General features: G+C 36.0%; 4 protein-coding genes across 4 annotated transcripts; 1 reads left to right on the top strand and 3 right to left on the bottom strand.

The window, feature by feature from the left end:
• The first annotated feature begins 22,300 nt into the window (after nucleotides 1-22,300).
• On the top strand, nucleotides 22,301-24,533 carry LOC145131326 (uncharacterized). Its single transcript, XM_079066033.1, has 5 exons — nucleotides 22,301-22,652; nucleotides 22,961-23,222; nucleotides 23,373-23,514; nucleotides 23,791-23,928; nucleotides 23,997-24,533. Exons 1-5 carry the CDS (start codon nucleotides 22,301-22,303, stop codon nucleotides 24,531-24,533), a joined length of 1,431 nt encoding a protein of 476 aa, XP_078922159.1.
• A 9,246-nt stretch (nucleotides 24,534-33,779) lies between these two features.
• LOC145131325 (protein FAR-RED IMPAIRED RESPONSE 1-like) lies at nucleotides 33,780-49,834 on the bottom strand. The gene is made up of 5 exons (XM_079066031.1): nucleotides 49,542-49,834; nucleotides 49,127-49,349; nucleotides 48,561-48,914; nucleotides 34,136-34,399; nucleotides 33,780-34,079 (listed from the first exon to the last, which is right to left on the bottom strand). Exons 1-5 carry the CDS (start codon nucleotides 49,832-49,834, stop codon nucleotides 33,780-33,782), a joined length of 1,434 nt encoding a protein of 477 aa, XP_078922157.1.
• A 7,614-nt stretch (nucleotides 49,835-57,448) lies between these two features.
• Nucleotides 57,449-60,311, bottom strand: LOC145133129 (uncharacterized). The gene is made up of 6 exons (XM_079068063.1): nucleotides 60,149-60,311; nucleotides 59,210-59,434; nucleotides 58,761-58,937; nucleotides 58,256-58,480; nucleotides 58,001-58,129; nucleotides 57,449-57,925 (listed from the first exon to the last, which is right to left on the bottom strand). The coding sequence occupies exons 1-6, from the start codon at nucleotides 60,230-60,232 to the stop codon at nucleotides 57,692-57,694; spliced, it is 1,074 nt and encodes a 357-aa protein (XP_078924189.1). The 5' UTR covers nucleotides 60,233-60,311; the 3' UTR covers nucleotides 57,449-57,691.
• Nucleotides 60,312-64,375: 4,064 nt separating this feature from the next.
• Nucleotides 64,376-67,717, bottom strand: EIF3E (eukaryotic translation initiation factor 3E). The gene is made up of 8 exons (XM_079067244.1): nucleotides 67,379-67,717; nucleotides 66,888-67,042; nucleotides 66,044-66,271; nucleotides 65,796-65,917; nucleotides 65,482-65,701; nucleotides 65,251-65,393; nucleotides 65,006-65,143; nucleotides 64,376-64,669 (listed from the first exon to the last, which is right to left on the bottom strand). The coding sequence occupies exons 1-8, from the start codon at nucleotides 67,590-67,592 to the stop codon at nucleotides 64,570-64,572; spliced, it is 1,320 nt and encodes a 439-aa protein (XP_078923370.1). The 5' UTR covers nucleotides 67,593-67,717; the 3' UTR covers nucleotides 64,376-64,569.
• Nucleotides 67,718-72,089: the final 4,372 nt, after the last annotated feature.

The following is a 72,089-nucleotide window of genomic DNA, read 5'->3' as shown; positions in this document are numbered from 1 at the left end:
ACAACCACATTTCATAGGTCTGAGATGAAGAACACAAAACCAAATGTGCAACCTGAAGAACATGACACCAAATCTCGTCTGAACTCTTTCAATATTGTCGGACCTCACAGATCTGGACATCGGTGGTGGTAGAAATTGTAAGTCTTGACCGAAGCTTGCAGATCTAGACAACAGTACGGAAGATCTGGTGGTAGATCTAGTGTTCCGGTGACAAAAAGTGTTAGATCTGAAGGTGGAGGCGAAACTGATGGCATATCAGTAAGTGGGGGTTCTAGATCTGACCACATCTAGAAAGATCTAGACTAGAAACACGATCAGATATGAGAAAAAATCACTAGAATCATTCAGATCTGGTTAGATCTGAGCAAAAAACACACAAAAAAAAAGTCATCGGAATTATGTCGTCGGAGATGGCAGGCGGTGGACAGTAGATCTGAAGCGGAAACAACTCGGTGATGTCGTTTTTTATAGTGGTTCCAGATCTGAAGAGAAAAAAACATGATTGGCTTGACATTCCGGCGAAGGTTAAGCGGCCGGCGACGATGATGATGGTGGTGGTAGGTGGTGGTGGTAATAAGGAATGCGTGTTCTTCAAAAATGATGGGAGAGTTTGAAAGAATTTATCATTTGAAAAGATAGATCTGATTTAATGGTTCCTACGGTTCTTAATCTTTTTTGGTTCTCATTTGAACCTTTATATATATATATATATATATATATATATATATATATATATATATATATATATATATATATATATATATATATATATATATATATATATAACAGAAAATGAAGATACTGAAGATCGATCAACAATTTCAAAAGAAAAACGTTCCAAGGAAAAACAAGATAAAGGTATGAATAAACGTTTTCATTCACATATGATTAGATTTTGATATGTTTTGTTTACTAGTGAACATAAACATAACTAAGTTATGTACATTAAATGGTTCTCTCGGAATCGCCGGCGGCCTTTAGAGGCGGTCATTGATGGCTAGTTTGGGTGGACCGGCGGTATCAGACGCCCATTAGAGACGATAGATGAAGACTGAAGATTGGATTGAAGTGAAACGACGACAGAAAGGTTCCGTCTTCAACCGTCTACACACACCAGAACATTCGCAGAACATTGATCGGAAGCGTGGGGGATCAAAGTTTGGCAACATAAGGAAAGTTGAGACGTTATCTTTGTCATTCTATGTAACCAATTTTCCAATTCAGATGACGGCTAAGAAATTGTGGGAGATATGTTAGAAGTTTGGACGTGTGGTGGACGTTTTTATTCCTCAGAGACTCTCGAAATATGGCAAATGTTTCGCGTTTGCAAGGTTTTTGAGGATACGAGATAAGTATGATATGGTGGCCAAGTTAAGATCAGTGTGGGTTGGTAGCTAACATCTGTCTGCTACTGTTGCAATGGGGAGAGGATCTGTGACATCCCCTAATTTCTCGGCCAGAAAAGACCGATTTAATTTATGCTTTTTAAAATAAAGTCAGAGAAATCCTTTTAAAAGATGTTGCAGAATTGGTCCCCAAAACAAAACATGGTAAAAGTTTATCAAAACCTTTCTTTAAGAAATATATCTTTTCATTTTATATCAAAACCTCGGGATGTCATGTTCCGATACAGATCAAAAGCATAAACAAGACATTATAAGCCTTACAACAGTTATTTACAACTACTGGCCTATAATCCAAAAATCTTTCATCATCATCCGACTATGCTCGGGGTCCACTACCTGTAATATAAAAAGCTGAGTGGGTCAGGCTTGGGAGCCTGCTGAGCATATAGGGTTTTCAACCCACAATAATAATAAACTTATTAAATTCATCAATCAACAATAACCCTGATTACCCATTCCCGTTATCCTCACTTTACGTCCCTAAACACCTATCACAAGGGACCTAGCCTAAGGATTATCATCGGGGTGGACACTACTGCTAAGAGGACTCCTCATCCATACATGTCCTCAAGGCAACCATGAGGGGGATGGAGTACGCCAATGAACATATAGTTCACCAACACCTACAGGTTGCGAACCTGGTACCATTCCACTGGACTGTCTAGAAAGGTTTGTGGTCGTCATCTATACTCCGCTAGACGACTAAAACAACAACAACATCGAGGCCTCTCACCATTTTAACACACATCGACTATTTCGTCTACCCATGTTTTACCCAACATATTTGTAGATAAAATACATATACAGTTTAAAACCTGTATAAAACATCTATTCAACAATTACCTCAAATAAACATTTAATATAATTACACATAGTACGTATTATAAGGAAAATACTTCATATCTATGTGTAAGGTGAAAGTGACTACACACTCACCTGATTTAATGATAATCGGGCAGCACTTCGTTTCCTAAAACGATCGTTTCTAATAAAACCGGGAGTTTTATTGAGAAACCGGGCTCTGCGGGGGTTGGGCTTCAAAACCGAAAAGATAAATTTCTCGGGCTTCTCGGGCACTTCGGGACGTGTTTCGGGTGTTTGGTATGATACCAGGGCTTTGGGGGAAGTTGGAATGGAAGAAATATTGTTTAAGGGGTGAAAAGTGACACTTTTCCAAAATATACCCGGGAGGTCTCGCACCCTTCTATTTATAGGGGTGAGGCTTCTGATCCGAGGGCTGAGAAACGAACAGGTGTCAGCAGATCCGAGGGGCAGGTGGCACGCACGTGCGAGGCTCTAGGTGTTGGCTTCTGATTGGACCGAGGTCTAGGGACCGAGGGGTGGAAGGTGGGGCGCCTGCAAAGCTCGGACACGTCAGGAGGGCACGCGTCGGACGAAGGCGAAGCGGCTTCGGATGCGCGGAGTCACCAGACACGCGTCCTGCTTCCGTTGGGCCTCCCTTCGGTCTTATCAGCAACGAGCACGTGGCATGCATGCGAGAATCCGGGTGACGTGGCCGAAGTCTATCCATGCGAAATTCCTCGGATTTCGTGTTTTTCTCGATTTTTGAGCCAAAACTTCTAAAATCCATAACTTTCGCATATGGGCTCCATTTTTGACGTTCTTTATATGCACGCGTAGGTAAAATTACGCTCTACAACTTTCGTTTAGACTTCATCGGCTAATTTGACTTTAATTTTAATATTATTATTTTTAACAGACCGGAATAGGAAATCCGTTAAAAATTCATAACTTCTTCATCCGACGTCCGTTTTCGTCTGTCTTTTTACCGTTGTACTACTATTGACGAGACCTTTGATTCTCGTTAAGGTTGTGTCGGCTAAAAATCACTCGATCTAAAATTCGAGTTTTTAGCTGTCTACTGCTAAGCTGATACTTACAAAATCATAACTTCCTCATACAAAGTCAGATTTGGACGTTCTTTTTATAGATACTCTCGGTTTAACGAACGCTGCGACTTTCATTTAGATCACTAAGGCTAAAAAGTAGTTTATCAAAAACTCACTTTTTACGTCATTCGGCACCGTGCCGGTTTTGTCGCGGAACTTCGACAGGTGATAACTTCTTCGTTATAACTCGGATTTCGGTATTCTTTATATATCCGGAATCCTTGTCACTACCACTACAACTTTCTTAATAAATATCGGCTTTATCTAATATTTATTTTTGACGCTCATTTTTAGTCTTAATTAATTAAATTCTAATAATTAAGCATAAAACACATAATATTCACATAATTCCTTTTATTTCTTCAAAATGAGTTACAAATGTTAACCTAGACTATCACGTCAATATTAATGCCTAGCCTAGAAACACGGGCGTTACAATTCTCTCCCCCTTAGGATGATTCCGTCCCCGGAATCACACATCAGCAAACAAATGCGGGTAGCGACTCATCATGTCACTCTCCGTTTCCCAGGTGAGATTTGGCCCATTCGTATGTTTCCAACGCACAAGCACTAAATCGACCATCTTGTGTCGCAAATTCTTAGTCTTACGGTCAACGATTGCCTCTGGTTCTTCAATTAACCTCTTGTTTTCATCCAACCTTAATTCAGAAATTGGAATTATGTCGGGCACATCTCCCGTGAACTTTCTCAAATAACACACATGAAAGGTGTTATGAATACCCTCTAGTTCTTCTGGTAATTCTAGCTTGTAAGCTTGATTCCTGATCCTCTGAAGAACTTTAAACGATCCAATAAACCTCGGACTCATTTTTTCCCTTTTACCAAATCTTATAAGTCCCTTCCACGGCGAGACTTTAAGTAAAACCAAATCTCCAACTTCAAATGATATCGGTTGTATTTTCTTGTCAGCATAGCTCTTTTGTCGATCTTGAGCTGCCAACATCCTATCCCTAATCACTTTCAACTTTTCAGCAGTCTGATGGACTATTTCAGGTCCCATAAACTGCTTTTCCCCGGTTTCCAGCCAACATGACGGCGTTCGACACTTTTCTCCATACAAAGCATGATAAGGTGCCATCTTGATGCTCGAGTGGAAACTATTATTATAGGAAAATTCTACTAGAGGTAAGTGTTCATCCCAGTTACCTTGGAATTCCAAGGTACATGCTCTCAGCATATCCTCCAATGTTTGAATTGTTCGTTCGCTCTGACCATCGGTTTGCGGATGGTAAGTTGTACTCAAACACAACTTGGTACCCAATTCCTCTTGTAGACTCCTCCAAAACCTTGAGGTAAAACGGCTGTCACGATCTGATACAATTGTTAACGGAACACCGTGAAGCCTCACAATTTCCTTCACGTAAGAATTCGCAAGTTTATCCATAGACCATTTCTCGTTGGCTGCTATGAAATGCGCACTCTTAGTGAAGCGATCAACGACCACCCAAATCATGTCGTGACCGTTCCTTGTTCTGGGCAGTTTAGTCACAAAATCCATGGTGATGTCTTCCCATTTACCCATGGGTACAGGTACAGGTTCTAAACTCTCATACGGTTTCTGATGTTGTGCCTTAACCCTAGCACATGTTACACACTCAGCCACATACTTAGCAACATCGAGCTTCATCATCGGCCACCAGTAGTAGGGTTTTAGATCCCTATACATTTTTGTACTGCCAGGATGAATCGAGTACATGGTCTTGTGAGCCTCTTCCATCAGAAGATCTCTTACTCCTCCCGTCTTAGGTACCCAAATCCTATCTTGGACTACCTTCAATCCTTGACCGTTTGTATCAAACACTAACGTTTTACCCAAACGTTCTTCCTTTCGGTCATTTTTCTCTAAAGCTTCCTCTTGAGCTTTCTTTATACTTTCCACAATTGTCGAGACAACTTCAATTCTCAACGCTCTTGGCCTTTTCTTTTCAAGGTTTACCTTCCGACTGAGAGCATCAGCAACAACATTTGCTTTACCAGGGTGGTAAAGTATCTCACAGTCGTAGTCCTTGAGTAACTCTAGCCAGCGTCGTTGCCTCATGTTCAATTCCTTCTGATTAAAGAGATATTGAAGACTCTTATGATCAGTGAAAAGTTTGCATTTAGTACCATAAAGATAGTGCCTCCATATCTTTAAGGCGAATACTACCGCTGCCAACTCCAGATCATGAGTGGGGTAGTTCTTTTCATGCTCTTTTAATTGCCTCGATGCATACGCTGTCACTTTATCCCTTTGGGTCAGAACACAACCTAACCCAACTCCAGAGGCATCACTATAAACTGCGAAGTCATCAACTCCTTCAGGTAACGAAGGAATCGGTGCTTCACACAATTTCTTCTATAACTTCTCAAAAGCTTCCTTATGCTTCTCATTCCAAGTATAAGTAGCTCCTTTGTGGGTCAAAGCTGTTAATGGAGTAGCGATCGAAGAAAAGCCTTGGATAAACCTTCGGTAATATCCAACTAATCCTAAAAAACTTCGAATCTCCGTAGGACTTTTCGGTTGTTCGCACTTCATCACAACTTCAATTTTTGCTGGGTCAACCATTATCCCTTCTTCGTTAACCACATGACCCAAAAATTGGACTTCTTGAATCCAAAATTCACATTTGGAGAACTTTGCATACAGCTTCTCCTTTTTCAGAACTTCTAGCACTTCACGCAGATGCTTGTCATGCTCCTGCTTGCTTTTTGAATAAATCAAAATATCATCTGTGAACACTATCACGGATTTATCAAGATATGGTTTACAAACCCTGTTCATCAAATCCATGAAGGCCGTTGGAGCATTGGTTAGTCCGAATGACATAACCAAAAACTCATAGTGTCCATATCTTGTTCTGAACGCAGTCTTCTCAATATCCTGCTCTCTTACCTTTAGCTGATGATATCCTGACCTAAGATCGATCTTCGAAAAATAGCTAGAACCCTGAAACTGATCGAACGTGTCATCAATCCTCGGCAACGGGTACTTGTTCTTTATTGTTGCTTTATTCAGCTCTCTGTAATCGTTGCACATTCTCATGCTCCCGTCCTTTTTCTTTACAAATTACACCGGGGCTCCCCAGGGTGATGAACTAGGTTGAATAAAACATTTGTCCAATAACTCCTGAAGTTGTGTCATAAGTTCTTTCATCTCTATTGGTGCTAATCGATACGGTGCTTTTGCTATTGGCGTTATTCCTGGTAACAAGTCGATACGGAATTCTACTTGTCGATCAGGGGGCAATCTGGGAAGATCTTCGGGAAAGACTTCCGGATAGTCACACACCACTGGAATATTCTGCACCTCCTTCTTTTCCTTCTTATCATCGATCACGAACGCTAGATATGATGTACATCCCTTGGCCAAACACTTTCTGGCTTTCATTAGGGAAATGATTCCAGAGTTTACTCTGCGTTTGTCTCCATACACCATAAACGACTCTTTCCCTGGCGGTTTTACTTTTACTATCTTCTTCCTACACAATATTTCGGCATCATTGGCACTAAGCCAATCCATTCCTAGAACTATGTCGAAACCATTTAACTCGATAGGAAATAATTCCTCGTGGAACTTATTCCCATTCAAGTCAATGGAGATGTTTTTCATACGATGGCTAACAGGTATAAACTTGCCACTAGCAATCTCGACTATTAAAGCATTAACTAGTCTATCAACAGGCAAAGCTAGTTTTCTACCAAATTGATGCGAAATAAAGGAGTAATTGGCTCCAGAATCAAAAAAAAATTGGCCAGGCAATTTGTTTACGAGAAAGGTACCTGAAGCGACATCGGCTTCTTCTTTCGCATCTTCAAGTGTCATCTGAAAGGCTCTCGCTTTCGGCTTTGGTGGAAGATTGGGCTTTGCTGCATCCTTCTTCTTCGGGCAATCCTTCAAAATATGCCCTTCTTCATTGCACCCAAAACAGACGTTCTTATTGAAGGTGCATTCATTGGCATAATGCCCAGGCTTTCCACATCTGTAACAAGTGACTTCCACGCTGCATTTCCCAGCATGTTTCTTCTTACACTTGTCACACCACTTGGCTTCGGCTCCTCCTCCGAATTTCCTCGAACCAGTCTTCGAGAATTTATTCTTTTTATTGGAACCTGAAGTTCCTTCAAACTATCTCTTTTCGCCAACTTCAACCTTGCTGTCGGCTCTCCCCTTAATCATATCTTCCACAGACTTGGCAGCCCAGATAGCTGCCTCCAAAGTAAGTGTCTGACGTACTGGCACCGCATACTCCCATGGAAGTCCATTTGCGAACCTATCAATTTTTGCCAGCTCATCTGAGACAATATGCAAAGCAAACTCCATTTTGTCTGTGAAGTTATTTGTGTTGGATTAATGTCTAAGTCCATAACTATAATTGGTAAGACTTGACCCGACCCGGCATGGTCCATTTGGGTTGCATGGCATCATGCATTTGGATAGACTATAATGAGAGAAATAACACTTAAGGTTGGTTAATATATTATAAGTTCTAATATATTAATAAGGTTATTTAATTAGTATTGATCAAGAATTAATTTGGAATTAATTAAGTGATCAAAAGGAGACTAATTAAATATATGGGTTGATTGTGTAAATCATTCATTCTTATATATGTGGGCTTGTAATCCAAGATTCCTTATGTTGGACTAAGTCCATGGGGTGACCCATGGATACTCCATGGAGGTTAAAATCCATGGAGCATAAGGAATGGGTAAAGTTATGAGTTACATGGTGTAACCCTAATAGCTACCATATAAAAGAATCCCATGGCTCAAGAAATCGTGCACTAATGTGTGAGTGTGAGGGCTAGACGATTTCAAGGAGTGTTCAAGTTTCTCTCAAGTTATTCCAAGTGTATTTTGGTGTTGTGTGAACCATTTGAGGGGTCACACTTGGGGCACTAGGCAATCAAGCTTCATGAAGACATTCTACATCAAAGAGGTATGTATTCTATCTTGTTATATTTATTATTTTGTATGCTAGATTAGGATAATACCTTGGATGTTCATAATTGTATGTATAATAGAGAAAACATAGATCCAAGGTATTTAGGGTTGCATGTACACTTAGGAGTGTTAGAATGCTCATAACTGAACAGTGGTATCAGAGCCTAGGCTTGTTTTCTTGTTATACTTGCAAAAGTAGCTGAAAAATCGAGTTGGATGCATATATTCGATTGTTTTGGCTGGAATTGGACTAGGAACACTACCCTAAGATGTTTTTGGACTTATAAACTTGTTTTTGATGTGGTAATGTTCATGCTAATCCAATTTCTAAGATAATTGTCATAATTTCAAGATTTGTATTAGTTTGTATGTTCATGCTAATTTCTTGAAGATTGATGATTTGAATTATCTTGTTCTTATGAGGTTCTTAGATTAATAGAAACGTTGTGTGAAATAGTTGTTTTCAATCCATTTTAATCTAAGAGTTGATTCCAAAGTGTGTTTTTGTAACTTGTCCTCAAGTTGTATGAAAAATCACATTTAAGAATCATAAAACTCATAAAAGTTGGCAAAGGTTACAAAATGAAGAGTCTAGTTCTAATTAAATGGTTTTATGACTCCATAACTTGTCCTCAAGTTATGGAGGTTCAAGAGTCTCTTCATTAAATTAAAAAAAAAAAAAAGTGTAACCTTAATTAGTTCCATAAGTTACAATAAAAAAAGTTATTTTTTTTTATTAATTAGTTTAAAGTCTTCCATAACTTGTCCTCAAGTTATGGAACTTGAAGAGTTTTTTTTTAATTAAAACTACTTTAAACTCATAAGTTATGGAATTAATTAGTTTTGAATAGTTTCAAAACTTGCCCTCAAGTTTTGGAATTTGAAAAGTTTTCACTTATGAATACTTTAATTCCAAGTTAGCCCTTAGAATTTTAAAAGTTAAAATTCAACCCTTATACTTTATAATATTATAAGTTAATAATATTTATATATATGTATAAGAGTAAAGTCAGTCTTACCGTTAGTAGGCCTCATTCACGAAGCCGATCTATAAGGGGGGTATAAGGTTACTTCCTATAAAATGGCAGTTTAATGGGTGTCCACTCTCACCACCGCTTCCTTGACTGGTGGAGGGTCGTTAGCCGAACGGGTAGGACAAGGACTATAATTCTCCTTTCATTAAAAGTATTAATGATAAATACTAAGTAACTAAACTCTTATTAATACCCAATCTTAGTTACTTAGGAAAATGTGAATTTGGTGCTAACCCATGAAATTACACTTTGCACTTTGCTTAAGTCGTTAGTGGAGCGTGTGTGGTTAACCGGCACACTAACCTGGACTTCACAAGTCAGGCAAATGGTAACTTAATCTTTATCATAGTATCGGTGGAGCGTGTGTGGTTAACCGGCACACTGATTAAGGGGTAAATATTAAGGGTACCAAGTATATTTGCATGGTTATTCACACCTTGTTTTGTGATCCTCGGCATCCCAGTCATAAAACCTGAAGGGCACACTCGAGATTGAAACATGCCTTTGAACAGTTCAATGAATCTCAAAGATCTAGGACTTTCAAATCCAATTAAAACCTAATAAATTATTTCGTTTTTCATGGTGGAAATTGGTGAATCGTCATTCACCTACCTTCAAATATTTTATAGCTTGGATTACGGCATCCCTCTTCTAAGTTATAAAATAGTTTGTTGGGTCCTAGCCTTAATATTTCATATTGGGTGTCATATTAAGGACTTTAAATCAACTATCTTGAATATCTCCCAAAAAGATGTCTGGTCTAGACATTTATGATCTTCCCAAATCTCTTGAAACAAGCTTTCCTAAATGAACATGATGTCCCATGGATATCATACTTCTTTCACCTCCTCCAATTATTCTCCCTAACCCACAAGTTCCTAAAAAGTTTAAGGTCACTCAAGCCCTATTGGCAAGGCAAGGTCTAGGTGTGATCACATCTTGGAGATGTAGTCACATATTGACAAGCCGGGAGAGTTGGGTGTCAAAGTCTTGAGAAAGTTGGTGGCTCAACTACTTTCTAAGTCACATAGTGAGTTCTTTTGGGAATCCTATGAAACAGACTAAGACAAGACCCTTAATGATCTTATCTATTTGCTATGATCAACTTCCTAAAACGCTATGGACATTGACAATGATGACATTGGATATCCAGTAAAGCTCTCTCTTCCCAATGGAAAGGGATCGGCCATAGTCAACTCGGTTGACCCAATGGTAAAGAGAGAGGCGAAGTCTGAGATAGTCCCATTATCAAGGGTCCATAGGTAACTATTGCCAAAGGAAGGGGCATTGGTTACGAAGCTGCCAAATTTACCTAAGGATGTTAAAGTCAATAAGTTTGGCTCTACTTCAGGTAAAGTCCATTGTCTAACTCTATTAAGTACATGCTGATTCTGATCGCGAAGATGGATTTCAATCGCATGGTTCGGTGATCAGAATTTTGGGCTATTACTTAAGAGTTATGATATTTATATTGCTTAGGAATAGATAACAACAAGGTTTTTCAAATGGATTGTAAGGATAAGTTTTTCCGCAAAGTTTTAAAATAAAAGAAAAAGGTTTTGATTTTATTTATTTTAAGTATCCTTACAATGGCATTTGTGAAAAGTTGTTGCTTATAAGATTCCATTGATAGCAATATTGGAAAAATGGATTTGATTCTTTCGGTTGTGGTAGTGTCTAATATTACCAAATAAGGAAAGATTCTCATCGCCCAAGGTTCAATTGGACCGAAACTTGGAATCATGCAAGTTGTATAGTATGATGAATGAGAACTTTCAGCTTGGAAAATTAAGACTAATTCCTTATGTGAATAAGGAAAGGACTAAGGGATCGAGTACACATTCTTGTGCACTGGTCAAGTCCACCACAAAAGATCAAGAAGACTATTCGTCATGATTTACTTAAGTTCAGTAAATATGGTTATACTTATAAGTTTAAGTATAAGTCTGTAGCATTGGAGAAGTTTCAATGTGAGACAGAATGAATAAGAAGAATCAAAGAATGGCAGAAAGATAAAAGTTTCTCAAATCTGAAAAGATGGGAGAGTACTTTAGTATCATGTTTATGATCATCTTAATGATTAAGATACCATATCACAATTGGTCCTCTAAAGTCATCTTAGTGCATTCTTATGACTAAGAAGAGGAGTCATGAATTGTTGAAATGGTTAAATCAAAAAGATGAGTCATACTTCATTCCAAAAGAATTCTTAGAGTCATACTCCAAGATTGTAACTTGAGTGACATATCTTAAAGAGGGTTTGTTAACACTAGTCAAATGTAAGAGTAAAAGGTTATCTACTCTTGTACATTTGAAATTGGTAAGTTGTGATGTTTTGGATAAAACAGAGACCAACTTAGGCCAATTGTGTAAAGTGTTAGTCTTGATAAAGAATCCGCACTATCTCTTGAATATTTGACAAGGGAGTCTTATATGTCAAGAGGACAGTGGGAGTCTTAAAGCTCTTGAAAGTTTCAAGACTTAATCAAGAATAAAACCTAAAGTCCTTCACTAGCACACGACTTGAGGTTTATAACCTATCGTGTTGAAATTTTTGTGCCTATTCAAGTTGGCTTTGCATAGGAGTTCTGAGAGTTCTCAATTGGTTGCACAACTACTTGGAAGCAATGGCAGGCACCTGAGCTGCCAAATGGCAAGAATTTAAGATTGCACAAGTTTAATCAATATGAGTTTGGATTTGTCACTAACCTTGTCTTGTGATTATGGTTTTGACAAATCCACATGGATAAGAACACATACACTATTAAATCTAAGTGTCATAAGGTTTCTCTCCGATTCATGAAAATGATGGTGAGGAAACACTTTTACTAAGTAGATTTTAGCTGGATAGCAATTGTGATATTTGCATTCTCAAAGTCGTTAGTGGAGCGTGTGTGGTTTACCGGCACACTAACATGGACTTGTGAGAAGTGGCAAAGGTCTAAACAATTGAGACTATGATTACGGCATCCCTTTTCATAGTTCTAAAATTGTTTAGACACACATGTGAGCTATCTAAGAGAGGTGTATGATTTTGATAAAGTTTTATCAAAACAATCTAGTATCAGAAATCTGAACTTTGGTAAGAAAGTCAGCTGATTTCTGAGTACATGTCAAAGCTAGTGGGAGCATAAGTGTTATGCTAACAATCATCATGTTAGTGGGAGCATGATAATTATGACAAAGGTTGCAAGTTAGCAATGTTAATTATAGAAAACAAAAGTTTCAATTCGTGAGGTTGCAGGGGTTGAAAAAGTTGTTTTGCTATAATTAAGGGAGAGGAAATTATACTTCATTTCAATTCTAAAAGCTTAGATTGAGATTTTAATCGTATTTAATCAAGGATTTATATATGAATTTCATGTTGGAATGGCTCAACATAAGGAAATTCTATATATGGGTCCATTATTTGCGTTCTAAAATTCGATTATGATTACGGCATCCCTTTTCATAATCTGAATTTTGAGAACTTGGCAAATTGAAATGGAAATATTATAGCAAAAGACTGGTTTAGTCTTTATGTGAGACATCATGAATCGTGTCCCATATGCTTCGGATATAGGATCGATTACATGTGCTATATTCATCCTTTCTAAAATTTTCCAAATGCCTGGGGCATTATGAAGGGAAAAGGTCTAGAATTGGATATGACTAAAATGATTAAGCAATTGTCGAGGACAATCTAAGGTTTACCAAAGATTGGTTGCTCAAGGATAGTTGGAAGTATAATGTTAATTCTGGAAGGACCATATTGACATAATCTGTAAGGAGGCAACTCTTGTTCAGAAGTGATAGTCAAAATGGAATATGGAAATGTTTCAAAGTTAGAAATTATTCAATCTATGTAAGATTAGGAAACTTAATGAAAGAAGGATGTTTCCAAGGAGCTGATCTCCTTTGGAATGCTCTGTAATGATTGTTGTCAAGTCTTTCTGACTTCGTGCATAATCATTAAGAGGATCAATGCATATAAGTTTAGAATCTAACAGATTTCAGTAAATGGCATGAATTTGGAATTCTTGCATTTGCAGTAAGGATTTGGGACTGTGAAAAGAGGATCATTGGAGTGATGTTCAATTGATCTATTTTACAAAGTAAAGATCATAGACAAACATAGTATGCATACTTGGTGTATGGCATGACTAGTGTTTAGAAAACATAGTGTACATCCTTGGAGCATGGGACAACTATTGTTTTAAATTCAAGTATAAAGTTGATAAAACCGAAACAATGAATAATGAGTAATCAGTATGGTGATAAATAAAAGTGTTTATTTATATTCATAGGGTTTGATACCATATTTGATTCATTTATTCTTGTGTTTCACTTTGCATGTTTTGACTTCCAGAATAACTAAGTCGCTCTTCCTGAATGATTAAGTTATTCAAACCATCCACAGTCGGTCATATGTTGGAAGTAGATATGAATCAAGACTGTCATGGGTTGGTTTGTAGAGGTCCAAGTTGGTGGACAAAGTGGTGCTACAACACTCATGAGTGCTCATAAGTTCTGAGTATTGGATTCAACCCGCGCTCATTTGAATCACTTCATGGATTTTATCACGAGTGATCATGAGACGATAATATCTTATATTCTTCAAACCTAGAGATATGAGTTGTTACTATGAGTTGGTTATACATTGATTGCACGAAAACGCATTGGTAACTCGATGTTATAAAACGTGCCTTTGTGTATGATTCAACAAGTAGTAGAACAAGCCATATGAGTCGAAGTTTATCCATTCCTTTTACCTTCGGGATAAAAGTGATATATGTGGGCCCCTCGATGATTTAAAGATGATACATGTGAGTGCTTGGCCAAGCCAGGACTGATTTGATTTGTTCAATCAGTCAGTCATCATGAATCGGAAATCGGGAAACAACAAATGGACAGAGAGAATGATTGATAATCCATGTCTCAGTCCATATGATATCTAGAATGGAGGAATATATGATCCCTTATCTAATGGACAAGTCATTGACAAAGGTCAGAGTTCATCGACAAGGTCAGAGTTCGACAGAAGCTTTTGAGAGCTACGATTGCTGATCGGTTCCTGAAGTCATACGCAATCATAGTTTTAGACTTATCCAAGTGGAAGACTGTTAGATTAATGTCTAAGTCCATAACTATAATTGGTAAGGCTTGACCCGACCCGGCATGGTCCATTTGGGTTGCATGGCATCATGCATTTGGATAGACTATAATGAGAGAAATAACACTTAAGGTTGGTTAATATATTATAAGTTCTAATATATTAATAAGGTTATTTAATTAGTATTTATCAAGAATTAATTTGGAATTAATTAAGTGATCAAAAGGAGACTAATTAAATATATGGGTTGATTGTGTAAATCATTCATTCTTATATATGTGGGCTTGTGATCCAAGATTCCTTATGTTGGACTAAGTCCATGGGGTGACCCATGGATACTCCATGGAGGTTAAAATCCATGGAGCATAAGGAATGGGTAAAGTTATGAGTTACATGGTGTAACCCTAATAGCTACCATATAAAAGAATCCCATGGCTCAAGAAATCGTGCACTAATGTGTGAGTGTGAGGGCTAGACGATTTCAAGGAGTGTTCAAGTTTCTCTCAAGTTATTCCAAGTGTATTTTGGTGTTGTGTGAACCATTTGAGGGGTCACACTTGGGGCACTAGGCACTCAAGCTTCATGAAAACATTCTACATCAAAGACGTATGTATTCTATCTTGTTATATTTATTATTTTGTATGCTAGATTAGGATAATACCTTGGATGTTCATAATTGTATGTATAATAGAGAAAACATAGATCCAAGGTATTTAGGGTTGCATGTACACTTAGGAGTGTTAGAATGCTCATAACCGAACAATTTGTGTATTCATCAACGGTCATACTTCCCTTCTTCAACATTAGAAATTGGTTTTCTAACTCAAGCACATTTTGGGCCAAGCAGTACTTGCGCTTGAAGTGCGCCAAGAACTCTGCCCAAGTCAGTTGCAGTGGCTCATTAGGGCTTAGGGTTTTCCCCAGAGTATTCCACCAACGAGCAGCGCTACCTCTGAACTGACGTACTGCAAATGTGGTTTGTAACTTGCCTTGGCAACCACATGTCATGAAAGCCAATTCCATTTCCGAGATCCAATCCATTACTCCGACGGGATCTTCTTTTCCAGTGAAGGTTGATGGCTTGCAAGTCATAAAGTCTTTATACTTGCACCCATTTCTCTCCACTCTATCCTCGTGGTTATTTCTACCAACCACAAGCGGTTCACTATGACCAACAGATCTACTGTTGTTTCCTTCTTCAGATTGATCGTCATTTAATTCACGTTGTTCAACAGGCATTGAAGGTTCATTCCTGTTGTTCAGCAATATTTGCCTCATTTCCTCCGTTTGTTCAGCCATCATTGACTGAATCATGGCTCGTACTCCAGCCATGGTGATGGGTTCTGGTGCAGCTCCTGCTATAGGCACCTGTTCCACCACTTGGGGTTGAGGTTGTTGGTTTCTGTTTGCATTTCCAGTTCCACTTCGAGTTCTTGTCATTATGATCTATATACCGAATAAGGAGAATTTAGATCTTTATCCTCGATAGATATTTCAATTCCCCTTATCAATCCGAAACGTTTATATGTTAGTTCTAATATCGTAATCGTACGCTTAGAATCCTACACACATAAGGTTTCCAGATCCGGTCGGCAACAGACCATAGATCCGAACAATTAATGGCATATATGGAAAACATATAACATTTAGCACATAAAATCATTTTAGGCATCTTTCCTAAAATAAACTAGTGCTCGTGTCTAAAATATACTAGACACTCATCTCATAATCATCACTTAGCATTCTAAGTTTAAGTCTAGAAATCCTACAAATTCCTAGTTCGCTTAAGCTAATGCTCTGATACCAACTGTGACATCGACTAATTTCTCGGCCAGAAAAGACCGATTTAATTTATGTTTTTTAAAATAAAGTCAGAGAAATCTTTTTAAAAGATGTTGCGGAATTGGTCCCCAAAACAAAACATGATAAAAGTTTATCAAAACCTTTCTTTAAAAAATATATATTTTCTGTTGGGTCAAAAACCCTAATTGTGATTCGATGAACAAGATGCGGAAAATAAGAACAAACACAAATATGAAGATATGACGAATGATCACTCGATTTAGTCAAAACATGAGGAATAAATTACACTTTCAGAATAGACTAAAGAATCTAACTCTACATAAGAAACCTCACAACGTGGCGGTTACATTTTTCCTCACTCTTAACCCTAATTGTGAATAATACATGACTATTTATAGGGAAAAGACAAGTCTTGGGCTTTTAACCTACACGTCATCAAGGGGGCCCATTGCCATCATCCATGGAGTGCTTTGAAACCCTACAATCTCCCCCTCAAAGTATGGAATGGATGACAATGCTTTAACTTCCAAAACAAGCATCTAGCAAATAAAAAGATCTGCAATGAGGAATATATGAAGCAATCCACGAATCTTGATTCTTCAATAGTCTTCAAACACGGGCTCTAGGATATATAAATCAAGCACTGAAGTAATGTCTTTAAACTTCATTTTCGAATGTAATCCCAAAAAAAATCATCATGAAAACCAAACCCGCCATAAAAACCCATTTCAGAACAAAGAAACCAAATCACTTCTTGTCTTTGAAGAGCTCCCCCTCCAAGTCACAATGATCTTCAAATAGGCTAATGATATAAGTCACCAAAAATTATCATGTAACAACCCAAATTTTAAGATTCGTATTGATCGAGAAAATACTAGAAGTCGGAGATATAACAAGTCCTTAGATGAGCTCGATGAAGAACTGCTACTGTAAAGGATACTTCTCTGTAAAAGCTTTAGCAGAGCTCGATGAAGAACTTCTACTGTAAAAGCTACCTTCATAATTCTACCACAACCTTTAACAAAAATCATCAACTTTGAAAAGTCACAAATCCAATTTCGAATGGCCATACCAAATTCTCCCCCGATTTATAATCAAATACGTGATTATAAAGCCTTCTAATGGTCATGAGAATGATCTTGAATGGATAAAAAATTACTATGCTCCCCCGTGACAAAATGATATAAACTATGAAGTATAAAATCCGAAAAAGTCGTGAACATTTGACGTTATTGCGAAAAACGACTTTCCGAACCGCCAAGACTTGATGGAATCTTTATTTTGCTGTTCACGAAAGAATATGTGCTTTAAAAAATCTAAAACTGTTCACCAGCCCTTAAATTTGCAAACTTTTCGAAAAATGGGCTGAAACTGTCACTTTTCTAAAGTTCTGGGACTGAAAAAGTAACTCTGCATCAATTTCCCTTTTAATTGTAACAATTTCTAGAATTGATCCAAAAATTCCAAGCTTTAAAAACAACATGGATCAAAAGTGTCAAATCATTGAAGTTGTAGGAACCAAAAATGTAACATTATTATCTTCATCCCCATTTAATATCTTTAATATCTGATGAACGAACAAAGCTTCATAACTCGTAATCGTGAACTCTGAATGCAACTTCGATCAATCATATATTCCGAGCACAGAGTTCCGCCAAGCATCACACTCCGATTCCGAATCCAACAATTCCAGTGCCGATTGCGAATCAAAGATACAGGTTCGTTGCGAATCCCAATTAACCGAGTTCGCTGCGAATCAATGTCTACCACAAACGCGATGTGAAACACTGGGAAATCCGAATTTAAAGTTTTGAATGATTGTGGGAGAAAACGAGTACGAGCCTATTCCGATCGTTCGCAGGTTGGCGTTTGCAATTCATCAATTTTGACTTTTCTGTTGACTTTTCATTCATCGTATCCTAAATCGGTTTCGCAATTTCTGTTAATATAAGTTTCGATCTCGTTATTTCATTCCAACTGCAAAATTGTTCAATATCACAAGAACTATTTTGATTATGTTCGCAGGTAAGGTCTTTCGTTCATAGTCCACCCCGAAATTGATTTTGACCATCAAATGCGAACAGATACACATAACATTCTGAATGTGATGCCATCGCACCTACTGCCGTCATTCTGATTCTCATTCACAGCTTCTTTCACATATCATCTTCCATAAGCAAAAAATTTCCACTTTCAAAGATTTTTTTTAATCAAACGTCATATTTCAATTAAAGTCGACACCATCTCCATCTGTTCTTGAACTGGTTCTTGATTCCATCATCTTTGACAAAGCTCAAACCGAATTACGTTTAAGAACCTCGGTCATCATCATCACCATTCGATTATCACACAATATTCAACTCGTTTTATAATCGATTTCAAGAATCAAAATAAAAAATTGAGAATCAAAATATAGTCGAATCATGAAATCGATTTGATAAACCAAATAAGAATGTTAAGCAGAAACACATTAGACGATATGGATCAAAGAATCGAGTGATGAAATCGAGCAAGGGAAATTTGTGAATCGGAAGTTTTAGAATCGAGAACTGATTATGTATTGTCCAAGTGATGAACAGTAGCGATTATAATGGGCTCAATAACATAAACAAATCGGTGGAACAAATATGGATCAAAATAATAGGGCTAAACAATCAAAACAATAAAATCGATATTGTATCAAAGAATTGATCAGATCCAAACAGAATATATGAAATAGATACGAATGTGATTGACATAATACCACATGAATAGTAAAAGAACACCATAAATCATCATGAACAGTAGAAAAAAACCTTGATTCCACCGCCAAAACACCAATAATCTTCAATAACTTGTGCAGAAAATCATCAAATCGATACTTCAAAAATCAATAGATCTTCAAAGACCCACTCTGATACCACTTGTTGGGTCAAAAACCCTAATTGTGATTCGATGAACAAGATGCGGAAAATAAGAACAAACACAAATATGAAGATATGACGAATGATCACTCGATTTAGTCAAAACATGAGGAATAAATTACACTTTCAGAATAGACTAAAGAATCTAACTCTACATAAGAAACCTCACAACGTGGCGGTTACATTTTTCCTCACTCTTAACCCTAATTGTGAATAATACATGACTATTTATAGGGAAAAGACAAGTCTTGGGCTTTTAACCTACACTTCATCAAGGGGGCCCATTGCCATCATCCATGGAGTGCTTTGAAACCCTACATTTTCATTTTATATCAAAACCTCGGGATGTCATGTTCCGATACAGATCAAAAGCATAAACAAGACATTATAAGCCTTACAACAGTTATTTACAACTACTGGCCTATAATCCAAAAATCTCTCATCATCATCCGACTATGCTCGGGGTCCACTACCTGTAATATAAAAAGCTGAGTGGGTCAGGCTTGGGAGCCTGGTGAGCATATAGGGTTTTCAACCCACAATAATAATAAACTTATTAAATTCATCAATCAACAATAACCCTGATTACCCATTCCCGTTATCCTCACTTTACGTCCCTAAACACCTATCACAAGGGACCTAGCCTAAGGATTATCATCGGGGTGGACACTACTGCTAAGGGGACTCCTCATCCATACATGTCCTAAAGGCAACCATGAGGGGATGGAGTACGCCAATGAACATATAGTTCACCAACACCTACAGGTTGCGAACCTGGTACCATTCCACTGGACTGTCTAGAAAGGTCTGTGGTCGTCATCTATACTCCGCTATACGACTAAAACAACAACAACATCGAGGCCTCTCACCATTTTAACACACATCGACTATTTCGTCTACCCATGTTTTACCCAACATATTTGTAGATAAAATACATATATAGTTTAAAACCTGTATAAAACATCTATTCAACAGTCACCTCAAATAAACAATTAATATAATTACACATAGTACGTATTATAAGGAAAATACTTCATATCTATGTGTAAGGTGAAAGTGACTACACACTCACCTGATTTAATGATAATCGGGCAGCACTTCGTTTCCTAAAACGATCGTTTTTAATAAAACTGGGAGTTTTATTGAGAAACCGGGCTCTGCGGGGGTTGTTCTTCAAAACCGAAAAGATAAATTTCTCGGGCTTCTCGGGCACTTCGGGACGTGTTTCGGGTGTTTGGTATGATACCGGGGCTTTGGGGGAAGTTGGAATGGAAGAAATATTGTTTAAGGGGTGAAAAGTGACACTTTTCTAAAATATACTCGGGAGGTCTCGCACCCTTCTATTTATAGGGGCGAGGCTTCTGATCCGAGGGCTGAGAAGCGAACAGGTGTCAGCAGATCCGAGGGCAGGTGGAACGCACGTGTGAGGCTCCAGGTGTTGGCTTCTGATTGGACCGAGGTCTAGGGTCCGAGGGGTGGAAGGTGGCACGAATGCGAAGCTCGGACACATCAGGAGGGCACGCGTCGGACGGAGGCGAGGCGGCGTCGGATGCACGGAGTCACCGGACACGCGTCCTGCTTCGGTTGGGCCTCCCTTCGGTCGTATCAGCAACGAGCACATGGCATGCATGCGAGAATCCGGGTGACGTGGCCGAAGTCTGTCCATGCGAAATTCCTCGGATTTCGTGTTTTTCTTGATTTTTGAGCCAAAACTTCTAAAATCCATAACTTTCTCATACGGGCTCCGTTTTTGACGTTCTTTATATGCACGCGTAGGTAAAATTACGCTCTACAACTTTCGTTTAGACTTCGTCGGTTAATTTTGACTTTAATTTTAATATTATTATTTTTAACTGACCGGGACAGGAAATCCGTTAAAAATTCATAACTTGTTCATCTGACGTCCGTTTTCGTCTGTCTTTTTACCGTTGTACTACTATTGACGAGGCCTTCGATTCTCATTTAGGTTGTGTCGGCTAAAAATCACTCGATCTAAAATTCGAGTTTTTAGCTGTCTACTGCTAAGCTGATACTTAGAAAAATCATAACTTCCTCATACGAAGTTAGATTTGGACGTTCTTTTTATACATACTCTCGGTTTAACGAAGTTAGAAAAATCACTCGGTTTAGCTGACTACGACTTTCATTTAGATCACTAAGGCTAAAAAGTAGTTTATCAAAAACTCACTTTTTACGTCATTCGGCACCGTGCCGGTTTTGTCGCGGAACTTCGACAGGTGATAACTTCTTCGTTATAACTCGGATTTCGGTATTCTTTATATATACAGAATCCTTTTCACGACCACTACAATTTTCTTAATAGATATCGGCTTTATCTAATATTTATTTTTGTCGCTCATTTTTACTCTTAATTAATTAAATCCTAATAATTAAGCATAAAACACATAATATTCACATAATTCCTTTTCATTTCTTCAAAATGAGTTACAAAGGTTAACCTAGACTATCACGTCAATATTAATTCCTAGCCTAGAAACACGGGCGTTACAGGATCGAGTAGTATGGAGAAGCCGGCGTCCGTGCATGAACTTGTAAAACCACAGAATTGGACATTTGTCCAGTTTGAGAAGACGTTTGCTACAGCTGTGTCTGGAGGTTGTAAAGATGTAATGTCAGGAGGTATGAAAGATCCTATGGTGGAGAAAACTCACACACCTTCGATGCCAGTTCTAGTAATTCAAGAGAGTATGCTTATTACTGATGTTGAAATTGAGTCAAGAGCCATGATCCAAGTAAAACATCCAAAGGTAATTTCAAATTTTAAAAGACTGTGTTTCAATGAAGGTTTTCTTGATATTGGAGTCTGGTATGTTGGAGGTTGATATCTGTTGTTAGACTTCCCGAATAAACAGGAAAATTCGAATTTTGGTGAGTGTGAAGCTCTAATGAATTTGGTAAAAGAGAAGAGGCAACCTATAAAAAATTTTGTAGTTCATGAAAGATTGATTTGGATAGAGATTCATGGTCTTCCTACAGTTGCATGGAGTGATCAAGTGTTCAAGTTGGTGGCACAAAAATGAGGTGAGGTGATGTTTTGGGAGGGCAATGAAAACTCCCCCGTTGCTACCAGACGTATGTGTTTTGCATATTATAAAAAAAGGAACTAAATGATTCGGTATTGGTTAAGGTGGGTGGTAGAAACTTTAACGTGGTGGTAAAGGAATTAGGTGAATGAGAGGTGGAGATAATGGAGGTAGACGACGAAGATCAAGATAGTCTGTCTGATATAGCTAATGGAGAGTATCAAGGTGCTGAAGCGGGACATGAAAATGATGAGGATGTAGATTTTTTGGGTGCTGGTAAAAACAATGATAAAGAGAATTGGTATGATGATGAAGGGATTAGTAAGGAAGACCAACGAAGGTGTGATTACAAACCATGTGAGTTTACAAAAAGGAGACATCATAAATTTAGGCGGTCGCCGGACATTCCTGATGGTTTTGGAGAAGAAAAACCATATAACGGTGATGCGACTACGTTTGAAGAAGAGATTGAGTTGGAAAATGTGACAAAAGTGAATAATATGGAAGATGTTGAAGGTAATAGGACGGTGACTAAAAGGAGTTGCTTACTAATTCGCCTTCAGTTAGCATTCCTCCTGGATTTGTTGCGAATGGTCATTCTATTGGGGTGATCAGCGGTGAGAAGTTAAAGACTTGGAAAAAATTCCTCGTGTGACGGGCTGTCACAAAGAAGTGCAAAGGCAAGTGAGGAAGAGTTGCAACAATTTATTAGTCGTGGTAATATTCTTGTATTCAAAATGGGTGATAAGGAGAAGGTTAAGGAGGTTTTGAGTGGATACGGGATTTTGAAGGTGAATCAATGAATTGTCTATCTTTAAACTTAGGAAGTGTCTGCGCTTCTGAAAAGCGGGAATGGGTTCGTGATTTGTGTGATGTTCATAAAGTGATATTTCTAGGAATTCAAGAAACTAGAATGACACAGGTTGAGTTACTTAAAGTTAAAAGCGTGTGGGGTAACATCAATTTTGATTTTGCTGCAAGCTCAGCCAAGGGGCGTTCGGGTGGTGTTTTATCGATTTGGGATCCGTTGTATTTTGCTAAAAGTAGGGTGATATGCACGGATAACTTGGTGATTGTTCATGGGAAGTGGGTTTCTTTTGATACTCCATGCACCATGATTAATGTCTATGCGCCACAACCTTTTGCTGAGAAGAAAAGACTTTAGGAGTATATTGCTAGAGTGATAGATAATCAGAATGAACCTTGTGTGGTGTTTGGTGATTTTAATGTTGTTAGGGATGCTTCAGAAAGAATGGGTACAAACTTCTGTAGTCAATCGGCGGCTGACTTTAATGATTTTTTATTTCAAATGGGTTTAGTTGATGTTCCTCTTACTAGAAGGCGGTTTACGAGAATTAGTAAAGATGGTACTAAAATGGTTCGTTTAGATAGATTCTTAATTTCTGAAGAGCTTTTGGATAAATTCCTAAATCTTATGTCTTGCATTATGGAGAGAAAACATTCTAACCATTGTCCTATTCTGCTCAAGCAAGGTGTAGCTGATTACGGGCCTACATATTTTAAATTATTTCACTCTTGGTTAGAAGACTCGGAATTTGATAGTATTGTGCAAAATAATTGGGGGATGTCTGGAGGTTCGGCTGGGTCTAATAAGTTTGTGCACTTTAAAAATAATTTGAAACACTTGAAACAGGTGATTAGAAGCTGGAAGAAATCGAAAAAACATATAAGAGATGGTCAAAAATTAACTTTGTCTGCTCGATTAGAGAAAATAGAGGGGGTTATTCAAGATGACCAAGTGACTGATGTTGTGATGCTGGAAAGACAGGAGGTTCTGAAAAAGCAAATGGATATTATCGTGTAGAAAGACTGGATATCATGCAAAAAACGAAATTGCAGTGGGGAGTGGAGGGAGATGAGAACTCCAAGTTCTTTCATGGTATGCTCAAGAGGCGATGGAAACAAAGACAAATTCATAGGGTCCTGAATGAAGGAGTGTGGGTTGAGGATCCGCCCATGGTAAAAAGCATTTTTCATGATTTTTATGCTGCCAAATTCAAGTTTTTCAAATTTATACCTATAATAGATCGAAGTGACTCTTTTGCTCGTCTTACCGAGAGAGTGGCTCGAAATATTCAAAAGCACGTGACAGAGATTGAAATTCGTGAAGCTGTTTGGTCTTGTGGCAGCGACCGTGCTCCTGGTCCCGATGGATTCTCTTTTCGTTTTATTAAGAAGTATTGGGATTTATTGAAAGAAGATGTAATGGGTTTTGTCCAGGAGTTTTTTACTAATGGTTTTATTCCTACAGGGTGTAATTCCGCTTTTATTTATCTTATTCCCAAGGTTGACAACCCCTTAACTGTGAAAGACTATCGACCCATTAGTCTTATAGGGGTGGAATATAAAATCATTGCCAAATTACTTGCTAATTGATTAGCTAAGGTGATCGATGAAGTTATTTGTCCGGAACAGTCGGCTTTTGTTCAAGGCCGACAGATTTTGGATGGTCCGCTTATGGTGAGTGAAATTATAAACCGGTACAAACGTAGAAATCGAAAGTTAATGATATTTAAGGTTGACTTTGAAAAAGCGTATGACTCTGTAAGTTGGGAGTATTTAGATCGAATTATGTTTTTCTTGGGGTTCCCGGACAAATGTCGAAGTTGGATTCGTGCTTGTTTGGTCTCTTCTAGATCTTCGGTTATCTTAAATGGAGCCACTACCGATGAGTTCACGTTGGCCAGAGGGCTTAGGCAAAGTGATCAGCTGTCTCCGTTCTTGTTTATTATAGCAATGGAAGGATTGCATGTTATTATGGAATATGTTGTGTCGAATGGTATCTTCAGAGCTGCGAAAGTAGGGTTGATGGGGCTGCAAGTTTCTCATTTATTCTATGCAGATGATGCTCTATTTCTTGGGGAGTGGGATGAAGAAAATATAAAAAGTCTTATTCGCATTATAAAATGTTTTTATATGATGTTTGGGCTCCAGTTAAATCTAGTTAAATCTAATTTGTTGGGAGTTAGGGTGGAGTTTCATGATTGCCAAGTTTTATCTCATCTTACAGGGTATAATGCAGCTACTTTTCCTTTTAAATACCTCGGGATTCCTATTGGTGAAAATATGAATCGTATTTATGCTTGGAGGGAGATAGTTGATCGATCTTTAAAAAGATTGTCTAAATGGAAAGTTAAAAATGCTTTCGTATGGGGTCGCTTAACTCTCATAAAATCTGTTTTGGGAAGCTTAGGGATTTACTACATGTCTTTATTTAATATGCCTATTAAAGTGTGTAGCATGTTGGAGTCTATTCGAGCCAAGTTTTTTTGGGGGGCTGATGCGCAGGAACGTAAAATTAGTTGGGTAAAGTGGCATTTAATTTTGAATTGTAAAGAGAAGTGCGGGCTTGGGGTAGGAAGTTTGGTTGCCCTTAATAAGTCTTTGATTTACAAATAGAAGTGGCGTTATTGTACTAGTACTAATGCTCTTTGGGTGAGAGTTATAAGGGCGTGTAATGGCAAACAATTTGGTTTGAATGAGGGAGAAGGCCGAATTAAATCGATGGGGGTTTGGAATAATATTATTTCTTTAATTAGTAAATTACATTCCACAGGTCAAGTTGTTGAAGGTAATATGAGACGAAAATTGGGTAATGGTTGTCTTACTCAGTTTTGGCGGGATAAGTGGTGGGATCATCTAAGCTTTAAGATGAAGTATGATAGACTTTATGCTTTATCTTTGAATAAGGAGGGAGTGGTGAAAGATTTTTGGACAGACACAGGGTAGAGTTTTGAATGGCATCGTGAGGTTCGCGCAGGTGCTGAGATGGATCAACTTCAAGCTTTACAAGTGGAGATACAGCAGATTCATTTAAATTCGAACAAGGATTCATGGGGTTGGCATCTCGGTGGTGAGGGGGAGTATTCTGTTGCTTCTATTAGACAAGCTTTGGATGTGGGGGCTTTACCGGTTATGCCAGTGATTATGAAATGGAATAAATATGTTCCTATAAAAGTCAATATTTTGATTTGGAGAATAGCAATGGATAGGTTACCCACAAGGGTAAATTTGTATCGCAAAGGGATTGACATACCTTCTATCAGGTGTTTGATGTGTGATGATCAATTGGAATATAATGATCATGTTTTTTCAATGTGATATTGCTAAACAGGTTTGGAATCGGATTCTTATGTGGTTGGGACTCCCAAACTTTTATTTCAAGAACATTTTGGAAGCTCAAGATTGGATCCATGGCCTACATGTCAGACAAGATAACAAGGAGGTGGTGTGTACGGTGTTAATGACAGGATTGTGGATTATTTGGTGCTTTAGAAATGACTTAGCCTTTCAGAATAAGAAGTATCCAAAGGATATGTTATTTGATTCCATTGTTTTGTTTTCTTTCAATTGGTTTACATCTAGAAACAGAAAATGTGGTAGAGATTGGAACTTGTGGCTCCAACAACCTATGTTTTTGTAATTTGTTGTCTTAGGCTAGTTTCTTGCTAGTCTCTAAGGCTTGTTCTTTTATATAATGTTGTTCTAAAAAAAGTTATGTACATTAAATTCACATATGATTATAACAAAACTGAGTTATATATGTTCTATTCACATATGAATGTAACATAATATAGTGTGAATATACGATAATATAAGTTTAATATACAATTATTCATTTATGAATATAAAACAGTTTCTTTGTAAAATGTATATATCAAATTCATTTATCTTCTACTCACTAATGAATGATGGTAAGAAGATTGATGTTTCTGATAAAGAGTCAACCATAATGAGAGAAACACGTTTGACGCAGAAAAATGTCAAAGGTATAAAATTCCTATCATATCTGTTATATTCATATATGAATAACTTGCATATCCCTACTATATTTGTGTTCTATTCACATATGAATCCTTCAATCTGAATATGTGTTATATTAATAAAAAACTATTGAATGCCTATATCCCTCTTATATTTTTGTACTATACAAATATGAATAAATCAATGTGGATATTCATATATGAATAACTATATATGGCTTATATATATCATATTCATATATAAATAACTTGTATATCCATGTTATATGTTTGTACTACTCATATATGAATACTTCCACATTATTCAAGTATTATATGTTTTCATTTATCAGAAGAAAAAAAACAAAAACAGCAAAGAAAACAAGCATCAAAGCAAAAAAAAAAGTCCACCAAAAACAAAAACTCTTGAAAAACGACAACTACATGATTCAGATTCTGATTTTGAAAGTAGTCGTCCATCAAAGAATCCAAAGAAAAAGGAGTCACCAATTAAGAAAGAAAATAAAAAACTCGTGGTAAAGGATTTTACTCAATGAAAAACAGATGTTCACCATTCATTACTCTCTATAATCTTTGGATTGAGAAAACAACAAAAAGAATGTGTAAGATCTATGGGTTTTGGAAGTCTATTAAAAATGAAAATGACTGATATACCACTAAAGTTGGGATTTTATATTCTTCAAAAATTTGATTCTGAAAGAATGATCATAGATGTTGAAGGAAAGGAACTGAAAGTAACATCACAGTCTGTTCGTAACATGTTGGGGATTCCAACTGGTGGAACCATACTTACACAACTGGATCAATGGCCTAAAGATGATACATGTTATGATGAATCATAGTACATAGTGGCAAGTGAAGCATCAAAGGAAACTATTTGGTTGAAGAACTTCATAGGAGACCTTAGAGTTGCTCCAACCATCAAGGATCCAATGTAGATTTTCTGTGATAATGAAGGGGCGGTTGCCTTAACAAAGGAACCAAGAGATCATGGTAGATCAAGACACATTGACAGAAAATACTATTTCATCAGACATAGAGTAGAAGAAGGTCACCTTGTCGTGAAGAGGGTATCGTCATAAGAGAATCTTGTAGATCCCCTCACAAAGGGTCTGAGTAGGGTCAAGCACATTCAGCATGCTAGAAGCATTGGTCTAAAGGATGATATTAGTTTTTAGTAGTTAGATAGTTACTTTCGAAACTTGTAACGAAATAAATGTAATTGATTTTTGGTGATTAATTAATGGAGATTTATTTATGAGTTGGATTACTAACTTATGTATATTATTTATTTTGTGTTTAATTTTTTCCATGTTTTACTTCCCGAATAATTGGATTGTTCAAATATCCACATTCGATCGTACTTTTGGAAGTAAGTAGTGAATCAAGACTGCCATGAATTAGATTGTAGATTGTCTAAAGGGTTTTAGACATGGCAATAGTGTTGCTGTAATATTCATGAGTACTTTGAAATGGATATTTAAGTATTGGATTAACCCACGCTCAGAGAATTACTTCATGGAATTTATCACGAGTAATTCTAAGATGATAATATGTTATAAACTTTAAAAAGAGATATATGGGTTGTTGTTTACAAGTTGGTTGTGCATTGATGATACGTAAACACATCAGTAACTTGATGTTATAAAATGTATTGTTGTGCAGGATTTGATGAGTAAAATTTTGCAATCATATAAGTCAAAGTTTATCTGTTCCTTTTTACCCTTAGGGGGAAAAAGCGATATCTTTGGGCCTCTCGATGATTTGGTGTTGACTTATAGTCTCGGGCCCAGCCAGGACTAAATCGATGTGTTCGATTAGTAGTTCTTTGTCATTATAAATCAGAAATCGGCAAACAAAGTATTGGACAATGAGATTGATTTTGTTCCATATCTCATATTTGGATGATATCTTGCAGAACGGAGGATTATATGATCACTTATCTTAGGACACGTAACTGACTAGATCAGAATTCGACAGCGGCTTTTGAGAGCTACAATTTGTTGATCAGTTTTAGAAGAATATATTGGCAATTATAGTTATTAGACTTATCCAAGTGGGAGACTGGTGGATTAGGTGTCTGATCCCATAACTATAATTGGTATATACTTGAATTGATAGTAGCACAGTCCTTTTGGGTTGCCCTCAAAACTAGCAACTAGACAGGATGACTTTTTGGAGAGAGATATTGATTTATTATTTGATTAATAAATTAAAATAAATAATTTGTTAATATATTATGAGAATAATATATTAATTAGAAATAGTAATATTTAATCGGAAATTAATTGGAATTAATTTCGGAATTAAAGGAATTAATTAAAAGTGCAGGGACGGAAGTGAAATTGTTCAATAGTTGAGCAAGAGGCAATCTAGAACCCTCCATTAGGTATGGACGGTTTCTTCATGCCTAAGGGATTGTAGAATAATCCCTAGTGGATAAACAAGAAAGTGGATAATTACCCGGTTTAAGATAATCTTGGATTAGGGCTTATCTACGGTTTCCTGACTTCACTATATATACAGCCTAAACCCTAGGATTTCCGGGCACTTTCTTATTGGAAGACGTAGCCTAATTTTCTAGCCTCTCTCCTCCTTCTCAATCATCTTCCTTTGCTAGTCTTTGGTGTGAACCACTAGAGGCGTGACATTTGTGATGCTTGCTCTCAAGGCTTCAACAACACAAGGATTTACATTGTTATTACTAAATAACAATCAAGGTATGATTCTTCTAACCCTATATGTATTTTCGAAAAATATACTAGTTGTTCTAGGGTTTGTTATTTGTTGTTCAAACTTGTATGTTCAATTAGAGAAAACATAGATCAAGTATTAGGGTTGCATACACACATAGGAATTGTATGTTTTGCATAAAACCCATTAGAGACCAGTCGACAAAATGAAACAAATCAAAATTTGTTGGATAAAGCTGTTGAAAACAAAGTGGGTAATGTCCTTGGCATTGGATTCTCAATTTTAAATAGTCAAGAAGATGAAATCTGGATTGACCCTGAAATGAAAACTATTTTGGATAATATTGATATAGGTAAATTTTGACTTACTTTTATTTTCTAAAAATATATAAAAATATTAATACATAATAACAAATTTTTTTATTTAATTTTGACCAATGTCACCAATGACTAGAAGTAAAACTAATACTCCGATCAGTCAAGTTATTCAAGGTATGTTACTATCAACTTATTATTTATTTACAAATAAAAAATGTTATTATAGATTCAATAATTCATTAATTAATTATACTTATTATATAATATGATATGGATCTTCTAGGGAAGGGAAACTCAGAAGGTATACATAAACAAGGGGGAGAAGTTGAGAAAGGAAAAAGGAGATGATATAGGTAAATGGATGGTTTACTATTAAGTGAATATATTACAATGCTTATATTGATTTTTTTAATAACATTGCTTATTCATAAGTGAATAAGACACTATATGAATGAGTAAAAAAAGATAGAATATCCATATATGATGTATATGGTTCAGGCAAGGGAAAGTTTGAACATGGAAATGATGGAGGTGGAGATAAACAAAGAGAAGTTGAAACTACTGAGGAAAATAAAGATGAAGGTGGAGATAAACAAGGAGGAGAAGTTGAGAAAGGAAATGCAGATGATAGAGGTAAATGGTTGATTCACTAATAAGTGAATATAATAAGATTGATTATTCACAAGTGAATAAGACAAATATATGAATAAATAAAAAAGATAGTATTACTTATTCATAAGTAATGATATGCATTACTTATTCATAACTGAATATATTATAATGCTTACATTGATTTTTTGAATAACACACTTTTCATTTATTAATAAGTAAAAGATAAAATTACTTGTTCATAAGTAATGCTATGCATTACTTATTTATACATGAATATATTAAAATATTTATATATTCATTTATGAACAAGTAATAAAATATTTTGAATATTAATAGAATATTCATATATGTTGTGTATCTTTCAGGCAAGGGAAAGTCTGAAGATGAAAATAAAAATGGAGGAGAAGCTGCAAAGACAAAAGGAAATGAAGGAGGTAACAATTTGGAAAAATATTTGATAAATCATATATGATTGGAATGATCAATAATCATATATGAATAAAATATAAAAAAATATTATAATTAACATATAATTATTTATATGATAAATATTTTGGCATGTAAAAAATCAAAAATGAAGATAATACGCATCCAAGCTTTAGTCTAGGTCTCAGTCAAGATTCAAATCAAACTTCAAGTAAAAAATATAATGAATCTTCACCAAAAAAACCACTTACAAAGAAACAAATCAAATAAGACCATCAGAGGGTTGTGATCAGATTATCAAACAAAAATGTTCTTAATCCAAATCCAATCTCTATAGCAATTCCTACAGAAGGAGGACCATCAAAGCATGATCTGGACAAATCAAGACCGGAGAAGCCTGTTGATCCTTTCAAATCACCTTAAAAATGCAGGATAATAAACACAAAATCTAAGCTTACACATACTATTGTCTATGAGTGGTTGTTCAACTTGCGAGGGAATACATCGTAAGTAATTTTATTTTATAGACATATTCATATATGACTATTATATAAATAATAATATATGGTATTATGATTATATATTTGCAGAGATGTGGTTGTTCAGATAAAATATGGTCAGTTAACACAAAGAGCATTTATGGAAAGTCTATATGGAAACACATAGATTTTTGCAGAAGTTTTAGACACTTGGGCTGATTTACTTAACCACCAAGAACCGGGAAGGGATGTCTGAAATTCACCATACAGACTTTTCTTGAAAGTTAAAGTTTCTGTAAGTTCATGTTCTAACATTAATTTCTTCTTTATTGATAAATGAATATAAAAATATGATGTATTCATTTATGAATATTAGATTTATTTAATATCATTTAAGATAATTATGTATATGCAACTGAAATTCACATATGATTATAACAAAATGATTTATTCATTTATTAATATAAAACTCAAAAATAAAAATATTTAGTATTCACTTATGATTAATATACCAATATGATGTATTCATTTATGATTAACAACTTACTAATCCTCTAAAAAAAATTGGTTATAGAATGCTTATGTATCTTCAACATTGTCTGATGAAAGAAAGTATGAAAAATTCAAGGAGAACTTTCATGACAGCACTGATGGGTACAATAAAAACTTGAACATAAAATATATTGACATGGCATGTTAATTTAAATTGTTTTTTATATATATTTTATCAACAAAATACTTACCATTATATACATAAAAACAGGTATTACTTCCAATTGTTAGAAGTGCTCACATTTTTGTGATTGTCTTCAACTTAAAGAAACCATCAGTTGAAATTATGAACAACAATGCAGTAAAGGGGGATTATTAAGGGAAATATGGAGTACTATTGAAACCTTTGGTAAGTACCCAATTCACAACGAACGTATAAGAACCACTTTATTACATATCTAACTTTTATTTTATTTAATGATCAGAAAATTTTGTTTGTGAGATACTTTAAATAAATAAACCATCCAAGAGTCAATGTCATCTCAAAAGAAACTAGCATACCCTAACGACTTGAAATGTCATGGAGAACAGTTAAAAATAAAGTTGATTGTGGGGTCTTTGCAATGAGACATATGGAGACCTATATGGGACAACCAATATTAAAGTGGAAACCAGGTCTTTATAAAGAAAGTGCAATTCAATAGACTACTTTAGAGAAGCTTGGGCAAAGGTATGCGCACAGAATGTTAACTTCTGAAATTAACATGTTGAAGGCTAAGGTGTTGGATCTTGCTGAAAAATATAAAAATGTGGAATTCACAGTGCGTAACGCTCATGCATACAAGGCTATGCAAACAATTCAAAAAATGTTAAAAGAATATTGATGATTGTTTGTGATGAAGTGTGATGGTATAGGAGACCAGTTTGTGTAAAATTTGAATACTTTTGGATGACATGTAAAATGGTTTTGTGAAAAAAGTTTGTGAACAAGTTTTAGATAGTTTGTTAAGTGTTTTTGAACATCATTTAAATAGTGTGTGAAATGCTTGTGAACAGGTTTTATTATTTTGTATTGAATGATTATGTAATAGAAACAAGTTTGCTTATTTCTGTTTGCTTTTTATATTCAAATATTTTCGAAGTTTATGATAATGATTTGTCAACAGGTGTGATTGTTTTTGATAGTTTTCAATTTTATTTCTATTTATTCATAAATGAATACCAATATGATATATTCATTTACGTTTAATATGCAAATAATAATGTCTTTAATCATAAATGAATACAAATATGATGTTTTCATTTATGATTAAGTTAGGAATAATATGTGAATTTAACAAAGTTCAGATATGAATATAACTTATTTATTAGTAAATTAATAAATAAATATCATGAATACATCATATTTGTATTCATTTATGATGTATTCATTTCTGATAGTTTTTAATTTTATTTATGTTTATTCATAAATTAATACCAATATGATATATTCATTTACATTTAATATGTAAATAATAATGTCTTCAATGATAAATGAATACAAATATGATGTATTCATTTGTGATTAAGTTAGAAATAATATGTGAATTTAAAAAATTTCAGATATGAATATAACTTATATATTAGTAAATTAAAAAACAAATATGATATATTCATTTATAATTAACATGTATTTCACATATGAATTTTCCATATTAATATATAAATGGCTTAAGTAGTAGCTTCTGATAAATCCATAATGACACAAGAATACTGTATTATTCAACATGAATATTATTGTTTATGATTATTATTTGCATATATTCATAAATGAATAGAACGAAATAACACTAAAAAAACCTAGATGTCTTTTGTTGATTGAGCAGCGGCAATTCTTACTAGACATGTACGTAAATAGTGAGGAACTCGTTCTCCACATCCTGAGCACATTCTATGTTCTTTTTTAGAATTAACATATGATGCTTCACCTGCAGTTGGAATTCTTTTCTTGATTCTAGAACCTTTATTGCTTTGAACTTGCGGAACATGAATATTAATCTCTTTTGGAATAGGAATAGAAACACCCATAAGCTTGCATATGACTTCACCATCCGTCTTGCTTTTCAATCCACCAGATGTATAATCACTCTCAAATTCCTTCTACAGCATCTGTTGTTTCTCAGCAAACAAAGCCAATTTTTTTTGCCATCTCTTACAATATCCAAACATGATTCAAAACTATAATATGAATCATTGACTAGCTTCACATTCTCACGATCCCCTGAATCGGATTTATGAGAACTAAAACGATAATTTCTTGATATCATGTCCTTTCTCCATCTTTTCAGAATGTACCTTTTAAGAATTTTTTTAACACCACATCTCATCATTATTGTAAAAGCATGTCTGCATAAAACACTCATACGATTGAAATGTTCACAACTGCAATTTATTTCTTTCTCTTCAACTTTTATTTCAACCTGATACAAAAACATAATAAAAAAATGAAAAAACAATTTAAACAGAATTTACACATTTAAAATCATATATAAATACTCATATTCATATATGAATACTCATATACGAACAATCATATATAAGTATTTGTATATGAATATTATATTCTAATCATATATAATAATTCATATTCGAATAATCATATATTAATATGCATATATGAATATTGTAACGCCCGTGTTTCTAGGCTAGGCATTAATGTTGATGTAATAGTCTAGGTCAACCTTTGTAACTCATTTTGAATGAATAAATAGGAATTATGTGAAAATTATGTGTTTATTTACTTAATTATTATGATTAATGAATTAAGAATAAAAATGAGCATCAGAAATAAATATTAAATAAAGCCGATATCTAAGGATAAAGTTGTAGTGGTCGAAACAAGGATTCCGGAGATATAAAGAGTACGGAAATCCGAGTTATAACGAAGAAGTTATGACCTGTCGAAGTTTCGCAACAGAACCGGCACGACGCTGAATGACGTAAAATGTGAATTTAAGATAGAGCGATTTTTAGCCTTAGTGATCTAAACTAAAGTCGTAGAATACGTTAAACCGAGAGCGTGCATAAAAAGAACGTCCAAATCTGACTTCGTATGAGGAAGTTATGATTTTTCTAAGTATCAAATCGTGACAGCCGTTTCACCTCAAGGTTTTGGAGAAGTCTACAAGAGGAATTGGGTACCAAGTTGTGTTTAAGTACAGCTTACCATCCACAGACTGATGGTCAGAGCGAAAGAACGATACAAACACTTGAAGATATGCTGAGAGCATGTACCCTGGAATTCCAAGGTAACTGGGATGAACACTTACCTTTGGTAGAATTTTCCTACAATAATAGTTTCCACTCGAGCGTAAAGATGGCACCTTATCAAGCGTTGTACGGACAGAAGTGCCGTACGCCGTCTTGTTGGCTTGAGGCTGGGGAAAAGCAGTTTATGGGACCGGAGATAGTCCATCAGACTGCTGAAAAGCTGAAAATAATCAGGGAAAGAATGTTAGCAGCTCAGGATCGTCAAAAGAGCTATGCTGACAAGAAAAGACGACCGATGACTTTTGAAGTTGGAGATTCGGTTTTGCTTAAAGTCTCGTCGTGGAAGGGACTTATAAGATTTGGTAAAAGGGGAAAGTTAAGTCCAAGGTTTATTGGACCGTTTAAAGTTCTTTAGAGGATTGGGAACCAAGCTTACAAGCTCGAATTACCCGAAGAACTGAATGAAATTCATAACACTTTCCATGTGTGTTATTTGAGGAAGTTCACGGGAGAAGTTCCCGATATAATTCCAAATTCTGAGTTAAGGATTGATGAGAACAAAAGGTTGATTGAAGAACCAGAGGCAATCGTTAACCGAAAGACTAAGAAGTTGCGACGCAAGATGGTCGAATTAGTGCTTGTCCGTTGGAAACATACGAATGGGCCAAATCTGTAACAACCCGGAACTTCTATCTTGTACGCTTAGCCAATTCAGTCAATATTCAACTTGTTTTGTTGATTTCTAGTGCTATTTAAGGGCTCATTTAAGTGTTCTAAGCTTGTATATAACCAAGGTTGAGTTTTGGAATGAGTCAGAGTGTTGAATAGTTAGAAAATCGGGCCATACACACCTCTTGGAGGAGTGTACGGCCGTATACATGGGTGTGCGGCCGCACACCCACTCCCTTGGCAGCACACTCGTTTTTGGGCAGCACCCTTGCCCCTATATAAAGGGTAGCCCCCTTCCTTTCATTCCTTTAGCACCTTGGCAGCACACAACATCGTTTCCTCTAAGGTTTCTCCAACTTTGAACTGTCCAAAGCTTCAAGAACGTGAGTCCTTCTTCCTCTAGCTTACAATCCATGAAAGACCACTCTAACCAAGCTCTATGTGTGCAAAAACGACATGTTCTTCGTGTTTGAAAGTGAGTGCGGCCGCACACCCTTAAAACACCCTCCAAAGTGAGGGTTTAACTTCCATATTCGATGTATACATGCTCCTAGCCTTGTTACACCTTGGAATGGACGACTTGGGCATCATTTTGAGGGGTGTACGACTGCACACACCTGTGTACGGCCGCACACACCCTTGTGCGGTAGCACACTCCAAGTGTGCGGCAGCACACCCAAGTGTGCGACCACACACTCAACATAGGGTCGCAAACCCACCTCTAGGAGCCCTTTATCTTGCACTACAATTGAGTATAGACCTAGAACACTTCGTGGATGTGGGTATGGACCTTGAGAGCACTTCAAAGACACCACATTTCATGAGTGTACGGTCGCACACCCATTGGGCCGCACACCCATGGCCGTACACACACTACAAGTGGCCATACACCCCCTATACTCAATCCTACAAGGTCCTATCACTTGGTGCAAGTAATTTCAAGTCTTTAGAGTGAATTCTAATGGTATTTAGTAGTGAAATACCTTCATTTGACTCGTTTATGTGTCATTGTGTGTTAATTAGGATCGAATCGTGTTCAAGGCTTCACTTGAACACCCAGCTTTCTGTATCTATCCTTCAATCAAACCACTTACCCGAGGTGAGTTCATACCCCTACATTTTTACTGGTTTTCAAACGTTTTCAGGGGGGAATACAAGCTAAACCATAAATGCTTTTGTTAACACAAAGAGCTTTTAACAAGTATAAAACTCATGCAATCCTCATACATTAACCCTTTTGTACTATGTTGAGCATAAGGGTCGTTTTTCACTAAAATTGCATAGTTTTCCGGATTCGCAATTCACTACGTTATACATGCAAACTATAATCGGTATAGTTTGGGATTTTTCTAAACATATCAAGTACAGAAACGTTCACTACTAAACATAGCACTAAGACAGAAATAGTTTACAGTTTGAATCACTACTTTATCATGGTACTCATAACTGTAATTATCACTACGGATTTTCACTATGGTAGAACGCTACTACACTACATGTAAACTAGATTGTACGATACTGTGAGGCGCTACTTCGTTACTGTACCCTTAGGTGTACAGAAATAAATCCTATCATAGTATAACCAGAGTCTCCTGGAGGGAGAGCGTGAGATTTGTGAATATATCTATTCATGACTGACAATCCCACACCCGAACTGCTAGCTACAGTTGGGCAGGCATGCCTAGGGTGACAAATGTCATTTAACTCGATGCCTGAAGAACGTTGGAAAGGTCTCTAGTCATATCAAGCATGGTTATACGACTCACATTATGTATAAATCATCTTTAGTTTACAATCTGGCACTCTTCAACGGTTTTATTTATACTAAATAGAACTAAAACACACTACGTATACTGGCTAAAGCCAGGGTTTTCAAACAGAACCGATTATGCAATGGTTTCACATACAAAATACTTATATTTCATGATTAGCTTTAGTTAGTAACATGAAGTAGTATGTTCGCATATCACTACAGTTTTCAGTAACGAACATTCATGGTTTTATACGGAATCGATAACGCTACCTTTTCACTAAAGAAAATATCGGATTTTCTTGGAAACATACAGATATTCATGGTTTATTACAGAACTGATAACCCTACATTTTCACTAAAGAAAATATCAAATTTTCTTGAAACTATACAAACATTTTTGCTAACTCATTAACAAGATTTCACTACAAACTATTGCTTATGAACTCACCAGCTTTATGCTGATATTTTCAAACTGCTTGTATTCTCAGGAAATCAGTAGACAGGTACCTGCTGGATTTTTGAGAAGTTGGAGCAATAAGAGTTTAATGTTTATATTCATACAAACTATATGATGTAATTCAAACAAGTTTCAGACGATTTCCAAATTGATGTAAACATTTTTATTTAAGTATTCATTGTAATGGTTGCGTTGCTATGATTGCTATTTTACATTGGCTGTGATGCTATACATGACGTCCTCCACCCCGGTACGTTTCCGCCATCACGGTTTCGGGGTGTGACAGATTGGTATCAGAGCCCTTGTTTATAGCGAACTAGTATACCGAACCTTACATGGTATACAACTATAAACGCTAAAGGGGCCTAAGTGCTCTACACTAAAAGCATACTTTCAAAAATATAAGTATTTTTATAAAAAGTATACGAGCATGCATACATAACAGAATTCGTGTCATTAGTGGAACAGCTCAAAAAGTATTTGAATGTTGGGACACTACGGTTAAATCTGGGCAGTTATGTAATCATGTTTCGGGTGAATATAGCCTGATCAACTATATTCAATCAAAACATGACCAACATGTGCTTGGGTGTGACGGTGGTGTTACAGCAGGCCTAAAACTTTCATCATAAAATACTATAGGAGTATTTTGCTAGAGCCAAATTCAATGAAGAGATTCATTCTTAGTCTTGCTACTCATCTATTTCGTAGCAATAACCTTCTTGCATTAGTAACCTTCCTGTGCTTATCGCTTGGTGGAATGCTTTCATTATCAGGATGAGATATATCATGTTTCATATATCTTGAGGACTTACCATCCTCTTCTTCCTGATTGTTTCTAGAAGAAGATGCCTCCTCGACCAAGACCCAACAGAAGGAACGACACTCTGCCGCCACCACAACCCCAGTTCGACCCCGTCATGTTCCAGGCAGCAGTTACCGCCGCTGTAACCGCAACAATGGCACAAGTGAACTCCGGTGGGGCTGGAGGTGGAACCGACCCCCAACGGCAAGATGGAAGTCAGGGACATCAAAAGGAGTGTTCCTACAAGGACTTCATGACTACAAAGCCCAAGTCCTTCGACGGAAACGGAGGAGTCATCGCTCTGACTCGATGGTTCGAGAAGATCGAATCCATCTTCGAAATTTGCGCCTGTTCCGAAGCCAACAAGGTGAAGTTCGCCGCCTGCACCTTCACTGACAGAGCTTTGACCTGGTGGAATGGTCGAGTCAAAACCATGGGTTGGGAAAGACTAAAGGAACTCATGCTGGCTGAATACTGCCCGAGGGGCGAGGTGCAAAAGTTGGAGCACGAACTTTGGAACTTGAAGATGAAGGGTTCTGACATTGCTGCCTACACTGCCAGATTCTTTGATCTGGTGCTTCTCTGTCCGGGAATGGTCACCTAGGAAAGCAAGAAAATCGAGAGGTACATCCGGGGACTGACACAACCAACCAAAGGAAATGTCTTGGCTGCTAGACCGACGACATTTGAGAGCGCCAAGGATCTGGTGCAGGTTCTGATCGATAATGGGGTTGATCTAGATGAGGTGGAAGCTGTTTCCGAGCCACAGAAGGAAAGTGGTGGGAAGAAGAAGAAATCATGGAACAAGCGGAAGGGTCAGCCTTCGCAGGAGCCCTCCAAGAAACAACACACAGTGGCAGTTCATGTTGTTACTGCTCCTGCTGCTACCCCAACTACTGTTCCAACCACCCAAGCTCCTACCAGTGTTTATGCTGGGAAACTACCTTTGTGCAACAAGTGTAACTTCCATCATCACAGACCCTGCCGTGAGTTGAGTTGCAACAGCTGTGGGAAGAAGGGTCACACAGCTCGATACTGCAAGGTGCCAGCACAACCAACCAACCAGACTGCGGGATCAGGTGCGGGTCAAGCTTGTTATGGATGTGGAGAGGTTGGGCACTTCAGGAGAAACTGCCCCAAGGCAACGACTGGAGGCAATACAGGAAGAGTTTTGGCGTTGGGCCAGGATGAAGCGGTCGCTGATCCTACCGTTGTTACGGGTACGTTCCTCCTTGACAACTCTTATGCATGCATTCTTTTCGATTCTAGTGCGGAGAGGAGTTTTGTTAGTCATGCATTCAAGCATCTAATCAAATGTAAATCCCAACCTTTAACCGAAACGTTCACCGTCGAAATGGCTAACGGAAAGAAAGAGAGCGTTAACGACATATTCATAGGATGTACTCTTACCCTAGACAATCACTCCTTTCCCATCGATCTTATGTCGGTATCTATCAAGAGCTTTGATGTCATCATCGGCATGGACTGGTTGAGCTCCTATCGTGCTGATATTCTTTGTTTCGAGAAAGCTATACGTCTCAATCTTCCCCCTGGTGAAACCCTCATGATTTACGGAGATAAGCTTAGCTCGAACCTTCGTATCATCTCGTGCATCAAAGCTCAGAAGTACATGCGGAAGGAATGCCATACGTTTCTAGCTCATGTTGTTGATAAGACACAAAAAGGAAAAGACCTCGAGAGTCTTCCCGAAGTCTACAACTTCCCTGATGTCTTCCCTGAAGACCTCCCAGGAATTCCTCCCGAGCGTCAAGTCGAATTTCGTATCGACTTAATCCCTGGAGCTACTCCTGTAGCTAAATCTCCTTATCGTTTAGCGTCGGCAGAAATACAAGAGCTATCCAGCCAACTCAATGAGCTTATCAGCAAAGGGTTCATAAGGCCGAGTTCCTCACCCTGGGGAGCTCCGATCTAATTCGTGAAAAAGAAAGATGGATCTTTTCGGATGTGCATTGACTACCGAGAACTAAGCAAGCTAACGATCAAGAACCGCTATCCTTTACCCAGAATCGACGACCTTTTCGATCAGCTGCAGGGAGCCAGTTACTTTTCAAAGATAGATCTAAGATCAGGGTACCATCAGCTGCGAGTTCACGAGAGTGATGTGCCCAAGACAGCATTCCGAACTCGCTATGGACACTACGAGTTTGTAGTAATGCCCTTTGGTCTGACCAACGCACCGGCAATATTCATGGATCTGATGAATCGGGTGTGCCGCCCTTTCCTAGACAAGTTCGTGATCGTGTTCATCAATGATATACTTGTCTATTCGCGGAGTGAGGGTGATCATAAACAACACTTGAGGCAGGTGTTGGAAACATTAAGGGCGGAAAAGCTATACGCGAAATTTTCAAAGTGTGAGTTCTGGATCAGGAAGGTAAATTTCCTAGGTCACGTGATTAGCAAGGAAGGAATACACGTGGACCCTTCCAAGATTAAAGCGATTGAAAATTGGTCTGCACCAAAGACACCCACAAAAATCCGGCAATTCTTGGGTCTCGCGGGCTATTATCGCAGGTTCATCCAGAACTTCTCCTGAATCGCTAAGCCTCTAACTACCCTGACACAAAAAGGTGTAACCTTTAGTTGGGGAGTCAAGCAAGACACTGCGTTTCAAACATTGAAGCAGGCCCTATGCAGCGCACCTATCTTGTCCCTGCCCGAAGGGACGAAAGACTTCGTTGTCTACTGTGATGCATCCAATCAGGGCCTAGGTTGTGTGCTCATGCAACGAGGAAAGGTTATCACTTATGCCTCGAGGCAGTTAAAAACACACAAGGTCAATTACACAACTCACGATCTAGATTGGGAGCAGTGGTCTTTGCATTGAAAATCTGGAGACACTATCTCTATGGAACCAAGTGCACTATCTTCACCGATCATAAGAGCCTGCAGCACATCTTCGATCAGAAGGAGTTAAACATGAGACAACGACGATGGGTAGAGCTACTCAGTGACTACGAGTGCGAAATTCGCTACCATCCCGGCAAGGCCAATGTCGTAGCAGATGCCCTCAGCCGAAAGGAGTATTCAGGGCGAAAGGCGAAGGCATTGACAATGACCGTTCATTCCCATTTATCCGCGCAAATCAGAGAGGCTCAGCTGGAAGCCTTGAAACCGGAAAAAGTGGCGGATGAAGCATTATGGAGAATGGACAAGAACTTAGAGGTTAAGGGAGACGAAGTGTACTATTTCATGAACCGGATCTGGACCCCAAAGTTTGGCGGGTACAGAGAGGTTGTCATGAATGAGGCTCATAAAACGAAATACTCCGTTCACCCAGGTTCAAATAAGATGTATCTGGATCTCAAGCAGCTTTATTGGTGGCCAAACATGAAAGCAGAAATTGCAACCTTCGTGGCCAAGTGCTTGACTTGCGCCAAGGTGAAGGTGGAGTATCAGAAGCCCTCAGGTTTACTTCAGCAGCCAGAAATACCTGAGTGGAAGTGGGAAATGATAACAATGGATTTTATCACTAAGTTACCTAGATCCCTGAGTGGGCACGACGCCCTCTGGGTAATTGTCGATCGGTTGACAAAATCCGCTAACTTCCTGCCAATCAAAGAAAACTTCAAAATGGAGAGACTCACGCAGATCTACATTCGCAAGATATTTCACCTTCACGGGGTACCTATATCCATTATCTCCGACCGAGATAGCAGGTTCACCTCAAGGTTCTGGCAATCACTTCAGAAGGCGCTGGGAACTAAGTTGGATATGAGCACAGCTTATCATCCTCAAACAGATGGTCAAAGTGAGAGGACGATCCAGACATTGGAAGATATGTTGAGAGCATGTGTCATCGACTTTGGTATGTCATGGGACACTCATCTTCCTTTGGTCGAGTTTTCCTACAACAACAGCTATCATACCAGCATCAAGGCTGCGCCGTTTGAAGCCCTCTATGGCCGCAAGTGCAGATCCCCTATGTGCTGGGCTGAAGTGGGTGACACGCAGCTAGCCAGGGGTCAAGCCCCCGACAGTACTCTCACTGGACCTGAAATCATCCGTGAGACAACAGAAAAGATCGTACGAATCCGAGAGCGACTGAAAGCATCTCGGGATAGACAAAAGAGCTACGCCGATAAGAGACGAAAACCCTTGGAATTCCAGGTTGGAGACCGCGTCCTCCTGAAGGTCTCACCCTGGAAAGGCATGATACGTTTCGGAAAACGTGGAAAGCTAAACCCAAGGTACATTGGACCATTTGAGATCCTTGCTAGGATCGGTCCCGTAGCATACAAACTACAGTTACCGCGAGAACTCAGCAACGTCCATCCTGTCTTCCAGGTGTCGAACCTAAAGAAGTGTCTGTCCGACGAGACACTTGTGATTCCTCTCGACGAGATCGAATTGGACGAGGGTCTACACTTCATGGAAGAACCTGTCGAAATCATGGATCGAGAAGTCAAGCGTACGAAACAGAGTCGCATCCCGATAGTGAAGGTCCGCTGGAATGCCAAGCGGGGTCTTGAATTCACTTGGGAGCGCGAGGATTCAATGAAGCATAAGTATCCCCATCTCTTTCCAAGTTCATGACTGTGCTCTATTCTTGAATTTCGGGACGAAATTCCCTCTAACAGGGGGATGATGTAACAACCCGGAACTTCTATCTTGTACGCTTAGCCAATTCAGTCAATATTCAACTTGTTTTGTTGATTTCTAGTGCTATTTAAGGGCTCATTTAAGTGTTCTAAGCTTGTATATAACCAAGGTTGAGTTTTGGAATGAGTCAGAGTGTTGAATAGTGAGAAAATCGGGCCATACACACCTCTTGGAGGAGTGTACGGCCGTACACATGGGTGTGCGGCCGCACACCCACTCCCTTGGCAGCACACTCGTTTTTGGGCAGCACCCTTGCCCCTATATAAAGGGTAGCCCCCTTCCTTTCATTCCTTTAGCACCTTGGCAGCACACAACATCGTTTCCTCTCAAGTTTCTCCAACTTTGAACCGTCCAAAGCTTCAAGAACGTGAGTGCTTCTTCCTCTAGCCTACAATCCATGAAAGACCACTCTATCCAAGCTCTATGTGTGCAAAAACGACATGTTCTTCGTGTTTGAAAGTGAGTGCGGCCGCACACCCTTAAAACACCCTCCAAAGTGAGGGTTTAACTTCCATATTCGATGTAGACATGCCCCTAGCCATGTTACACCTTAGAATGGATGATTTGGGCATCATTTTGAGGGGTGTACGACCGCACACACCTGTGTACGGCCGCACACACCCTTGTGCGGCAGCACACCCAAGTGTGCGACCACACACTCTTGTGTGCGACCACACACTCAACATAGGGCCGCAAACCCACCTCTAGGACCCCTTTATCTTGCACTACAATTGAGTATAGACCTAGAACACTTCGTGGATGTGGGTATGGACCTTGAGAGCACTTCAAAGACACCACATTTCATGAGTGTACGGCCGCACACCCATTGGGCCGCACACCCATGGCCGCACACACACTACAAGTGGCTATACACCCCCTATACTCAATCCTACAAGGTTCTATCACTTGGTGCAAGTAATTTCAAGTCCCTAGAGTGAATTCCAATGGTATTTAGTAGTGAAATACCTTCATTTGACTCGTTTATGTGTCAGTGCATGTTAATTAGGATCGAATCGTGTTCAAGGCTTCACTTGAACACCCAGCTTTCTGTATCTATCCTTCAATCAAACCACTTACCCGAGGTGAGTTCATACCCATACATTTTTACTGGTTTTCAAACGTTTTTAGGGGGGAATACAAGCTAAACCATAAATGCTTTTGTTAACACAAAGAGCTTTTAACAAGTATAAAACTCATGCAATCCTCATACATTAACCCTTTTGTACTATGTTGAGCATAAGGGTCGTTTTTCACTAAAATTGCATAGTTTTCCGGATTCGCAATTCACTACGTTATACATGCAAACTATAATCGGTATAGTTTGGGATTTTTCTAAACATATCAAGTACAGAAACTTTCACTACTAAACATATGCACTAAGACAGAAATAGTTTACAGTTTGAATCACTACTTTATCATGGTACTCATAACTGTAATTATCACTACGGATTTTCACTATGGTAGAACGCTACTACACTACATGTAAACTAGATTGTACGCTACTGTGAGGCGCTACTTCGTTACTGTACCCTTAGGTGTACATAAATAAATCCTATCATAGTATAACCAGAGTCTCCTGGAGGGAGAGCGTGAGATTTGTGAATATATCTATTCGGGACTGACAATCCCACACCCGAACTGCTAGCTACAGTTGGGCAGGCATGCCTAGGGTGACAAATGTCATTTAACTCGACGCCTGAAGAACGTTGGAAAGGTCTCTAGTCATATCAAGCATGGTTATACGACTCACATTATGTATAAATCATCTTTAGTTTACAATCTGGCACTCTTCAACGGTTTTATTGATACTAAATAGAACTAAAACACACTACGTATACTGGCTAAAGCCAGGGTTTTCAAACAGAACCGATTATGCAATGGTTTCACATACAAAATACTTATACTTCATGATTAGCTTTAGTTAGTCACATGAGGTAGTATTTTCGCATATCACTACAGTTTTCAGTAACGAACATTCATGGTTTTATACGGAATCGATAACGCTACCTTTTCACTAAAGAAAATATCGGATTTTCTTGGAAACATACAGATATTCATGGTTTATTACAGAACTGATAACCCTACATTTTCACTAAAGAAAATATCGGATTTTCTTGAAACTATACAAACATTTTTGCTAACTCATCAACAAGATTTCACTACAAACTACAGCTTATGAACTCACCAGCTTTATGCTGATATTTTCAAACTGCTTGTATTCTCAGGAAATCAGTAGACAGGTACCTGCTGGATTTTTGAGAAGTTGGAGCAATAAGATTTTAATGTTTATATTCATACAAACTATATGATGTAATTCAAACAAGTTTCAGACGATTTCCAAATTGATGTAAACATTTTTATTTAAGTATTCATTGTAATGGTTGCGTTGCTATGATTGCTATTTTACATTGGTTGTGATGTTATACATGACGTCCTCCACCCCGGAACGTTTCCGCCATCATGGTTTCGGGGTGTGACAAAATATCACCTGGGAAACGGAGAGTGACATGATGAGTCGCTATCTGCATTTGTTTGTTGATGTGTGATTCTGGGGACGGAATCATCCTAAGGTGAAGAGAATTGTAACACCCGTGTTTCTAGGCTAGGCATTAATGTTGATGTAATAGTCTAGGTCAACCTTTGTAACTCATTTTGAATGAATAAAGAGAAATTATGTGAAAATTATGTGTTTATTTACTTAATTATTATGATTAATGAATTAAGAATAAAAATGAGTGTCAGAAATAAATATTAAATAAAGCCGATATCTAAGTATAAAGTTGTAGTGGTTGAAACAAGGATTCTGGAGATATAAAGAGTACGGAAATCCGAGTTATAATGAAGAAGTTATGACCTGTCGAAGTTTCGCGACAGAACCGGCACGACGCTGAATGACGTAAAATGTGAATTTACGATAGAGCGATTTTTAGCCTTAGTGATCTAAACGAAAGTCGTACAATACGTTAAACCGAGAGCGTGCATAAAAAGAACGTCCAAATCTGACTTCGTATGAGGAAGTTATGATTTTTCTAAGTTTCAGCTTAACAGTATGCAGCCCAAAACTCGAATATGAGATCGAGTGGTTTCTAGCCGAAACAATCTAAACAATAATCGAAGATCTCGTCGATAGTAGTCCAACGGTAAAAAGACAGACGAAAACGGACGTCAGATGAAGGAGTTATGAATTTCCAACGGAGTTGTCCTGTCCCGGCCTACTAAAAATAATATAATAAAAAATAAATTTAAAATTAGCCGACGGGGTCTAAATGAAAGCTGTAGAGCATAATCTCACCTACGCGTGGATATAAAGAACGTCGAAAACAGAGCTCGTATGTGAAAGATACAAATTTTAGAAGTTTGGAAATACGGAGTACGCCCAGCGTACTCGGGTACTTGGCCACGAATGAGCCACGTCGCTGCCTCGAAAGCCTCCGGTCTTATCCACCCAGTACGCCCAGCGTACATGTCGACAGGGGAGTACGCCCAGCGTACTCTGGGGTTACGCCCAGCATAATCAGGGGTTCAGCACCCTATAAATAGAACTCGAGGGTTGCCGATCTTTTTTCTAATTTTCCACTTCTTCACCCCTTTTTCTTTCTTCTACTTTGCGAGAAATACCCCCGAAGCCCCGAAGCAAGTCCCGACGCTCCGAAGTTCCCGAGAAAATTATATTTTCAAGCCAAAACTCTGCCCGCAAGAAGCCCGGTTTTTGGGAAAACATCCCGGTTTTATCGGAAACGATTATTTTAAGAGACGAGGTGTTGTCCGATCATTGTCTTATCATGTGAGTGTATATTTATTTTCTCCTAACACATAGATACGAAGTATTCTCTACAAAATACATGTCATGTGTTTGTATATTATTTGCTTATTTCAAATAATTGTTGAATGAATGATTTGTACAGGTTTTAAGCTGTATATAAATGTATATATTTTTATCTACTAATTTGTTGGGTAGAACATGGGTAGACAGTTGTTGTGTGATGAAGTAAAATGATGAGAGGCCTCGATGTTGTTGTTGATCTAGTCATCTAGCGGAGTATGGATGACGACCACGGACTCTTTCTAGACTGTCCAGTGGAACGCTAGCAGGCTCATAATCTATAGGTGCTTGTGAACGATGTGTTCGCCGTTGTACTCTATCCCCCTCATGGTTGCCTTTAGGACATTTATTGTGGAGGAAACCCCTTCGCGGTAATGTCCATCCCGATGAAAATCCTTAGACTAGGTCCCTTGTGATAGTTGTTTTAGGGATATAAACTGAGGATAACGGGAATGGGTAATCGGGTTATTGTTGGTTAATGAACTAAATATAATTATTTATTGTGGGTTGAAAACCCAATATGCTCACCAGGCTCCCAAGCCTGACCCACTCAGTTTTTCTTGTATTACAGGTAATGGCACGAGAGCATAAGTTGGATGACATTGTCAAGATATTTTTGGATTATAGACCAGTAGTTATGTATAACTGTTGTAAGGTCTATTTTGTATTATCTATGCTTTTGGTCTGTATCGGAACATGACATCCCGAGATTTTGTCATATAATGAAAATACATTTCTTTATGAAATGTTTTAATAAATTCTTATCATGTTTTGTTTTGGTAACAAATTCCGCAACTCTTTTAATCAAATGATTACTTTGGTTTTATTTAAAAGCATAAATTAAATCGGTCTTTTCTGGCCGTGAAATTGGAGATGTCACAAATAATAACATTATAAATATTCATATAAGAAATTAAGTTCATATATGAACATGTTCTAATTTTAAAATATCAAAATATTCATATATGAATATTCTCATATTTATATATAAACATTACATTATTCATAAAAAACTATTAAATTTCCTCGAATTCATTTTTAAATTCGCTTTTACTGTTGTTGTGTTGTACACTGTAAACTTCCCACCCATCTTCAATACCAACATAGGAGTATCTACAGAAAAAAGTTGTTTTATATATTTTCTTTTGCACCTCAAAAAATAATGTACTTGTATAAACTTTTGATGCTTGTAGTTATATTTCTCGGGGTGTTTCCATTTTATATGATGCTTTCTTTGTTGCCTTATCAAGCTCTCGTTGAGTATTCCTTTGCTTTTGAATGGAAGTGTCGTAATTCATCATGAAATTCAAAAGTAAATTACCACTTTCTGAGTAGGTATTAAAGAATGAATTCATACTCTCTGACCTCGACGTAGTCTTCATCAACCCACGCATTGGAATATCGTTAAAATATCCAGGTATCCGTGAATCACGTTTTGTAAACATGTCATTAAACCATCTCGTTTCTTCAAGATTGAATTGCTTCATAAGCAAACCCCACTTCACCACAAAGACATCAGGTTTCATATTCATGTCCCAAACAAGCTTCGAGAATCTTTTTCTAAAGTATGTGTTCGTAAATAAATCATCTGATATCTGTATTAAAACAAAAATAAAATAAACCTCTATATTTATTCATAAATAAATAAATATTACTAAGTAAAATAATAATAAATATTCATAAATGAGTATACTAATATTTGAAAAAATTATTAAATTCATCTATGAATAACTAATATTATGTAACATATTTGAAATATATTAAAATAATACCTTGTTTTTCAACTTCTTCATTATATGTCACATACATAATCAGTGTTTTGAATTAGGAAACACATTCTCAATAGCTTGTTTTGTTGCGCATCTTGATCGGTTAAAACTAGTGTTGGTTCTTTCCCATGAGTTTTAAGAAACGTTTTAAGCAACCAAGAGTAGGACTCAATGCTTTCATTGCTTAGCAACCCCGCTCCAGCAGTAATTGATTTTTTATGATGGTCAATAGTAGTAAATGGAACAAAAACCATTCGATACCTATAACACAAAAAAAAGTGTCCATTAAAGTCAATTTTTGATGTATTCATAAGTAAATATAAAAATATTCATGTATGAATAGAGTTACAGTATATTATTAAAATAATTTCAATATTAAAAACTGAACATTAAACATAAAGTTAAAATATTCATATATGAATAAGTTATAAAAAAGTAGATGGAATAACTTACTTGTTTGTTCGAAAAGTCGCATCAAACAAGATAATATCACCAAATTCAGCATAATATGCCTTCTCCATTTCATCAGCCCAAAACAGAGAGTCGAAAACATCATCTTGACAATTAAACTCAAATGAGTAATTTGGATAGTGAACTTGACGGTCATTCATTGTGTTTACTATTAACTTGGCATCTTTATAACCTATAACCCTGTTGATATCTCTCCTTAAATTTTTATAGTCAACTACTTTGGGCTTTACAAACTCATACCCACCTCTCAGACTTGCCCATAACTTATGAGTCATAGTTGGACTTATTTTTGATGTGGAAGCACGCACTATAAACTCTTTTTTTTAATATGACATTTGTCTTGCTTTTTTTAAATCACTTCTCTTCTCAAGTGGATGGTTGTGAAGTTCATCAAACTGAAAAACTTTATAATCTGGAGTTCCATACACAGATTCAAATATAATCTTTGCTTGACAACCAATAACTCTTGAATTTGAATTTCGTTTCCTCTTAACACCACTGTACCCAATGTGTCACAAGATTTCTTTTTCTGTTTGCCATCATGATTACATATAACATGTTTCTTCTTTATAATCTTGTTATCAAACCTTGTTTGTATGCTCAGTCTCACATCAAAACCACCAATTTCAGCATACTCAGAATACATTTTGATGGCCAACTTTAATGATTTGAAGATTAAACCTTTAAATGGAATAAGTTGAACAGGTACATTTGGCTTATAGACATGTTCTCCAATTACATTGCTACAATCATCTACTGAACTCGAAGATTCACCTGATAAAAAATTTTAAAATCTAAATTAATCTATTAATGCATGAATAAAACAATCATACATATGAATAAAACAATCATATATATGAATACATGAAATTCATGAATAAACCAAAAAACATTTTTTATTAATGCATGAATAAAACATTCATATATTAATACATGAAATTCATATGATTCAAAAAATATAAAATAAAACAGTACTTATTCATATATGAATAAAACGGAAATAATAATAAATTCGAAATTATAATTATCACACATTTATTCATATATGAATAAGACAATAATTTATTTAGATTTATAGATTTATATGTAAATACTTGATCATCACCAAAATTAAAAACATAATAATAATTCAGTAAGTGATACCTTCAAAAAATAAGTTCTCAACATCTTCTTCTTCACTCTCACACATCGAATAATACAAATCACCATCAATAACACTCGAATTTGACATAATAAACCAATTGATATGTAATAAACAACAAAAACAATCTTAATATCGATGAAAATCATGATAAAATAAAATAGAAACTGAATGACAACAAAATTAAAACAAAAAACACACAAAAAAAATCGTAAATATGAAAACCTAATTAATTTCGAATCTGTCTCACTTCATATCGTACACACGATCTGCTTGAAAATTAAATCAGCTCCGATCAGATGATACAATCGCAATAAAGATCATATGAAAACCTGATCAATTTCGAATCTGTCTCACTTCAGACCGTAAAAACGATCTGATTGAAAATTGAATCAGCTCTGATCAGATGATGCAATTGCAATAGAGATCTCAAACTTCACAAAAAAATCCGATGAAACAATTGCAATACAGATGTAAAACTTCACAATAAATGCATAAAACGACGCAAATTGAACGAATACGTGTAATTGCTAACGAATTATATAAAGAAAGAATCTTGATAATGAATTCTGATGTATCCGATTCAAACGAGATAAAGATCTGATGAAATCGGAAACTGAATACGAACAAGAAATAAGTAAATCTAAAAAGTGGCTAATTTACATACATACCCATAATGAAAAAATGATTTACACGTTTTTAAGGTTTACAAGTTAGGTAAATGATTGGCTGTGAATGATTCCCCCATTCTCAACTTTTTTTATTTTCTCAATTGAACTTACCTATATATATATATATATATATATATATATATATATATATATATATATATATATATATATATATATATATATATAGAGAGAGAGAGAGAGAGAATGGGGGGGTAGGTTACGTTGAGATTAAAAATAAAATAGAGATCTTGAGATTCAATCTCAGCCACATATTTCAAGTCTGTCGTTCTAACCCTCCGGCGTATCGGCACGGCAGGCCTGTTATAATCATAAATGATTATATAGCGTCGTCCATTCATTTCTCCTCCGCCACCATCCCCACCACCTTTGACACAAGCCGACCCAACCACTGTCACCTCCATCACTTATACCACCGCTACCTCTGTCATCACCGTCTCTTCTGCCACCAACTGTCATAATCATATATGATTACTCAGTCTGTGAACAGACATATGTATAATCATTTATGATTAGGCATATACTGTTGTTGCCGGTATGCTGGAGCGTTAGAGCGGCAAATGAGAAATATATGGCTCAGGTTAAATCTCAAGATCTCTACTTTTTTTTAATCTCAAGTGAATCATCCCATGTATATATATATATATATATATATATATATATATATATATATATATATATATATATATATATATATATATATATATATACACACACACGTGTGTGTGTTTTCAAATCTGTCAACATTTTGAAATAGACTGTCATATTTGCATTTTATTAAAAAAAATGTCAAATTGTTATAGTATCCGGTTAATGCCTAGTAAAATCAAAACAACAAATTAGTCTAACATACTCTCAAGCATATCCCCATAACTTCACCTATCATCATAGTCTTAACTTTGCCAAGGGGAGCTATATTAGTTGTCCTATTTCTGTAATCTTATGTGATGGACATTCGGGCTAGCATGGTTGCAATGGTGGTCAAAGCGAGTGGCCATTATGAATTTATGATAATAGTTGATTAGAATACGGAGGCAAAGTGTTGCCAAATGCACAACTAATAGTGCATCCATTGATTGCCATGAAGTGGATTATGGCCTTATGGGTATTGAGAGCACTTTCGTTAAAAGGTAATGTTTGAAAAGAGACAAAATAGCATATGCAATGACTATTATGAAAGATAAGGAACTTTATTGGTGGTAAATGACTTTGGGAGAAAAGGATTGTGGGCCAATTGACTTTGTGTCATAAAGTGCAAAATATTATATCTAGGAAGTATTCGTACTATTTGATATAACTTAATGATGAAAAAATAAATGGTTCCTTCCACTTTATTCAAAAAAAATGTTTACTTTGCATGAACGGATGGAGTGATGGACCAAAACAATTAATGTCATTATTTCCATTTTGTTAATGTATGTAATTAGAGTGTCATACGATGAAATGGAACAGAAAATTACAATATAACTCGGTTTTATATATGTAATTTTTTATAAAAAATATATATAATTTTTTTTACAAAATTATTATTACAATTAACAACAATTTTTCATCTTTTAAAAGTAACTAAAATATTGTTTTTATTTAGGTTTTTTTATTAGAAATAAAAGTTCATTAACTATAACTAAAATAATATATAAAATAGAATTAAATTTATATATTATAATTATATGTAATATAAAATGATCATTTCATTTTTATTTTATATATTAAAATAATATGAGAAAATTACAAATTTAGCCAAATACATTAATTACTTTGTGGAAAATAGCCAAAAAAACCAAAATTGCGTTTTTAGTCACTAAAATCGCAGATGAGTATAATCCATCTGTGATTTCGTCATGTCATCTGCGAACGTACAAGTGGCTAAAGCACAGACGTGCTTTAGCCACTTGTACGTTCGCAAGTGATTTTTTTTTTCGTTGTATATATACCCCTTTTTCCAGCCTAAAATCGTAGATGGACTATGTCCATCTGCGATTTCCTCTCTATTCACCTGCGATTTTGTGATTTTTTATTTATTTTGACTACGAAATTGATAGGGTTTCACTACGAAACAACCTTGTTATATATAAACTTTTTCAAAAAATTATCATTTTTGTTGTTATTTCTTTGGAAAATTTGTTTAAAACGTCTCTAAAAAAATGAATGAATATTTTGTTTGCATTGTAACGGGCGAGAGGTGGAAAGAGAGTTTCTCTAAAAAAGATAGTGAAAAAAAAAACCTTTTTATACATAATAGCTACGAAATCGCAGATGGAATGTACAAAATCACAGATGGACTGTTCCATCTGCGAACGTACAAGTTCCTAAAGCACAGATGTGCGTTAGGCACTTGTATGTTCGCAGATGGAAATGCAAAATCACAGATGGACTTAATCCATCTGCGATTTTAAGGGCTAATTTTGTAATTTGAGTTTTTTTTTTTGCTATTTTACACAAAGTAATTAGTGTATTTGGCTAAATTTGCAATTTTCTCAAATAATATATATCATATAGTTAAAGTTTACATTAACGTTTCTACTGATCTTCTCTCGATTAATTTGGAGAGGAAGATTTCTCAATGAAATAAATATATATCATATAGTTAAAGTTTATATTAAGATTTCTCTCGATTAATTTATGTGGTAGGCCAAGATGCATGGGCGGACAAGCGATGTGCTGAAGGTCAGATGCGGACTAGCTGTATGTTGAAGGCGAATGGGGCGGACCAGTCTTGGACTGAAGGCTATTGTGTATATGTTTGTATGTATATTGTGGTGTGTGGTATTTTGGGGGAACTCACTAAATTTTGGCTTACAGTTGTGGATTAAATGTTTAGGTACTTCCGATGATCGTGGAAAGGCGAATGCGTGACTGTACACACTCATCAACAGCATTGGTGTTCCGCATTTATTATGATACTCTGATTTTCGTATAATTGTATTTTGAATAAATGAGATTCCTTGACTTGAGGTTTTTATGAAAATGTTGTTTTATCTCAACTAAAAATAAAAAACTTTGTTGTGAAAAAATGGTACGTTACATTGTACACTTGCATCTCTTCACCACTTGATTCTATATTCCTTCGATTCGAGAGTCCCATAATATTTTGGAATGTGATAGGTATCACTTTAAATATGGGACCACAAATAGTTGGATACCCACTAGGTGTGAGACTCTGTATTACACTGGTTGATTTAAAAAAATTAAACATTAAAGTGTAAACAAAAAATATTGTTTAATGTACAACTTTAAAATAAGAAAGAAAGAAATGTATTTATTGCAATTTAATATCATATATATGATATTTAATACTTTATATATATAAGTATATGACTTTAATTTTAAAAATTGAAACAAATCAAAAATTGACAAGTGGATAATATTTATTTTTAAAATACCATAAAATGACAAGTGTCAAAACTCACGAGACATTGACATGTGGCAAAAAAAACTTTCATTTATTAAGGAGGATTGGTTCTCGGGTCCGAAACGAACCTTTTCGAAATTAGTGGTTGTTTTTGTAAATTGCATAAAAAGAATTATTATTTATAAATTTAAAAAAAAAGTTATTTAGAATTCATAATTAAAAAACGGTCATTTTATGAATATCCCAAAGATAGAACTCACAAAAAAATTAGCCAAAAACTAATAGAAACCACCCCCACCCAATAAATAAATAAATAAATAAAAATAAAAATAAAAATGAGAGCAATCACACATCTAAACCAATGACAGTCACATGAGTACATGACCTATTTTATGATAGACGCAAAATGTCCAATCTCTAAACCGCTCACAATGATCGGTATAATGTACTTTTCATTTTGTATATATTTAGTCACTGGATTTTTTTTTATTTTTTTGTCAATATTTCATCATTTAATTTATTTTTTGTCCACATTAAGTCTTTATAAGGCTGGAAGGAGTGGGAGCGGGAAAGGGGGTGAGGGAAGTTTCCCTCACTCTTGAACACCACTCCTTGGGTGAGGGAAACATCCCGCGGGAAAGAGGTGGGGGGAGGGAGTGCCGCACTCTCTCTCTTCATGCTATTGGACAATTTTTTTTTCTTTTTTCTTTTTATCCTTTTTAATATTTATAAAATTATATACCTATCAAAAAAAAATATAAAATATATATTAACATTCATGGTTTTTAATTCCCTACAAAATGAGTATAATATATGTATGAAATATATTTTTAAAAAAATATAAAAAAATAGTGAGGGAAGCTTCCCACCCATTCCTTGGGTTTTAGGTGAGGGAAAGAAAAGTGAAGGAAAGAGTGGTGTGGCCCACAAAAAGTGAGGGAAACATCCCTCCCACACCCTCCGGTCTAACCGGCTACTCCATGTTAAATCGTAAAAATTGATTAATAGAGTAATATAATTTTCAGTTTGTACACATTTACTCCTTAACGTTTTTGTATGCATTTAGTCGTTATTGCCGGTTTGTTTAGGTTTTGCTCACGTCATCCTACATGGGACAATCATTAATGAGGTGTTTTTATATGTGGTTCGTCCCTCACTTATATCAATAACCTAATTCATGAATCGGTCAAATAATGTTGGTATCTTAGTTTTCTCCAAGCATAAGATGTATTCGGCTTCGGTTTCATCTATCTCGATAGCACACAATGAGATTCTTTGGATTGGAAGTGCAATTTAGAGTTGTGAGGAAGCAATCACAAATAATCTTGTTATATGCTATGGAGATAGATGAAACTTTTTGCCATGATGTTATTTTGTCTTGGAAATGCAAATTTTTTTAGTGTCTTCCTTAATTCTTGTCTTGGAAGTGCAAATTCGAGTTGTGAGGAAGAAATCACAAAGAATCTTGTTGTCTACTATGAGGATAGATGAAACTGAAGCCGAAGACATCTTCTACTTGGAGAAAACTAAGACACCAACATTATTTGACCGATTCATGAATCAGGTTACTGACATAAGTGAGGGACGAGCCACGTATGAAAACACATTATTAGTGATTGTCCTGCGTAGGATGCCGTGAGCAAAACCCGAAGAAACATGTCATAAAAACTAAATATGTACAAAAACATTAAAGACTAAATATGTACAAACTGAAACGGTAAATAAATTAAATCATAGCAAGGGGTAATAAATCAGACTTCAATGGCAATTGTATGATCAAAATTAAAGACATTTTCATGTATTGATGTATATCTAATTCGAGTTTCAATTAATTAATTTCTTATATATTAGCAAATTTAAATGAATATATATATATATATATATATATATATATATATATATATATGAGTTCATTTGAGACAGACATAATTTTGTGAGACCGTGAAACCAAATTTTTTTATTGAAATATTCTAATATTCTATTGTTCGTAAAAATAGAATATGCAATATATTCTAACATTATATGTTTTAGAATATTTCAATGTAAAATATGTTAAAATTACTGTTTTAGAATATTAGAATATTACACATATTTAATTTTTATAAACATTAGATTATTAAAATATTTCACTAGAAAAAAAATGGTCTAACGGTCTCATAAAATTAGACCATATATATATATATATATATATATATATATATATATATATATATATATATTGTTAAATTTGTGTTAATTTTGTCATTAAAACTTTGTTTAAGCTGTAAAAAAACATTGATCTAGTTATTTTTATTCAAAATGGTCACTAAACATTGTATCACCGGTCACAAAAACCATTTTGAATAAAAATAAACAGTTTGATAACATTTTACGACTTAAACAAAATATATTGACTAAATAAATCGGTATGTTAATAATTTAATGCCTAATTTCTGACTTTAACTCCTATTTAAATACACTTGGACCTCGATCAACCACCCAATTATTCCATTTCTGATTACACCCATTTTCTTTTGAGCTTTTTTTCCTATTTTACCAATTTAACCCAAACCCGCCATTTTCTCAGCCAGATAAGTCGAAATTACCACCTTTAAAATCTACCATAAATATCTACTCCCACCATCACCATCTTTTGAAAATGCACACAAACATAGCACACTTAAATCACACATATATCCTGGAAAAAAAAACACACAAACTCTCCATATAACAAAAGAAAAAAAATATTTCTTGCCTTTTTGCAACAAAAGAGAATCACACATAAGTATAACATAAATAACACACATGAAAAAAGCAAACAACATCACATCCCTAGGTACCTTACTCCACCAATGGGTCCCACAGCCAACATAGTGAATCTCCCACAAAAGGTAATGCCCAAACTTAAACTTGAAACCTGAGACCTCGTTTATGGATTTTCACCTCCTTACTGTTAAGGCATATACAGTATTTAGCTAGAAAACCGGTTTCTATCGTGAGGTGAAAGATAGTCGATATCCGGGCCAAGTGGGATAATCCCAAATGGGTTAATGGAAGGATGACTTCCATAGTAATGTTTCTTGATATGTTCCATGTTAACTGTGCTACTCATTCCTTGTATTTGGAACAAATCTTTTGTATAGTTGAACAGATTCGGATACTCACGTAGTAGCTTCTTGTTGCACTTAAAGTGAACCGCATAAACCTGCTCACAAATTGATTTTTATTTTTATTTTAAATTAAGAAATAATACAAGAAAAGAAAATGGCGACATGCATACCTCATCAAACCTTATGAGGGTCACAAAAAGACGAATATCTGCCTCTGTTACAGAGTTTCCACATAAGTATCGTTGTTTTCCAAGTATTTCTTCACATTTGTCCAAAGCTTCGTATAACTGTTTAGCAGCCTACATACATGGGCAAATCGGTAAAATTAAAAATTTTGAGCTAGAACAAAGTCACCCATGGCATAAACAACCTTTAATTATTAAAAACGAATGGTTACTTTTTATGGCTAAATGCAAACTACATACCTCCTCATAAGGCCCTTGCTTCTTAGCAAATCCACATTTGTAAACACCATTGTTTATCCCACTATATATCCAACCATTTAACTCATTGATTTGGCTTTGTAAATGAGAAGGGTAAAGATCCAAGCTTGGATTCTCTGCTATTTCATTGAATTCAGTATTGAACATGCGAATGATCTCCTCACTTTCATTATTCACAATAGTCTTTAGTTTCTTGTCCCAGAGAACCTATCACCAAGCAGGAAAACCATCATAATAAACCAACTCTAAATGCAAGAAATAGCAACGTTCTTTCATTTATCTGTGTATCATAGCATCCTACTTTCTTTTTTAAAGCATTGTACTTTGAAAAATCTACCCAATTATAGCATTGTACTTTTTGATTTTTTCTTATTAGGACATGAAAATCTATCCAGTTATAACACGATGGCATTGTTGTAATTGAGTAGAATTTCTTGCGTTTTACCATATATATATATAAATAGGGGGAAAATAAAGGTATACATACAGGAACTGTGTATTTTCCAGAGTAATTTTCACTGGCAAGCTCGTATAATGCTCTTATGCTTTTTACACCATTGAAAGGGTCAGGTTCTGCCCCTTGTTGCTCTGTTTCAGTATCAGGAAAGACCCATCCCATGTGCTCATCACTTTCCTTTGTTCTCTCCCATATGGGTTTTACTGACTGACAATAGACAGCAGACAGCAGACAGTAAGTTACTGGTAAATAGTAAACGGTAACATGACAGTAGACAGCAGACAACAGACGCCAGACAGTAAGTTAATAAGTTACTGGTAAACAGGAAACGGTAACATGACAGTAGACAACAGACAGCAGACGGTAAGTTAATAAGTTACTGGTAAACAGGAAACGGTAACATGACAGTAGACAACAGACAACAGACAGCAGAGTGAGCAGTAAGAATAGCAGTAACAGTCTAAAAGTTGTAAAGATACCGTGAAACCGATGGCCTTGTCAAGTCCTTTGATCTTCAAGTAGGAAAGGCACCTAGAGGCCCAAGGGCAAGCATAAGACACATATAAATGATATCTTCCAAGCTCAGCTGGAAAAGTGGATTTTGGATCCCGTGATATGAAACTACGAAATGTTGAAGGGCTTCTGATAAAGGCACCAGAATCCGACATTTCATCTAATGCAGAACGAGCCATTTGAAGAGATCGCTGCAGAATCAATATGCAACAAGATTTATTATTTAGGATGACTCATCACAAAATAAGTATGTTGATCACTAATAACCTGCTTTTGAGGATTTGGGTTAAACGATTATGATTCTGATTTTCTATTTATCGATCAAAATAATTAGATTTGGATAAACAAGTAAAGAGTCGGTGTAAGAAATCTGATTATTGGAATAAAATCACCTGACTATCTTCAAGTCACAACATCATTTTTGAAATTTCACATCCAAACAATCATTTTCCAAAGGTTTTACTGTTCGCTAAACTGCTAGCCTCAATTTTCTAACCAAATTATAGTTATATAATGCATCGGTTCTTGAGAAAGGACAAGAACAAGAAAGAGTTAAAATCAAAGTTCATAGGGATCTGCAGCGAATTTTACATCATCATTGACTTATTAGTATTAATAATTGTTATACAAACCAAATTAACAAGCAATTTCTTCTAAAAAAGTTAAATTCATCACATGAACATCAACATTTTTGTGTATAGGAACAGAGTGACTGCTTCGATCAGGGGTCGGCGTATCGGCGTACATATATCTTTTTCCCTTTCGTTAACAGCAAACAATTTCTCAAACTAGAAGTGAAATAGACTCATCAAACATACCAAAATACCATAACCTAGTTGACATTACAGGTGCTAGCAGAATCAAACAGAATAAATGAAGGACGAACTGAAGCGAATTGATCATACCTGGCCAAAAGTGAACTGTGGGAGCGAAGTGATGAAATGATTGGTAAGAAATTTAGTGTGCGATTTTGAAATGGAAGATATCATTAGTTATAGTGGGCTACTTTCGCCATTGTTGCACCGTTCTATATTAATCTTTTTTTTAGAAAAGCAGCCACCTATGACGGTGGAGTTTCGACAAATAAAATAATTGCCTCGACGCCAAAACGAAATTGGTATTCGCCACCCGGCGACACACAACCACCTTTGTTTATCTCAAATCAATAATTTATAACTAGAAAGGTTACCCCGCTACGCGGGGGCCAGAAGCTTTCAATGTTATTTGCGAATCGATAAATATGACAGACGTAGAAAGTGCAAGGATGAAAAGCCCGGACTTTGCCCCGGACCGTTTTTTTCATGTTTTTATGAAAAAATGTAAAAGTTTTGACTGCAAGGACCAGAATTGTCAAAATGGCTAAAGAATTAAAGGGGTAGGAATTTGCAACTTTTTAGAAAAGGGATCAAAGTTGTCAAACCGTTAAAGTTTTGTGGCCAAACTTTAAATATTAAAAGGTTCCTAAAAAGTGTAAAAATATTGGTTGCAAGGACCAAAAGTGTCAAAATGGTTAAAGAATGAGGAGCAAAGTTGCCAAAAAACATCCAAATTTATTATTCCTAACTTTGAAGCCCAATAATAATACAGGGACCAATTCTGCCAAAAAAATAACAAGTTTACTATTCCTTTTCTTCATAACTTTAAAATATATATATATATATAATAATAGCCAAGGTTCATAATTTTAGTATTTCACTATTTCATATATAAAAATGGGAAATCTCCAATAAAGTCATAAAATTTTGGCCCAATTTATGTTTTAGTCCTAAACTAATTTTTGTTTACGAAAAAGTCCTAAAAACCGGCAAAAGTTTGCATTTTGACCCTTTTTGACTGGTTGGAACCGGTAACAAATTAATTTAGGACTATTTCATAAATTGACCCAAAATATTGTGAATTTTCTGCAAAAAAAAATATTAGGGTTTTTCTGCAAACAAAAACCTTATTATTATTATTACTATTATTATTATTATTATTATTATTATTATTTTATTAAAAATATAAATAAGTATACTATTTTTTAAATTTGTTATTATTAATATTGTTAATAATACATATAAATACATTTAAATGAAAAAATATTAAAGAGATTTTTTATGGGTGAAGGTGAAGGGGATGGTAATGCTTTAAACATTGAAATCATGAATGTCTGTTTGTAGATTCTAACTTTATATATGGTCATTTCACATTTGTTATTATTGTTTTTAATTCAAAATATTAATACTTAATAATTTAAAATAAGTTACCGATTTTTCAAATTGTTTATAAATAGTTAGCGTGTGCTATGCGTGTATGTCTTATGTGTAAGTATTTGAATTACCAACATGTGTGTTGCTCTTTTTCATTACTTTATTCATATGTTTTTTTTTTTTTGGAAAAATAGTAGATATAGTGTGATAAAGCCAAACAAGTCATATTACTTTTTATTAAACAAGATATTGTAATTAATACTTTTTAATTTTGATATGGGCAACAATGTAAATGTTTATAGTGGATTTGTTGCATTTGAAAAGAAATCCTTCTACCTTAAAAAAATTTATATACAAAGTGAGAAATCCTTTTATCTTAAACTATTTTTAAACAAGTTTACAAATAGGCAACTTCTTTTAAATTGTTAAGTGTTAGTATTCTAAATTGAAAACAATATTAAGAAATGTGAAATGATCATATACAAAGTGAGAACATACAAGCAAATATTCATGATTTCAATGCTTAAAGTATTACCATCACCACCACCTTCTCCTTTAAAAAAATTCTTTAATATTTTTTTTATTTAAGTGTATTTATATGTATTATTAAAAATATTAATAATAACGAATTTAAAAATTAGTATACTTGTTTATATTTTTAATAAAATAATAATAATAATAATAATAATAATAATAATAATAATAATAATAATAAAGTTTTTGTTTGTAGAAAAGTCCTAATATTTTTTTTTTGCGGAAAATTCCCAATATTTTGGGTCAGTTTATGAAATAGTCCCAAATTAATTTGTTACCGGTTCCAACCGGTCAAAAAGGGTAAAAACGTTAACTTTTACCGGTTTTTAGGACTTTTTCGTAAACAAAAATTAGTTTATGACTAAAACGTAAACCGGGCCAAAATTTTAGGACTTTATTGGAGATTTCCCTATAAAAATTGGTATTCCACTTCTACTAATTAGAATTTTTTTTTAATGATGATAGATGTATTATAATGATGGTAGTATTTATATTGTTTGTAATAAAACTTGGTTACTTTTAGTATTTAGTGATATTGTCATAAATTTTCATAATAATGGAACAAAACTCATACTTGAGATCTTAAACTTAAAAAAAATAAAATAAAATAAAATAACATTTAAATGACCTAGGTGAAAGAATTATTCAGTTAGTTAAATTTTAGTAAGATTCACTCAACTTTTTAACCCACATAATTAATAGTATTTAAATGACAAAGTTAATGTCAAATGGCTAAATGGTGACATGCTTATTTACTGCCGGTGAATGCAAATGTGCCATGTTTACCGTCGGTAAACACCGGATCGCAGCTTCCTTTTTACCGTCGATATAATACCGGCGGTGGGTTTCTACTGTCGGTATTGAGACTTGTTGTGTCTTTGTCTTTTTACGCTCTCTCTCTCTCTTCTTTACCTGTGGTGAACACTAGGAACACCACACCCTAGCCATTTTTTAAATTGGCAAAAATTGTAAAGATGTCACCATCACTCTATGTGGCCATCAGTAAAAAGGGCATGACACCCTTCAGCCTAATAGTTATCAGTGTTTAGTCTTTAACCAAATCTTTCTAATGACATCAAATTAAATGAATATAAATGTGAAGATACATGTTTTGTGATGTGGTAAAACCAATGAAATCTAACTTTGTAAAACATTTTAACGAAGTGTGACCTAGCTGCAATAAACCAGTTGAAGCTTTACTTGAAAATAAATCTTATGATTTGAGTTTACTCAAAAACGACCTTAATTTTGTGCATTTGAATTTTGCCATAAATGCACAAATTAGATTGAAGGAAATGTGGTTCAAAAACGACCTTATTTACAAAGTTATTTTATCCAACGAAATGTGGTTCAACCAATATTATGGTAGAATTATTTGAGATACAATTGGTGGACATCATATAGTTATGGTAATAACAAAACATTAACTTTACAATATTTTACCAAGTAAAGAGCTCAGGAGGTATATTGGACCTGATTTTTAGCTCATGTAAGCATACAAGAGTTTGTAAATCTATATGTTTTGTCTTGGTGAAAAAAAAAACAACTTTCGATTCTAGTTGTTATCTACTAACCGTCCAACCTCATTCGGTAATTTCAAGAATCCAATTTTTTCTGTTAGTATAGATTAAAATCTCCAAGAGTAACAAAACTCATCCCTTAATCCATAGGGTATGCATTTTCTTGAAAAACTACTTGGATGATGTTGAACTAATATAACGTCTTACACTACCTAAAGGAGCAGTTGTAACTTGTAAGGGTCAAACAACATATAGACGAGGAAAAATTGGCTATGGGAATGTCGATTTCACTTACGCAGAAGATATCGCCTTTGAAGAACAAAACATAAATGGCTAAACTCTAATCGAACAAAACAACAATTAGAACTGCTACTACGAACCTTTTTTTTCTAATCCGGTTTATGTCCGACTTGTAACCGCTTAGATAGGTTCGGATATCTTTTTGTCTTAAAACAAGTATTTCCTCAAACTAGTTTTCTCACTCTTGAAGAAAAGGTTAGTTTCCAAACCGATATGTGCACCTCACATTGATTACTAGAACCACATTATCTTCCAAACAATAGTCATCTTTGGTATTGGAAAAGCCTACGACATCTTTTCCTTAAATAGCCTTGTAGACGATTTATGAGAACGTAAATGAAAAAAAAAAAAAAAAAAAAAAAAAAAAAAAAAAAAAACCCCACATAGAGAAGTTTTGAGAAGTTTGTTAACAAATTACAAAACGTTTTTTTCATACACATACCAAATTAAGCTCAAACGAGATCAGTTAAAAGGCATACAAACTCACAAACTTGAGTTTCTGAAAACATTTTCTCACAACCAAAACTATTTGTTTTGTTTCCTTCCATCTCCATGAGCCAAGAATAAGAAAGAAACATAAGACTAAACATTTTCTGCAACAAATTATAAAACAAATCTATAACAAGAGATAATCGATAGTGATAGTAGATGAAATTAACAAGCTCCAAAATTACAAGCAAGCAGACTGGTTCCTATCAAGCTACACGTTTCTCACAAAACTCTCAGTTCAAAATAAGCAATAAATATCAAGAGTCAAAATCCGCAGCCTAAAACAACAAAGAATCATCGAGCAGTCTGTGCCTGAGAATGTTCCAAGAGCTGATTAACTAACTTGTAAGTACGCCCCGACAAACCTTTCGTATGGTCAATAAGTTGCTCATACCTGTAAATACAAAATAAATGTCAAGTCAAGACATATAATTAAATACATATTGTATCAAACACTCCGTGTCTGATATAGTTGTACCATATCAGGCACTAATGTAGTAGTGTCTGATATGGTACCACAGTATGTATCATACTGACATGCACTAGTGGTTCAGTATGATACATACTGTTAGGCACTAGTGCCACCAGTGCCTGGTGGAACAGTATGTATCAGACATTCAATGTCTGATACAATACATGTACCTTATTAAAAGGTGGAGGAAACGAAAATACAGAGTGAAACACAACAGAAAGAGGAAATTAGTAGATTGAAAAATGTTTTGGCACTTACACATTGGGATGATTAGGTTCCATTACAACGGTTCCAGTTTGAGTGTCGATTTTAGCATCCAGCTTTGAGGTTCGGATGAGATTCAGGATCCACCTTTCCGCATCTTCATAGTTTAGGTTTAGTTTCTCAGCAAGCACCCTGCAAAAATTACACATTTTATCACATCATTATAAATTAAAAAAGGAGGGCATTTAAGTCTTTTGCACAAACAAGAGACTCTAGAATATAATTGAAGAATTTCATACCCCATGTCAATACGCTCATGTATTCTGCAGTAGGTCTCAAAGATAAAAAGACGAGCATTTTCAAGAAACTCATCCTTCAATGGAACAACTGTGTAGTTGCTTTCTTCAACTCGTTTCCCCAAAAATGGGTCATTTAGTATCACCTGTGTATCAAATCCAGAAACAATCAAAATATTATACTTTTTTTAACATTTATTGTTTTAAAAAAGGAAGGAAAGAGAAGTGGCTTACATCCTCACACTCTTTCATCTTTTTTTGAGCCCCATCAAAGTCAAAATTGACATAAACACATGCCAAAAACTCTGTAATAGGATCTGCAAAAGAGTGTTGCTCTTGCTGAATCACTTTAATGAATTCTTTGAACTGAGGCCTTCTCTTCTTGTTCACAATGAATGCAGTTGCAAGGTAACGCAACAGATGTGGAGCATTTGTTTGAATGGCATTCAAATACCTGAAAAAAAACATTTCATTATAATAAAACATAATTCAGGACATGAAAAAGAAAGTATAAATGAGGGTAAATCTGTAAAAAGTAAAGGACTTACTTGTCCTGGTTAAACAAGTCGATGATTTGTGTTCTTCCATTATCATGGTTGAAGAAGATGAATAAACTCCAGTGCATCAGCCATATCCTACTTTGAACTTGATTCAAAGAAGAAGCAAAGTTCTGAAACAAATAATCTTATCAGATCTCAACAAAAAGCAAAATTATCAAAGTTTCATTATAATATGTTTGTTATAAATGCTTCTTTCCATTGTGTTTTCAGTTTTGAATATGCATAGGAAACACTACCTTTGAGTCAATGATTTCTTTCAATCGATTCAGCTCTTCAAGAGCAATCTCCCAATTCTGCATCAAAATTTCAGCTGCTAGCTTTCCCCATAAAGCACTCAGACTTCTTTCAGCATTGGTGCACAAAGCTCTGTACTGATACAGATAGTCAGCAGCTCCTGAGTAGTTTCCACACTCAAATTGAAATTTGGCATACTGATACAATGCTTCAATCTGTTCTGGACCAATCTGATTGGACATAAAAGTTCCAAATACATAAGCAAATTAAACATTACAGGGCTAAATGTAATAAAAAGAAAGGTGCTTTCACTTGTGTACTATAGAACATTGAACTTTCAAATTTTTTTTCCTTATTAAGACATTGTACTTTATAAATTCTACTCAATTATAAACTTTTTTCCTTACTACAAAATTATACTTTGGAAAACTATCAAATTAGAGCAGTGAAAATTGCTTTGTATTTGGATGGCATTGCTACATTGGGTAGAACTTCATTTTATACTAGTCTGGCATTAAAACCTAAACAAAAAGACCTCAAAATCCAAAATAAACGACTGAAGGAATTGAAATCTGTCACGTGTTTTGTTGGCAGGAAATGGAATGGAATTCAATTCCATTCCTTATAATATTTCTGTTAGCTTTGTGAATTGGTCAAAGGACATTCTATTGCCATAATCTTGCCATTTAAATGGTGCCTAAAGCTGTGCAAAACTACTACTAAAAAAATCAAATGAGATATGGTCATAAGAAAGCCCAAAACATAAATTCAACTACTATAAGATCACAAATACAATTTCCACTTAGTAAAAAAAAAACATGAGAAAATCAAGTAAAAACAATGTACCTGATAACGATCATTGAGCATCTGAAGGTTATACTGCTTGTCAGCCCTCAACTCCTGAACTGCACTTGGATTTTGCAAAAATGTGACCAGTGGAGCCGCTGCCTCCTCCAGAGACTTCAATCTTGCCACTACCTCTACTCTCCTGTCCACCATATCTAATAACAAGAACTCACAACCTCAGAACAACTACATATATACATATACATCTATACATACGCATTATAAATTTTCACAGGATATTTTCTTCACACACATTAAGCTTTATGAGTAGTACTGAAAACCTAATAAAATTGGTACAGATTTAAAGCAATATCCTTATCCATTTTATCGTTCGAAGCTACTACATTTAGAATCTGAAAATCAAATTGTAACACTTCTCTTTGTCTCGACCGAGGGTTTTACAAACACGGGTATTCAGTATTCACACATGGATAATTGAAAAAACGGAAAAAACAGTAACAAAAATCATATGTAAATAGAGAGTTTACTACCTTGAGGAACATCTTCGGTATGGTAAAGGGACTTGTGGATATCCATGGCGTAATCAACCATATTAGTGTTGTTCAAAAGCTCGATCTTAGCTTTAAGGATTTGATCGTTTGGGTAAAGCTCGCGTTCTTGGGTGAATTCCAACAGCGGAAACACCAGATGCCTGTCGAGATTCGGAGCAATTCGAGGTGTCAGATCGTATTTCGCCATCGCCATGATTTGATTTGAAGCTTTTTTTGGGTTTCCCTTCGATTAAATATGTATGGAGGCAGATAGTGGCGCTCTTCCGATGGTTTTTCGGATGGGGAATCAGAGTGTGATGAGGTTGCTGTTGTTAGGGTTTTGTGGCTCTCCTCGCCTTTCTTTTCGTTATTCGCTCTTTCTTCTATCGTATGCGACTTTCGGCCCTCCATCTTTTATCAATGTTACAACTCATTCCTATCTTTTGATTTTGTTATTTTCTTTATAGAGTTTTAACTTTTTTTATCATGAAAGTTTTAAAATTCTATTAAAGTTCTAATCATGTTAGTTAATTTTTTAACTATAATTTTGTCACCATTTAGCAATTAGGTCAAACTATATCAGGTTCACCATGTAACCATCCTAAATGGAAGTTTTTTTAAAAATCCTATAAAATTATTTTTATCTTTAAGGGACCAAGATCGACAAAATCTACACTAAGGGACCATTTTTTAAAATAAAGATTGAAGGGGAAGCATCCGTTTCGAGGCTTAGTGACACAAGAGAGTTTCAAACCATTTTCATCGGTCATACAAAGAGCAAACCATAGACACCATTGTTGAAAACATGGTAGCACATGCTCTTGATGATTGAACAACTCAGGTTGTGGGTCCCTCCGATGATACCTAAGGTACCCGAGAACAAGATCCACATCCATTGAAGGACTAACCAGGTTAAGAACATTGTTAATGTCCATTTTCATCAATCGTTACTTCCTAAAACAATCAAAAACGATTAAATTTTTAAAGATCGATAGAATAGGGTTTCTTCTTTGTTTCTCATTCCATACACTAAGGAGCGGAAAAACAAAGGATACAATTAAGGTTTTGTAAACCTCTATTGGTCGAACGGTGTAACGCCCGCAGATCAGGGCTAGTCAATTTAGAGACAATGAGCATCAAAAATGACTTTTTGATAGAAGATTATTTAGAAGGAGTAATCTTAACTAAGTTGTAGTATATGTTACAAGGGTTCCGTACATATAAAGAACGCTCAAATCCGAGTTATAACGAAGAAGTTATGACATGTCGAAGTTTCACGACATATTCGGCACGACGTTGTAGGACGTAAATAGTGAATTTATGATAGAGCGATATTTAGTCTTAGCGATCTAAACGAAAGTCGTAGAATACGTTAAACCGAGAGCATGCATAAAAACAACATCTAAATCTGACTTCGTATGAGGAAGTTATGATTTTTCGAAGTTTCGACTTAGCGGTATGCAACCCAAAGTTCGAATATGAGATCGAGAGATTTCTAGCCGAAACAATCTAAACGAGAATCGAAGATCTCGTCGATAGTAGTTCAACGGTAAAAATACAGACGAAAACGGACGTCGGATGAAGGAGTTATGAATTTCTAACAGAGTTTTCCTGTCCCGGCCTACTAAAAATAATATATTAAAAATATATTAAAAATAGAATCAAAATTAGCCGACGAAGTCTTAACGAGAGTTGTAGAGCATAATCTCACCTACGCGTGGATATAGAGAACGTCGAAAATGGATCTCGTATGCGAAAGATATGAATTTCTGAAGTTCGAGGCGCGAACCCCGATACTGTGTCAAAGTTCACGACGTGAATACAGTGTTCACGACGTGAACTCAACATTTATGACTTCTAGAGCCTGACAGACGCAAGTTGCGATGACGCATGCAGTGACGATCAAGCCCACGACGTGAAAATACTATTCACGAAGTGAAAATCGAAAAATCAGCCCTATAAATAGAAACCGAAGGCAGCCGGTTTTGGTTGCTAATTTCTCAACCTCTCTCCTACTCTACTCATCTTTAAGCCATCTTTTAGCCCCCCGAAGCCCCGGTATCATCCCCGATACCCGGAGCGAGTCCCGACGCCCCGAAGATCCCGAGAAGAAAAGAGTTTCAAGCCGAAGCTCTGCCCGCAAGAAGCCCGGTGTGTGAAGATACCCCGGTTTCATCGAAGAATACTACTTTACAAGCTGTAGTGCTGCCCGAGCATCGTCTAATCAAGTGAGTGTGTAGTTTGTTTCCTCTAACACATAGATATGAAGTATTTGCTATGAAATACATGTTATGTGTTTATATATTGTTTGTTTATTTGAGATGGATCTTGGATGAATGTTTTATACAGGTTTGTATATGATTTAAACTATATATGTAACTTATATCTACAAATATGTTGGGTAGAACATGGGTAGATGAAATAGTTGGTGAGTGATGAAAGATTAGTTTGAGGATGAGACGAAAAATGATATAGATCATGAGATGAGGGTGATGGATGAAAAATAAGTGAAACCTCTACCCAAACGATGGCCCCCATCATTCAGCAAAGTAGGGATGACAACCACGGACTATTCTAGACAGTCATGTGGAACACTAGCAAGCTCGCAACTTGTAGGTGTTGTGGACTTGATGTTCACCGGTGTACTCTAAAAACCCTGGCAGCTATAGATTTAGTGCCTTATAATAATACGATGGTAGCTATGGATTTTAGTACCGTATAGATGAACCTTGGTAGCTATGGATTTAGTACTGTGTAGATGAACCTTGGTAGCTATGGATTTAGTACTGTGTAGATGAACCTTGGTAGCTATGGATTTAGTACTGTGTAGATGAACCTCGGACAGCAATGGACTTTGTGCCAATTCCTTAGGTCAATCCTTAGGAATGAACGAAGGAAGGATAGTTGATTCTTAGGGTAAAACCTTAAGAAATAATGAAGATAATGGGGATGGGTAATTGAGTTGATTGTTTAATGATTGAAATTAATATAATTATTTATTGTGGGTTGAAAACCCTATATGCTCACCAGGCTCCCAAGTTCGACCCACTCAGTTTTCTTTGTATCACAGGTAGTGGCACAAGAGCATAAGTTGGTTGACATGACGAGAGATTTTGGATTATAGATCAGTAGTTATAAATAATTGTTGTAAGGTCTATTTTATACTGTTTATGCTTTTGGTCTGTATCGGAACATGACATCCCGAGATTTTATTATTTAATGAAAAGTACATTCTCTTTGAGAAATGTTTTGGTAAAGTTTTATCATATCTTGTTTGGGAACAAATTTCGCAGTCGTTTTCTTTAAAAGATTACTCTGATTTATAAAACAAAGCATAAACAAATCGGTCTTTTCTGGCCGAGAAAAATGGGGATGTCACAGTTGGTATCAGAGCATTAGTTTAAGCGAACTAGGAATTTGTAGGATTTCTAGACTTAAACTTAGAATGCTAAGCGATGAATGTGAGATGAGTGTCTACCATATTTCACTAGTATATTTTAGGAAAGATGCCTAAAATGCTTTTATGCGCTAAATGTTATATGTTTGCCATATATGATATTGTTTGTTCGGATCTATGGTTTGTTGCCGACCGGATCTGGAAACCTTATGTGTTTAGGATTCTAAGCATATGACTACGGTATTAGAACTAGCATGTAAATGTTTCGGAGTGATAAGGATGATTTGAATATCTATCGTGAATGAGGATCTAAAATCACCTTATTCGGTGTATAGATCAAAAAAAATGGCAAGAACCAAGAGTGGAGCTGGAAACGTGAACGAAAACAGGAATCAACCACTTGTGATTAAGCAAGTAGTTGTTGCAGCAGCACCACCTGAGCCGATGACAATGGCTGGAGTACAATTGATGATTCAAACGATGTTGGATCGTCAGATGGAAGAAACTAGACGTCTGCTTCGGTAGAATCGTGAAGAACTTTTAATACAAGTTGAAGAGCCCGAAGTGAATGGAGGGCAGTCAGAAGGAGGAAACTTAAGTGGGATTATTGGTCAAGCCGACCCACCGTTAGTTCGACAGAACAACCAGGATGGAGGAAATGATGGGCGTGGGTGCAAGTACAAGGATTTCATAGCATCCAAACCGTCGTGTCTATCTGGAAGCCCGACACCAGTGGAAGTTATGGACTGGATCTCCGAGATGGTGACAATGTTTGAGAGTTGCGAGTGTAGCAACCGACAGAAAACCGCTCTTGCGATTCCTCTGTTAAAGTCTGGAGTGCTGAACTGGTGGAAGCTACTAGCTGGTTCGACGCCCAAGGGAGAAGCTAGCAAGATATTTTGGGAAGATTTTGTGGTGCAAATAAAGATGCAATACTGCTTTGAGCAGGATCTTCTGGAAATCAACAATGAGTTCCAGAATCTGAAGAAGGGGAGATTGAGCGTCACCGAGTACGCTACTAGTTTTACGGAGAAGATGAAGCTTGTTCCCTACCTACTTCCAACGGAACTTTCCAAGGTCAACAAGTTTGCCAATGGATTACCAGCGGACTTTGGTCCAATGGTCAAGCAAGCAACCACTTTGAAAGCTGCCATCTGGGCAACCAAGAATGTTGAGACCCAAATAAAGGAAAAGGGTCTGGAGAAAGCTGAAGTTGGCGATAAGAGGAAGCTTGAAGGATCCTCAAGACCTGATAGTAAGGGAAAGTTCGCAAAGTCTAACCTGGATGACCAGAGGTATGGAGCCAAGTGGTGT

Source organism: Lactuca virosa, chromosome 8, assembly GCF_052849685.1.
Source record: "Lactuca virosa cultivar CGN04683 chromosome 8, Lactuca_virosa_CGN04683_v6, whole genome shotgun sequence".
NCBI lineage: Eukaryota > Viridiplantae > Streptophyta > Magnoliopsida > Asterales > Asteraceae > Lactuca > Lactuca virosa.
The sequence above is the reverse complement of the archived record's forward strand: the minus strand, read 5'-3'. Positions and strand labels throughout refer to the sequence as shown.

Coding starts and splice junctions, on each gene's coding strand:
- LOC145131326 (XM_079066033.1), top strand. CDS start 22,301: ATGGAGGTAGACGACGAAGATCAAGATAGTCTGTCTGATATAGCTAAT. Junction 23,223..23,372: donor TTGGTGATTGTTCATGGGAA/GTGGGTTTCTTT, acceptor TAATGTTGTTAG/GGATGCTTCAGAAAGAATGG. Junction 23,515..23,790: donor GTAAAGATGGTACTAAAATG/GTTCGTTTAGAT, acceptor CACTTGAAACAG/GTGATTAGAAGCTGGAAGAA.
- LOC145133129 (XM_079068063.1), bottom strand. CDS start 60,232: ATGATATCTTCCATTTCAAAATCGCACACTAAATTTCTTACCAATCAT. Junction 59,435..60,148: donor CACAGTTCACTTTTGGCCAG/GTATGATCAATT, acceptor TTGATTCTGCAG/CGATCTCTTCAAATGGCTCG. Junction 58,938..59,209: donor ACAAGGCCATCGGTTTCACG/GTATCTTTACAA, acceptor GTCTATTGTCAG/TCAGTAAAACCCATATGGGA.
- EIF3E (XM_079067244.1), bottom strand. CDS start 67,592: ATGGCGATGGCGAAATACGATCTGACACCTCGAATTGCTCCGAATCTC. Junction 67,043..67,378: donor TACCGAAGATGTTCCTCAAG/GTAGTAAACTCT, acceptor TCTTGTTATTAG/ATATGGTGGACAGGAGAGTA. Junction 65,394..65,481: donor AGATGAAAGAGTGTGAGGAT/GTAAGCCACTTC, acceptor TTTGATACACAG/GTGATACTAAATGACCCATT.
- LOC145131325 (XM_079066031.1), bottom strand. CDS start 49,834: ATGACTCATAAGTTATGGGCAAGTCTGAGAGGTGGGTATGAGTTTGTA. Junction 49,350..49,541: donor GCGACTTTTCGAACAAACAA/GTAAGTTATTCC, acceptor TTTGTGTTATAG/GTATCGAATGGTTTTTGTTC. Junction 48,915..49,126: donor TAATTCAAAACACTGATTAT/GTATGTGACATA, acceptor GTTTTAATACAG/ATATCAGATGATTTATTTAC.